The 72,089-nt window shown below is 33.5% G+C and overlaps 1 protein-coding gene across 1 annotated transcript; it reads left to right on the top strand.

The window, feature by feature from the left end:
• Positions 1-16,192: 16,192 nt before the first annotated feature.
• On the top strand, positions 16,193-59,747 carry LOC115891937 (band 4.1-like protein 4). The gene is given in 4 exon segments (XM_030912548.1): positions 16,193-16,578; positions 39,761-40,721; positions 58,077-58,138; positions 58,141-59,747. Coding segments are annotated over 3 exon segments (2,217 nt in total). The 5' UTR covers positions 16,193-16,578; positions 39,761-39,801; the 3' UTR covers positions 59,376-59,747.
• Positions 59,748-72,089: the final 12,342 nt, after the last annotated feature.

Genomic DNA, 72,089 nt, shown 5'->3' on the forward strand with positions numbered 1-72,089 from the left:
AATGTATAATCTAAAGATATTTGCACCACATCTTTAGCTTTAGCTTCTAGTTCCGCAACCAGGGCATTAATACCTACAGGTGGGGACCCGTTAAACTAACAAAAACTCTTCAATTTTGAACGATATAAATGTGGCAAGTTTTGACTGTATTAAGCTACAAACCTTGATATGAGAACAGTTTCTATATTATTATTATTTCTCTTTTATTAAAGTTCAGGACAGCATAGTTAGATTCTCTGGAATAGTGATCAGAGTTTTTCTGCTGTGCTCTTTTACTTGTGAATTCCAGGCAGAGTATGGCACTCCTTTCATTTCATGTTAGGTACATGCGAGTTATCATAATAAAAAATATTTTTAACACAACGTAGGATCCAATGCTGGCCGGCCGTAGCTCCAGCGTTAGTGTGTCGATCTGCGGAGCGGAAGGTACTAGGTTCGATCCCCAGGCAGTACGGTCGCTTTATTTATTTAACTTGTACCAGCCTCTCAAATATGCCGTTCGGATTCGGCAATAAACTGTAGGTCCCGTGTACTTGTGAAACACTGATGACACATCACAAGTACATGCGAGAAGTAGTCGACGCTCTATATAGAGTATGGCACTGTAAGAAGAAGGATCCTTTATTTTATTTAAGTTGTTTGTTATACAGTTGGCCAAAATATTACCTCTTCAACTTTGTTGACGACCCTCTGTTGTTACCCTACAGTTAGTTATAAATAATTATTCATTATTACTGGCTTTGTGCAAAAAAGGCCGTTAACCTAGTACCTCGTACCTCCTTATAACCGCCACTAACTTTTTAATACCAAGAAGGCATAGCATCAAGCACTTAAAGAGAAATCGTTTAAAAAAACGATCTTGTTAATATTCATCTTGCACAAACTACAAATTACGATTGCGTGGTACCGAAACGAGAGTAGCGAATCAGTGTTTAAATAATTTTTTCAGGTGTTTATCGAAGAGTTGGAGAACTATTTTCTAGTAGTTTCCTGTCGCGGTAAATGGATACCGCATTTAACGCTTAAGTATTTCTCAGATCTTTTTTACCATTTCGTCCATTCTGTTTAACAGCGATAAAAAATGAGACCACATTAAGTTTGGTAAGTTTTGATGGAGTAATGGCACACTGGTTTGGAATAGGCAATTAATGGCCATTTCTCAAATTCCCTTCTTTGAATTTTTTTTGTTTTGTTTCTCTAAATTTAATCTACTATCTATGTTGCCATAATATGAAGATGATTTTTAGGACAAAGAACATGTGGTTTTTCAACAAAATCATTTTTCTAGTTAACTTAAATAAAATAATTGTTTCTTCAAGATATAGGTAGGTATTCTTGTTTAGTTTTAAAAAAACTAGTCTTGCGTTAGGTATATGCAATGTCTTAAGCATTCTCTGGATTTGAACCAAGTTATATTATTCTTAATGAAAACAAACATACAAATACTGATAAGAATAACTATTATTGTGCGCGTTTAGCGGACACAGCAGCTGAGTGACCTCTGAGAATTTTGCTCAGCGGCTGACTGTTATTCTGTGTAAAAATAGATCGTTCAGAGAAGTTGCTTTTTCAGCTACTCAGCCACTGACCATTCCTAAACTTGCACATTGTTTTTACAAAACTATATTTGTACTACTACAACTACTGCTGCGTACTTCAATAACTAATAGTACTACTAGGGAGTAAAATGTAATATAAAATCAAAATACGAAATTGTAAGACCGAAAATGCAGAATACTCTAAATAAGTACCGTTAATACTTACGGCTTTCACGGCTGTACCCATTTCAACTCACCGCCAAAGTATTTTTATTTTGCATTAAATTTATTATATTTATTCCCGGTATACGTAGGGTACCCATAAAGGCTTTTGGGAATTCCGGACAGGTGAACTCGGAAATCCGGACAAAATCCGAACAAACGAACTATAAAATCCGGACAAAATCCGGACGTCGCAAAAAAGAAACTATAAATTTATTTATGAACTTTTATAGGGCGCAATTAATAACCCCGGAATCAACAAAATATAAACCAAAAAGAAAACATTCACTTTTCAGGAGTGCACCAAATGCGAAAAATTTGAGCGCCAAAGTATAGAAATGGGTACTTTCGAATATGCGTCGGTTAAGTAGAGCTGTAGCATCGTAGAGACTAAAATATTCAACAAAGTAACTGAGAAATTAATTCAACTGTAACTGGAGGTAAAATATTTTACTAAGTTAAATTTCTTGTGCGCTCAGGTTTTCCGGAAATCGGTTTTTTGTATCAATTTCAATGGATACAAAATGGGATACCGCAATATGACAATTCTATGTTATGCCGACGACGCGACGCGACGCTGTGCTATTCGCAGAAAATGAAGACGACCTCCAAAGACTAGTATATAGCTTTAATCAGTAGCAAAATCTTATAACATATGATAATCTCTGCATCCAAAACAAAGAGCCTGATAACATCAAAAATACCTATCAGATGCAAGATTGTCGTGGATAACACAATAACGCAGCAAGAAATGAAATTTAAATATCTCGGTATAGAGTTATCCGGTTATAGCGATATTGAAACGGAGGCAACACAACAAACAACAAAAGCAATGAGAGTGGCTGGATGTCTGAACGACACCATATATGGAAAAATAAATACATAGGTGTCGAGGTCAAGTCAAGAAAAATACAAGGCTGTCGTCATACATAATGACCTACACAGTAGAAACCAGACCGGATACAGCAAAAACCAAAAGATTCTTGGAAACAGGCGATATGAAAATCCTCCGCAAAATCACAGGTAAAACGCTGCTAGATAGAGAACGCAGCGACAACATAAGGCAAACATGCAAGGTGGATAGCATTAATGAATGGGTATTGAGCAGAAGACGCGAATGGAGTGAACATATAAGCCGAATGGACGAGGGAAGAATAGAGAGTCAGCTCGAGACAAATCACCACTGGGAAGAAGAAGTACGGAAAGGCCAAGAAAAAGATGGTGTGATAACCTTACCATCGATTGAAACTGTAGGCATGATGTGAATAATGAACAGGCAATCTGCCTAATATAGAGTAGGAAGAAGAAGAAGAAGAAGGTTTTCCGGACGCATTTCCAAATCCGGGTCGGACTGCCCGGGACACTTTAAAAATCCGGACATGTTGGGGTAAATCCGGACGTATGGAAACCCTAGGTATAGTAGTATATCCAAGTATATCTACATACTTCGTTAATTTAAAGTACTCTAACAAATTTTAACAATTTGTTGTTAAGTTCGATATTAAAAAACATCTAAAAGATCAGAAGATCAACAGTTAGTAAAATAATACACAGAGCCAATAAATTCTTTTAACAACACAACAACACAACGCTGAGAATTACAATTTAGGTCATACCCAAATTTTACTTACCTACCCATCGTTTTTTTTACCCACCGCCCATCACTGCCTAGATTTCTATTATATCAAGTGGTTCCTTGAAAAGATTTGTTTTACATATTGTACCACTGTATTAGGCTAAACAACTAAGAACAACAAACGAGAACATAACGAGTTTGCCGTAGGAAACAAAAATTATATGCTCTTAAGCAAAATGGGCAAAACAAACTTTTGATGGACAATGGAAATGAACATAAACTAGTCTATATACGCTTGTAATGGTGCAGAATAAATATGAGTGAGGGCATTTAGCAGGAAACTACGTTTTAGCAAAAAATAAAATAGAATATTGGAATTTTTGAAATAGGAAACTGTTTTAATTTTTGATCATTCATATTGAAATATATCTTTTTGGAGTGACACGGCGATTTTTCATCTGATGTATCCACTGACCGAAATGTATAAAACTTTAAAATTAACTACAGTATCAATCAATAATGTATCAATTTAACACTGACTACCACTTTTTTACAAAATTTTATACCAAAAGCGATTAATACCCCAAGTTTCTGTTCGTTCGTCTGTATGTGTCTTAGTGTTGGCGGTTGGAATCGCCATGAATGTTTTTAGGCCTTTGGATTAATATATGTTTTGGTGTCTGAAGAAGCGACAATAAAGTCGTGAAGGTGTCTAAAGAAGCGACAGTAAAGTTTTCTTTCGAGCCTTCCCAAACACCCACGATTTTTTTTTCTGCGTATTAACTACTGGGAACTAACAATAATCATAATATATTCTGATTTTCGAAAAAATAATCATTGTTTACTTTGAGTAGAGAACATAAGAGATAGAAGATAACTTGTACCAATTAGTATTTCAAAAGATTCTTCTCTTATAATATAAAATGAGGTGAAAAAATCAAACTATATTCATTACTAGCCTGTACTCGCGACTTCGTTGGCGTCGAATTAATCATTTGTAATGGTGATGATAAAGCAAAGCAAGAATTTCCATTAACATACAAACTGGATAAAATTGTCCCACATTTATGTCAGCATGAGAAAAAACCATATGGCGATATTATTATATAACTTGGTAAAATTTGAGGGGTAGTTTCATCTCATTGGAATTTGATTTCGAAAAATCCTTTTGCCAAAAATAAGCTTTTTACGTCAAGCAATTTAAGCAGAATCGTGGTTAATCAATTACCCAACTGTTTGGAACACCCTGCATGATTTTTTAAAAAATTTCAAAATATGTAAAAAACAAAATAAATTATGCGTGTCCAAGCGTTTTTCCGAAAGACTAACCGTTTTTTAAATAACAAATAGTTTAATATTTGAGGGGCGTTTTCACCCTCTTGGAATTTGAGATTCGAGAAACCCCTCCTTATCGAACCTCTACAACCCCACAGTCAATCCGTTTGCCAAAAATCAGCTTTAAACGTCAATCAGTTTAAACAGAATCGTGATTACTCAATGGTCATATTTTATGAAACACCTTGTATAGATTTTTAAAAAATCTTAAAATATGTAAAACAACAAAATAGAATATACGTGTTTAAGAGTTTTTCCGAAAAACTCACCGGTTTTTAAATAAAAATTATTCTAATATTTGAGGGGTTAGATAGGTAAAAAATGGCATAACACAATAATATGATAGGCAATTAAATTGTACATCTGATTCGCGTAAAATATACAGGTTGTCCAATTTAAATTAAACAAGTTACTGCCGTTTACAGGTAGTAATTATTTAATATAAATTTTTAGACATTCTGCATAAGGTAGTATTATTTTTATTACTGAAACACAAAATTTAGTTAATTGAAAAACTTCAGTGCAATATTTGGTTTTAAAAACTTAAATACGCCTAGAGCAATGAAGCATTAAAATTGTTACTGCATTTTCACAAAGTCGTGAATATTTTAAAAACGATAAGATTAAGGTGTGGTAAACCTTAATCAAATTTACCTTTATTTTAATTGTAGAAACTAAAAACGTATTAATATGCAGGGTGTTCCATAAAAAATACAGCTTTGATATTTTTCTTTATTTGGGATACTCTCTACCTTTTGAAAATAATTTTTGAAATTGAAAATAATTTTCACTCCCTTAGAATTCGAATTTCGAAAAATCCCTTCTTATCCAACCTCTACACCCTAAAGTCAATCCGTTTTCCAAAAATCAGCTTTTTACGTCAAGCGCTTTAAGCAGGATTGTGGTTAATCAATGACCAGATTTTTCGAAACACCCTGTATACATTTTTAAAAAATCTTAAAATATATAAAAAACAAAATAAGATATACGTGTTTAAACGTTTTTTCGGAAACTTGGCCGTTTTTTAAATAAAAAAATATTGTAATATTTGAGGGGTGATTTAACCCCCTTGGAACTGAAATTTCGAAAAATCCCTTCTTATCGAATTTCTACACCCTAGAATCAACCTCTATGCCAAAATTGAGCTTCTTACGTTGAGTGGTTTGAGCAGGATCGTGATTAATCAGTGAGTCACTAAAGGATTTTATATATTAGTATAGATTTAGAATAACAAATATCTAAATAAGTTATAGTTGATTTGCACATTCAAAAAATCAGCTTGGTTCTCTAGAATCTATCATCGTCGGCGCCATACATCTTGCATGCAGATGTTCATATTTTTATTTTTTAATGGAATACTGTTTGAAGCATCTAATTATCATGATTAAGTACCAAGCGACGATCTCAAAAAGAACAAGATGGCTAACATAGGAAGTCTTCAGTACCGGATGGCAGTCATTTAAATATGCTGCCGCTTGAAAACGTGAAAAACATCTTCGGTTCGGTCTGGTTATATCACACATTATTATGAATGACGGGAATGGTTTTGTAAGTATTAACAGTGTAATTTATAGACCGTAGATTATGATACGTTACGTTTGTAATCTTACAAAAAGTATGCATTTAAATGCCAGAATTCGAATGGTTTTCATATATTTTATGCAGTTTAATATTAATCTATTTATTTAGCAGAGCTAAATATTCCTCCTCATTAGTAAATAAATTGACATGGATATAAATGATTCATGAATAATAATAAGTTTGATTTTCAATTAAAGAAATATTAAAAAAAAAACCGGTGAACGCCTCTCAATTTGCTTAAATTACCACTACAAGTTTTTCGATTACTTGTTAGTACAAGATCTTGTTAATACAAGAAATATTATTCTTAAACAAGTGAAAGATACTATCTAAAGACGTATATCTAGGGCACGATTTTATTAGTGTATAATTCTAAGAAATGAACACTGACATGGATAAAACAGAAAGAGAACAGAAATCGTATTATATTATAAATATATTAATATATTATATTAAATCCTTCATATTTTCTCAATTACTCGACCGATTTTCAAAAACGAAGCCGGAAAGTATAGAGAATAGAAAGCCCTTTTCATTGCGGTACCACTTGACCCTCCTTTCCATTTGAAAAAAATTGGGGGATGGCAATTATTTTTGGGGCAAAAGTTGTCCCCCTCACAAACAAAAGTGTGTGTTTTTGCATTTTCTGAAAAAAAATACCCTGGCCGTTATGCCTTGCGGAACGTTTTCGATGGGCCACCCTGTACAAAAATTACAAGTACTATTAGATCATGTAGAATATAGAATGTTTGGGAAGGGGGGTTAATCACAATGACCTTACAGATCTATTGTGTGCCTCCCTTTCTTGAGTTATAATTGAGTTTCTTTGCCTAATTTGTTCAGCTTTTCTAGGAATTCTTTGACCAACTTCGAATTGATGGTTACTGATTGGATCGCTTTTAGTGTGGCTTGATTATCGGATAAGATGGCGATTTCCTGTTTGCGATAGTTCCTGTCTAAGATAAACTGTACGCATCTTTCGATAGTGTTTCTGTCTGAAGGATGCTGGGGTAGGTGCCCATTGGTTTGGAGTATTTAGTTTTCGGCCCAAATACTCCTATCTCTGTTCCTGCTTTGGTTTTGGAAGCATCAGTAGGTATACCACGTTATAGTGTGGTATTTTACCTGTTCAGCAAACGTTTCTTTCTTCCAATCTTTTTACTATTGAACCATATAATGGACATTTAATTTATGCCAAATTATGTTAATGTAGAACTAAATTGTTTTTAAAATGCGTACAACTATACTGTTACGTTACGCCATTTTAATGAGATACACTATAACAGTATTCTGCCTGAAACTGTATTAGGTGCAATCAGCATGTAAATGCGTCGCATCATCGGCGTTACGTGCAATTGCATTTTTTTAATTTCTATTAAGCGCCTCCAATCGAAAATAATTACTACTAATTTCACCTTTCGTCATTGATCTAATGGGTATATTATACATGTACGCAAGTGGATACAGATGTTTTTGTAATTAAATCTGGCTTGGTTATCAATCCATTTCTCTTAAATGATTAGTTTTTGCAAATTTTAAGAAATAACACAGATATTCCGTGTTAGTTACCAAACCTTTAAGATATATCGAATATTTTATTTGACTTTGTTAAAAGGTAATCTGTACAAATTTGAAGCCTCAGTAGGATTTAAATATTTTGTTACTCTTACATCATTTTCTTTTTTATAGATTTCCAAATAAATAGCCGATTCTTTTTTATAGAGAATTGACTGATTACTGTCTCAGTACCGCTTAATTTTTGAAGAAGTACTTGAGTCGTGAAATAGATCTGTGAAATGAACAAAGAAAAAGGTTTACCTTTGGAAAAATGAACCTCAGGCAAAACAAACGACCAACCCAATAAAAGTAGCGCAAGGAGCGATTCAATATATTCATAGCAGCGCTCTCCATTATAGTGGACAGCAAACTGCAGGAGAGAGAAAAAGACTCGGGGCAAAAACACGTACAAAATTCATCACAGAACTACAATATGCTGATGACTCTGCTCTAGTTGCAAATACGTTACAGCAATTGCAAGAAATGTTGAATACATATACATGCGGGCATACGAGGCTTTGGGACTTAGCTGAACATCGATAAAACTAAAATCATCTGCACTTCCCCAGAAGATCACAACAATGCTATAAAAATCGGAGAGGAATTATTAGAATATGTAGCGAAATTCATTTACCTCGGCAATTTGATTTCGGAAAAAGCCAATATCGACTCTGAAATTCAGCACAGGATTAGCAACGCATCAAGAGCATTCTGTAAATTAAAAGACAGGGTTTTCTACAATCATGACTTGAAAACAAAAACGAAACTTGCAGTGTACCGAGCAATAATAATTCCCACCATGTTATATGGAAGCAAAACCTGAGTGCCGCGCCGTACCGCCGACACATGAACGCACTAAACAAGTTGCAACAGAGACATCTTAGACAACTCTTAAGAATCAGATGGTTCTATCATGTCTCAAACGTATCGTTGATTGAAAAAGCTAACTGCGAGAGTATTGAAGTCATGATCATGAGAGTATTGAGTCCCGCTTAAGATGGACTGGTCATGTATGCAGAATGTAAGAAAACCGCATACCAAAATCTCTGCTTTACGGTGAGCTTGTAAACGGTAAGAGGAGGCCGGCCGGACAACTCAAAAGGTACAAGGATATTTTCCACGAAAACTTAAAGGAGATTAACAAGCAGAATGAGTAGGAAGCTCACAATAGAACGGAATGGAGAAGAATTGTAAACTCAGTTAACAGCGACAACTAAAAAGTAAAGAGGCAACAAAGGTAATGAGATTTTTGAATGTCCGGAGTGCGGTAGGCAGATAACATTACGTATGGGGCTTTTCAGTCACAGAAAAGTTCATGAAAGAAAGCGCCTTGCGTGACCATCTTCTGATGCGTGTCAAATACTCGTCAGCGAGTAATGGCAGTATGTATGCGCAAGGAGCATGGAAAGAATAATATGTACAAAATACCACACATATTTAATTAAATGTTAGTTTTTAGCTAAAGTTCATATGAGGATTCCTAAAAGGTGGAATCTAATAAACAATCATAAAAGTGTGTCTGTTTTCCAATATTTTTTTATTGCCAAGAGCCAAGAACATTTCAAGTATAAGGACTGCTTCCTATATTCTCATAATAATAATTTTCCTTATCTTTCTATATTACTTTTATAAATTTAATGTGGAATCAATAGAATAATAGGTATCAATTTTCAGTTTTAAAATTAAAAAAAAATTCACAAAATAATTTAGAAATACCAATGTACCATTAATGTTACGTACGTCAAAATACTTGCTTTAAGTCTTGTTTACACGACAACGCAACGGCAGACGTAATATAAGTTTCTGCGTTACGTGTCGAGAGATATGTATAAGTATTGTGTCATGCTTTAACCGTCTAATGTATGGTTTCTTAAAGCGTGGTCCACGGACCCCTTAGGGGTTCATAGCATGTGTATCAGGGGTCCGCTGCCCGCATTACGCCAGTTAACATATTTATTAAGAAAAATAGAATTAGATTAGGGCGGCGAATTCAGTAGGTACTTAATCACTAAACACTACGCGATGCGTGTAAGGATCCAGAAGAACAAAGTTGAAGCTGTTCCCTTATCAAACGATGTTATTCATTCTAGAATTGTTGAAATGTCATCAAATGTTTTACAAGTTGTTGAAGAATTAATTGCTTCACTGTTTGTATTCAGCATTCAATTGGATGAAAGCACCGATGTGTCACAATGTAGCCAACTCTTGGTATTTGTCCGTTACGTACAAGACACACGTAGTATTAAAGAAGAGTTTCTTTTCTGCAATTCACTTTTCGAGACTACAAAGGCTTTAGATGTTTTTGAAATGACAAAAAGGTTTTTCAACAAAAAAATATAGACTGGAAGACTAAACTTGGTGGTATCTGCACCGATGGAGCTCCCGCAATGCTTGGTAATACGTCTGGTTTCGCGGCTTTGGTCAACAAAGAGATCTCTCATATCATAATAACTCATTATGTCTGCCTTGGCTTCACGGACTTTACCTACATTTCTGAAGGACTATGTCTACATGTGTAAAAATAATTAACTTCATAGGAGTTACTTTTTCTGAAAGATAAAGGAAATTCACTGTCTAAATATCTTGAGAGAGAAGATTTTGTACGGGGGCTAGCGTATTTGGCAGATATATTTACTCAATTGAATGAGATTAACTTGTTACTTCAGGGATCAGCGGTGACCATCGTGGATGCATCTGAACGGTTGAAAGGTTTCATATGTAAACTGCCACTTTGGTAAAGGAGGGTGGAATCTGTTAACTTTGCAAATTTTCCAATGTTTGAAGAGTTAATAGCACAATGTGACGGCAACACGATATCAAAAATGCTTCAAAAAGAGGTGTCTAAGCATTTGGATACATTGCAAACTTCTTTTGAAGACTGCTTTAACTTAGAATCGCTTGAAAATGAAACATGGGTGCGGGGTCCATTAATAATCGACACGGATAATATGAGCGATGAAGGTCTCATTAAAGATGACTTAATTGATATGAGATCAAAATAAGTTTTAAAAGCTGAATTTCATGCAAAAGATCTTGGCGAGTTTTGGTGTTCTTTAAGTCAATCTTACCCTCTTCTTGTCAAGCGAGCTATGTCCGTTCTGATACCATTTGCTACTACGTACCTTTGTCCCCGAGGCAGGGTTCTCGGTTCTGGTCTCAATAAAAACAAAAAGTCGCAACCGATTGAACGTCGCAGACGATATGTGCCTTGTCAAAGATAACCCCACAATTTAACGTTCTCATTGAGGCTGAACAGCAGCATCCTTCTCACTAATTTACTAGTGTACGTGTAATAAATATACTAGTAAACGTTTTCTTTTTATGTAAATAAGGTTTTTTTTTATTTTCCTCTATTATTTCTGATAGTAGGGTCCGTGGAATTGTACAAATTGCGAAAGAGGTCCGTGACTGCAAAAAGTTTAAGAAACCCTGGTCTAATGTCAGATAAACAAAAAAAAATCAAGAATGGGACTTCGAGATAACGCCATTCGCAGCCTAGGTAGACTCGCTGATGGAGTGATCTCAAACGAATAAACACTAACTGAATGTAGCTGAAAAATATATAGGTTGTTGATGATGAATACTACTGCTTAACTGTGTAAATCTATGTTTAATGTGTACATCTATGGGCCACTATTCCGAACATTTTATTCATTGCCTATTAAAAACCACTGCGGCCTATTCTATGCTAGATCACCGGCATATCTTCTGTCTCCTGCAGACTTGCAGACCAGCATATTGTTGTTTAGAAAATATGCTTTGCTGTTTATTATTTCTTCCCTTGAAAGTATCAATTAAACAGAGTCATTTAGTACAGTACGTAGACTTACAAGAAACTTTTTAAGTTTATGGTACAGGATCATTTTAATGGAGAATAGACAGTATGAAAATATCTCAGGTATATCTATATACAGGCGATTCTTGTTTAGAGCAAGCGGTTTTTACAAAAATCTTTTTGTAAAAAGGAAGACCAATCATTATAATATTGCCAGATACGCTAGAGCCTTCAGTCATCTAACTGTCTAAAACTCAAAAATGTAAACCATCACAGATGCAGAATTCCCCTTCCTTATTTTTATTCCATTCGTTTTCCTCTGATATTATCAATTGTCACCTCCAATGTATTGTTAAAATGGCATCTACTGGGTATGCGGTTTATTCACCCATCTATTTCTCCGAACACTACGTACTTAAAGGCAAAACTTGGGTAATATATAATTTCAATCACCGAAAGAACTATTGTTTTAAATGAAAGTTATATTGAATAAATTTATATATATTTTGTTTATAAAAATTTATAAAGGAACACAAGCTAAATTTATGATATTACACAAAAACATAATAGTGGGTGAAAAAAAATCGTAAATTTGTAGCCTATAAAGACACATAAAACAATAATAACAGTGATTAGTATTAAAAGACTACTAAAAATTTAATGGGAGTGTTTGTAAATATGATTTTTATTGCTAATAACGCTATAGGTATGGTCTTTATCCATAACATAACCAAGATTACACATCATTACGGAATTTTATAGACAAATGGTTTAGATCTCCTTGAAATAAAAGTTTACTTTTTGTCGCGCAATACAAATTGTCATTCATTCAAATATAACCATTTCCTTTGTACTCGACCTATAATACCATAATTATCATCTCGATACGGATTTAATGATTATCATATTTCCCTCAGGAGATGTTACCAAATAACACTAGTTTCCTATGTTCCTTAAAGTAAACCAGTAGGATTGAGTAGGTGCGCTATTAATCCTGAAAGAGAAAAAATGTTTTGACACTGGTCAGCAGCGATATAGCCTAGCGGTTTAAATTCTGCGGGTCGCGTATAGAGAGTGACTAAGAACGACTGCAGTGTTGACAGATTGATTTTTTGTAATGAGTTTAAATATAAAACAAATATTGGAATTTATAATATAAATTAACGAATAAAATTCATAAACTTTGCATTTATTGTTGTTTCATTGATATATAAAATGAGATAATATTAAATCGATCAAAGTTTTCTAAATTTTTGTCGACTGGAAAGTCAGGTACCGGTAGCGGATAGATAGCAAACTAACTTTTAATCCATAAAGATATTTAAAGGTTTTTCATTTTTTCCTTTTCTTATAAGCTTCTTCTTCTAGTGCAAATCCATTAATGGATGTTTGCGATAACATTTTCTATCGCTTCTCTGTTCCTGGCGGTGTTTATTAACGACTATACATCGTGTACACAATGTAGACTATACATTGTGTAGAATTTTTCTTCCTATTCAGTTCAAACAATTCGCGCTGTTTGTTAACACGTCTCAGAACTTCTTCATTTGTTAACCTAACCGTCCAAGGTATCTTCATGTCTTTAGTTTATTAATGGCAGCTACTTTCAATGTCCAACCTTTCCTACCATAAAGGAGCACCGACCACACGCAAGTTAAAAGCTTAAAGCTACCTAAAATTCGAAGTTTGTGACACGTCTAGAAGTACCTTAGAATTTTGATGATCTGTCAATGACAATGATGAGTCAGTGACAAAAATAAAAAAATTTGGCAAGCGATAATTCATAAACTATGAGGTATAATTATTGCTAGATATTTTGGCAATCTAGCCAGCTATAATATGTCCGCATGTTTAGTAAAAATGAATATTCTTGCTTTATCCACAACGAAGTTACAGGGTGGTCAAAAGTGCCACTATTACCTTCGAGAAAAGGATGATATGGCTGTGCTCGACTTGGCTCGAGATGGACTCAGATGGATAGAAATCTGGAAAGCTCAGGGCGAAGAGGAACCCCAGGACTATCAATAATTTTCTATCTTGCCAATCTTAGAGCCTTATCTTAAAATTAACTTAGCCAGAACAATCGCCAATGTTTGAAGTGGACTGGCACCTTAAGAAGAAGACTAAAATTAGTGGTAGGGCAACAATCGGTAGTATAAATCTGCCATTATATAGTATTCATCTTGTTCCATAAAGGAAGTGTTATCTAAAAAGCCATCAGCAAGAATAATTTTGTAAAGAAGGTGGCAATGTCACTTAGAGGTATCTTTGGAAAATGGGTTACGGTAGGCTGGACTTCACTATCTTCTTCTTGCGGTGCCGTGCCTGTCTTCAGGCGTTGGCGATCTCCATGACTATTTCGTGGAAGAGTTCTCTATCTTCTGCTGCATGAAACAGCCTCTCCACCCCCAGACCGGTCCAGTTCCGTATATTTCTGAGCCATGAGAGTTTCTTTCGACCTACCCATCTTCTACCTTCGACTTTTCCTTGAATAATCAAACGAGGAATATAATATTTGGTGCCACGCATTATGTGTCCGAAGTAGCTCACCTTTCTGGTCTTGATGGTGGTTAACAGTTCCCGATCTTTGTTCAGCTGTCCAAGAACATCCTCGTTGCTTATATGTTCGGTCCAAGAAATTTTAAGACTTCACTATACTGCGATTCTCTTATATACTTCACTATACTGCGATTCTCTTATATACTTCACTATACTGCGATATACTTCACTATACTGCGATTCAAAAAGATGAAAGTTGCGACAGAATATTTGTATTTGGTAAAGACATGCGGAGAGGAGACGGCCTAATACCCCATAGACCAAACAAGGATAGACGATTTTTTTTCTTTGCATTTTATCCACAACGTTGACAAACGACGCAGGTATCCGTTCTATCAAAATGGAGATAATGATGGAATGAATTTGTCACTGTAATATGTTAATTTCTTAGTTCATTGGAATTTATTCGTCAATTGAAGATTTCGGTAGAAGACATTCAAAAAATAACCATTTACCTTTGAATTCAAATGATAGAAACAACTGTCACTGTCATGTATCTTTTCGTTGGATAGCATAGACTAATGTCATATGCTAGAGATTGGATAGATACATACCGAATCTTCTCCTTGTTGTATCTACATCCCCTGGTGTGTCACTTGATTTCATTTATGTTAGGTTAGGTTAGCTTAGGTTGTTGGGGTATGGGATCCTGTTTAATCCCTCACTCGGAGACCTTGGATACCTCTGTATTATTGTACCAAACCTTCCTTTCATGTTTTCTTTGTGTTAAAGCACTTCCAGCTCTTTGCAAAGTTCCCGATGTTGCTGCTTCCTCTAGTTCCTCCAAAAAACCTTGCACTAAAGTTTTAAAGCGTCGGTATTCCAGTGCCAGACAGTGGTACAGCAGGTGCCCTATGGTTTCTTCTTCCTCTCCACATTCTCTGCAGTAGTCGCCTTTGGAAATCTTCATCAAACTCTTCATTACCTCGTGAGATGGGCGATTTCCAGTGACGACACCTACAATTATGAGTACTAGGTTCTTTGTGAAGATGTCAATTGAGTGGGCAATGTCCTGTTGGTGTTCCAGTTTCAATTGTAAGATTGGTTTATAGAACATTGCTTCCTTGTTGAGCTACTACAAAAACGCAATCGAAAGATGCGTACAATTTATCTTAGATAGGAACTATCGGAAACAGGAAATAGCCATCTTATCCGATAATCAAGCAGCACTAAACAAACTGAAAGCGGAACTCAATAAAAACTACGATTCATGAAAGGTTAAAGCTGGAAGACTCCATCCGTAACCTGGAATGGGTGTTCTCCAACGATCTAAGACACTCGAAAAAGTTCCTCAGAACTTATGACCGAGAAAAATCAAAGACTTTCCTTGATTTAAGTAAAACCAATCTTCGGATTGTCACGGGGTTTCTAACAGGACACTGTCTCCTCAACGAACATATCAGTAGACTGAAGCTAAGAAACAACGGCGAATGCAGATTCTGTGGTGAAAATGGGGAAACACCGGAACACCTTATCACTGAGTGCGCCGAGACGACGACCGTTCGTGCCATGAACTTTGGTACGGCTGATGACGAGGATGGAGAACTGGCCTCTGTGGAGCCGTCTGAGATACTGGCTTTTGTTAAAGCCCTGAGACTGTATGATGAGTTATAACTCGTTATAACTAAAGAAAAGGGAACACACAATAGATCTGTAAGGTCGCGGTGATTAACTCCCCTCTTAAACATTCTACAATCTACTACAAAAAACGATTAAAAATCTTTAATTAGATGGAACAAGAAAATCACTATATGTAGCAATGCAAATAGTCCAGGACACAGAATCCTGGCAGAACAAAATAAGAGCAAAGGAATACCCGAATACCACCAAATCCACTAGATTCTAAAGAGTTTGGTGGTATTGCTTTGCCTTCCTTTTCTGCCTTATGGCCTTCTAGAATCTAGAGACAATAAAATTATATAGTCATATTTGAAGTAGAACCTCAACGATAAAAATCCAAGAGAACCATACAACGTTTGACAACGTTGTAAAAGTACCAAGCCACGACACGGTCGTATCAGAGCACTAGCGCGTCATGATACACGGGCGTCGAAACAATGCCGTACTAGCGCTGACATCTGGTTGGTCGGCCGACGACTGACGGTCGTACCCATCGAGAGCTCGTAGAGCGCGCGATTCCCAGTCAGTACCTACTCCATGTGCAGTGAACCACTAGTGAACTTCAGGTTGAATGCCCTTGCTAGCTAAGAACTAGACACAGAGAGCTAATAAAGGCGATTATGAACGGGCACACGTAGAGTGGGTACTACCCGAACCCAAATCGGTACCCCGATGTTTATTGTTGTGTTCGGTGAGGTGCATGTGTTGTTTTTTTCGGGGCTGCTCCGATTTTGTTCATTCCATGGTTCCACTGAAATATGCAGATAGGTACTTTAAGAGGAACTAAATTCGAACATCGATATACCTAACAATAAGTAAGTACTGATTTATAGTTTTTTAGTATTGTTTCTATTTCAATATTTTATAAGATCTGCTAATAAACCCATCACATTTGGACAGAAGCTTAATATTTCTACTATACTATGAGACTATAAAATAAATAATAATAAACAAAAGACCTGAAATGAAAATCGTTTAAGAACAGTTATATCTCAATAATACTGTTAGACATACTGTATCTAACCATTAGTTCATCAAATTTACTAAGAAATTCTATCAAATAACAGTAGGTAAATTTTATTTGTTTTACAACTATGTGTTGTTATTTGATTGAAAATGAACAGCTGATTTTTAAAGATTCTTTTCATTCCGGATTTTTATAATTTTTGACTATATTTTAAAATTAAAATAATACATGTAATTTATTAAAAAAGTAATATGTACTTATACAGTTTTTTAGAATCTAATTTAGTTACAAATTTAAATGTTTCAAATTAATTAAAATAATATTTTTTCACTTTCTGGTACATGTTTCAAATTAAAGATATTTCCACGACTATTTACTTTTTAAAAAATTTTTGCTTTATAGCACTTCCGGTTCAAGCGGAACTGGTTGTTAATTTGGTTATTTTAAATATGACTCCTTATATCTTTTTTTGAATTTAAATTCTATATGAAATTCTACAAACACATTTGAAGGGTCCAAGGGAAAACTTGATAAGTGCCAATTTCTTAATTTTAGGATTTTTCAATATTATAGTTGGTCTAACTGGTCCCTAAAAAATGTATAAACTCTGCAAGACAATAAGTTGTTCAATCCTATGATATAGGGTGAATATGCCAGTGGTTGGACAAATCGTATTTATTGGGAAAAAAGTTAAATATATGGCTTCTTCCGCTTTTTTCTATAACATTTTCTTTGCCGAAATTGTCACCCTGAAACCGTTAAAAATTCTAGAATGCGGCATGTTCGTGCTTCCTAATTTTTGCCTGGTTAAAAATGGAGGTGAGATAGTTTGTAAGGCACTTAAATTAAAAATGTTGTATCTAATTTATGAAGTACTTATAACGTAATGTGTATGTAGAATAGTCTAAACTATTATTTCAAATAACAAAAAAGGATACTTTTAAATATTTTAATGTTAAATTTATGTGTCCGATAAACTCGTATATAATTTTGTTCTAAGTCCAATAACTCTTTTGTTTTACTCATTTTTCTTGATAATTTATATGTAATATCTACTGTTTTTTTGTTTGAAATATAATGAAACATGAGTTTCTGGTATGGTTTAGTGGTCGGACAGCAAAAATTCAACACAAACGCAGATCAAAGGAAATAAAAGTTGTCCGACCACCGATCAACGCTAAATTTAATATATTTGAGAGGTCGGACAGTAGCCCCTTTAGGATGTCATATTGCAGAGTTCAGACTGATTTTTTATGAGATTTTGGTTATTTTGTGAAGCATGAGCTTTGGCATGAGGCCTAAAGTAAAAGGGAAGTTTCATCATTACAATAAAGATGCATTAGAAAAAAAACAGTACAAACTGTCCGAGAAGAGGGAAAATAGCGTAAAACATGCAGTCAGTACAGGGTTCGAAGTCAATCACAGGACCGTATTAAATACAAATAAGCGACGTTTGCAAACGAATGAAACCAGAACTTGTTTTAACCAGAGAAATTGGAAAAAATGTTACCTGGATTGAAAACTTAGCCGTTTGCGGATTTCCAATAAAAAAACAGTTGTTATTTAATACAGTTGAAAAAATTGTATCTATAGAAGAAGAAAAATTGAAAACGCTGTTTACTAATGGAAGTATGGTTTTATGAAGTGCGTTGGTATCGTTTAAAGATGATTGTTTCATATAGATAACATACAACAAAAAACGGTATATACTGTTCAAGATTAAAAATTTGCTTAAAATATGCAAAGTACCGCAAAAAGTTAAATACAAAAGTTATAGGATTTTTATATATCTATTACCGCTTGTTGCTAAACAGAGTTCCAGGTGGTTGAGGAAAAAAAGGTACTATTAGTGTAGGTTATGCCTTGTTTAATCTGGTTGTTTTTATTTTTTCAGAAATTATTATCTCTAATTTGTCTGGTGTTTGTCTCTCTGTCTAATTGAATTTTTCTAAAATTTTGCATTCTGTGCCCAGATATTAGTGCCACTAATACTACTAACTTATGAGATAACAACTGTAAAGATAGGCTTTTGGGTGGGTAAAGACTTTCTAGATATTTTAGAACCGGATGAGGTTCCCAAGTGTTGGGTTAAGGTTAGGTTAGAATATTTGGGAGCAGGAGGTTTTTTTAATACCCCTCAAATTTCTTTTGAGAACGGTATTTGTTCATTATTAAAATTTAATAATATAATGATAATGCGGACCTGTGGAGATTTATGGATGAGAAAGATTGTCCCTTTCAGTACTTAAAAAATGTATTGCCTTATATTACTTAAAAGTAGTTTGGTACTGATCCATTGTTTTTTGTGAAACTGAAGATAACATAGTTTCTAATGCAATTTCTGGCGTTCCTCTTCTTTTGAAAGCTTCCAGGATAATTTTGAGGCTACTAGGGTAGGGTTGATAGGGTTCTTCCATAAATGATGGGGTTTTCTAAAGGGGGACAGAAGCATAGTGTTATTAGGTGTAAAAATTAATGTTTTTTTAGCTATCATTCTAATAAATAGTTAGTTAGAGTACCATGGTCCAATTGAATATTAACTTTGCATGTGAATTTTTGGTACAGAAATTGATTTTAAGTGAACCCTGTAACTGTTAAATGACACAATGAGTTTAAATTACTAGTTTCCCATGCTGATTCTAGGTATAGTACAGGATTGTATAATGCTACCGCGCTGGCGATACAGCTATACATATAATATAAACGATTTCTGTGAACTATTATCGGATATACGAGTACCTGCTACCTGCTCATAATAAATTAGAAGATTCCTACCTTTTATTATATCTGTTATCTTCTTACCTGCTAATCTTTTTAAAGGATACGCATGATTTCTTTTTATTGCTTTTCCATTACTTAATTAAAAATCAATATTTAAAATGATGGCATCAGTTTATTAGGCTATAATCAATATAATATTCTAATTATACCCGTAAGTAGCATTTTTGGACACATTTTAGGTAACGTTTCTAATAATTGTGTCTGTTTCTTGATACAAAATGGAAACGGTTTGCCACAAATAGAAAATATTTTCGAAACCTATATATTTTAATGGCTTTATTACATGTGTTTTCAAAGTGGTGGCGCCAGCCGTTTTCTGAAATGTTTCGATACAGAATCAAAACTTTTAGTTTCGAAACATTTTCTGCAATTTGTGTCCAAGATGTTTCCGTTTTCAGCAGCCACTGTGTCTAAATGTGAAAAAACAAAATACCAAATACGTTTGTTGGTAACATTTTTCTTCGGTCTCCTGTTGGGTATGGGTAGTGGCTGTTATTACATTTATTCCCAATACAAATCATCTCTGTAATGCGTATAATAAATAATTATAAAATCGCATAAGAAAAATATCTGTATTTGTACACACCATATGACCTTCCTTCTGCTTTTTTAATTATAGTAGATACTATTAAAACTAGAAGAATGCTTAAATGCAAAAACCGCAGAACAAAATCCAAACAATAAAGTAAGGTTATATGTTCTCATATTTGAGAGAATATCAAATAAATTATGGAAACTTTTCAGGCAAAAAACGTGTACGAAATCTATAAATGTGAGCCGCATCTGTTTCTTAAAAGTTTCGAAAAATTTGTGACACTAAGTGTGTAAATTGTGACTTTGTTGGTAGCTGTACCGGTATGAGCACCGGAGAGTGATAAGAATTACGAAAATGCAGCTGAAATGACTAAACAATGCTTATGTGTCATTCATAAGCTCAGGACCTTTATCCTTGAAACTAGGGTTCCCAACTTGAGCATCGGCGATTCCGGGACAATTATTTTTAAGCTTTTAAATAATTGAAGCAAGACATTAAATATTAGAAAATAAAATATATTATGTGTGTAGTACACATTTTTTTAGTTTCCAGGTCCCGGCCAAGGCAAAACTTTCGCCGGGACAAACTTTCTGATTCCTGGTTAATCCCGGCCAAACCGGGACGGTTGGGAACCCTACTTGAAACACAGGGAGTAGAACAACCAAGAGAAACTGGGCGGTGGTTCTACTGAGGAACGGGAAATCGTATTCATGAAAGTGTTTCTATTCCGTGGCAGTAGAATATCTTACTCCCCGTGCTTCTGCTAGGATTTTTTGAGGGAACAGGCAGGGAGAACGATATAAACTGACTTTTGATATTTTTAACCTCACTTTACAGTATAATTTGTCCAAATCTTACGTAATATTTCTATATTTTTTGTGATATTTTCATTAAGTTGTTTTGTGATTGTTATTTAAAAATACTATTTATTTTCTTTTTAAGCCTTTTTATTGTCATTTCCCAGCCAACTAGATGCCGTTCCTACTATATTAAATAGATATTTTAGTTGTGTCGTACCATATTTTAAATGCAATCCTCGCGGCAGCCCTACAGTGAATCGTTATCCTTCCCACTTTTGTTTTTTTTTATTTTCCATTATCCATATTCCATATTATTATTAGAGACAACCATATAAATATTTAACTAATTAGTTAAGTAGTTTTTTATACTATATGAAGACCTCCTGGCCAGGGGCGGATACAGAAATTTATTTTAGGGGGGGCCCAAAATTAAAAGTAATGTAGAATGTGCTTTTTAGGGCGCCATTTTTAACCCAAAAGCTTAATATTTAACCCAATTTACAGATTTTAGAGGGGGGCACGGGCCTCATGGGCCCCCCTCTGTATCCACCACGGCTCCTGGCTGTTTATCCTGATTATTAGGAATATAATCACATAGGTATGATATGATTCCCGTATTCTTATTCATCAAAGAAACTGACAACAATGCATATCGCGAAGCTCTCTCATATATTTTCAAGAATTAAAATTTAAACGACAGAGATTTATTTTGAAATAACCTAACCTAGCCATTTAGGATAGGATTTTAACTGGAAATAAGTCGTTAATTAGTTGTAAATCCAATTTAAATAGATAACAGATTAAAATAAAAAAAATCGATTAAAATAAAAAAATCGTTATTTTTTTACTTTTTAAAAATTTTGATTTTTTTGCACTCTGCCTAGAATGGTCGAGAAATTCACCAGGGAAGAGCCAGGTAAAAAAACATAGTAGAATATTTGCCAAAATTTACAGCAGACCTGATAAGCAAAAACAGAAAGATTGTCAAAGTTGTAGTAGTGGGTTTACCAACAGGGAATTGCAAGCTTAATAAGCATCTAAAGCTGATGGGATTGACGAACGAAGCTATGTGCAGATTTAGACAATCTCGAGAAGAAACTCCAGAAAACATTTCATGTCAGTGCGATATCCTGGCGAATGTGCGGTTCTTTGTACTGGGCAATGATAGATAGGTTATTGACAAAGAGCTATATGGAGGGTTCAGTCTCTAAGTTGTTAACCTTTTTGAAAAGACAGGTCTGGAAAATGTAACCAAAAAGGACACAACAGATCTGAAAAGGTCGCAGTAGAAGAGGCCGCCTAAAAAAATCTAAAAAAGCATAATCTTAATTTTTAAATTACTGTACAATAAATAAACAAGTATTTAAATGTAAAAATGTGGGTTAATTTTACTAACAAAAAATGTTATATACCATATAATAAGGCCACTACATTTTTATAAAATATTTTTGTGGCAATAAAATAATGCATAGCCCTCGTGCATAGCTAAAGACAAATTAATCACTTGTTTTATAACTCTGAACAGATTACTACTATAAATTTGACAACCTATTTTTATTAAGTCACCAATATTCTATTAGGTACTACCATTGAAATAGAACTTACGACGACCTGAATATCTCGATTTCCTTAAAAAAGAAATTTTTATTTTAAATAATTTAAAATTGATTAATACATGAGTAAATATTATGACAGTCACGTTTCAATAATTGGGGTAATTCGTAAATTTGGCGTGAATAATACGGTTACATAAATATGACACCAATTCTAACAAAAAAAATACAATAAGAGAATAAGAAAACAATAAATTTATAGTAATCGAAATATGTATTTTAAATATAAATCGAAGCTTTTAATGGTCCGACTGAAAGAATATTATTAAATGGAAATAAAAAAAATAATTTTTAGCCGACCATACCAATAGGTATGGTAGGCTATTAGGATCGGCAAAAAAAAGTATTTTCACTCAAAATGAGTTATTTGGGTCATAAATGACCTAAATACAAAATATTTTCATGGTGTCTGTCTGTCTGTCTGTCTGCCGTCTGTAACACGATAACTCAAAAACCGCTGAGCCGATTTTAACCAAATTTGGCACAAAAATACTGTGGCACCCGAGAATCTGGCTATTAGTTTTTGGTGGGGGTGGTGATATATCAAGTTATTAGATAATTTAGGGATCAGTTCATACAGCCAGCTTTAGATACATAAATATTAGAACAAAGGTTCGTTTAAACGACATTAGTGAATTAGCTACACAAAGAGATTTTACGAAATTCATCCTCTTAGAGAGTAAAATTATGTCGGAACAATTTGTTGTATGTTAGTCTAGTCCACATACTTACTATGTGGTCTAGAAGAATGAAATCCTGCAAAAAGAATTAGAAGAGATTTTTGAAATTCATCAACCAAATGGGTAAAGTTAGTAAAAATTTATATAAAACTTGGTGACCTCTGGATTATACACATAAAAATTGGCACAAAGGATCATTTACAAGACATGAGTTAATTATTTGGATAAAGCGATTTTATGAAATTTGTAATCTTAGGGAGTAGAATAGGGAATGAAAGTTTGCTGTACGAAAATGCATTACTATAACATCTAGCAGTATAAAATTTTATACAAGGGTTTATTTAGTGACACATCAATAATATAAACTTCTATCTTTCTTCTTCAATTATCCTTTAAGGAATACAAAATAACTATAAATGAAGTATTAGTGCTCTTAATAAACCAAAAAAAGAGATGAAAAATAAAAAAAATATATCAAGGGAGTATATTAAGTAAAGCGACAGTTGAAAATTTCAAATATTCATTTGAAAACTTCATATTTCAAAATATTTATTTTAGTAATATAGTTTATATGGGACCATAGGTAGGGGTTCTATCTATAGAGGGTAAATAATCATTTCACTATTTATTATTTTGGAGAGATTTTATTTTTTCAGATTTTGCAAAATTTCTTTGAAATTGATTTTGGTTCGATTTCGGAAATAATCTATATATAAATAAGAAATAAAAAACCGCCCTGGAAGATCGCCATCCACCCTCTATCCAACCATACATAATTAGTTTCAGTCAATGGAAGTAGTTGAAAAAAAGTGTTAAAAAAAGCAAGATTTCAAAAACATTTTGTGGCCAAAATTGAACTTCTTTGAAATACTTTGATTTCGATAACTTCTAGAATTATTAAGATTTTTTATTTCAGACGGCTCTAATCAAAAGTTTTATTTTTGGTATACAAAGTGTGTAAAAACGGTTTTTAAATTTTCGAATTTTCTTAAGTACAGGGTGGGTCAAATTCGACGCTTTTAAATGGAAACACCCTTTTCTATAGGAGATAGACAAAAACTAATATCGGTGTCTGGAGCTCAATTTTCATCAAAAACATGATGGTGAAAACCGCACATCAATATCTGTTACCGTTTCGGAGTTACGGGGTGTTTTTCAAAAATGTGTATTTTTAACAAATTGCTGTAACTTTTTTACTATGGAAAATTTTGTTTTTCTATGGAAACATTTCCAAAGCAGCTTTTTACGTAGAATTTCATGGTTTTTTTTTTATTTTTTTTTTAAAGCCTACTTATTTTTTAAAACGGGCGATTTTTTTTATATACTCTATATCTCGAAGAGGAATCGATTAAAAATATCAAGTGTCTTTGAAAGGTAATTTTAAATTCTTTTCAATAAATTAAAAATATACAGGGTGTTCCATATAAGAAATCAAATTTTCTGTTGATAATTCTTAAATTATTAATTTTAAAAAAATTATACTTAAACCATTAAATTTTACGTAAAAAGGTGCTTTGGAAATGTTTTCATAAAAATACAAAATTTTCCATAGCAAAAAAGTTACAGCGATTTGTTAAAAATGCATATTTTTGAAAAACACCCCGTAACTCCGCAACGGTCACAGATATCGATATGCGGTTTTCACCATCATGTTTTCGACAAAAATTGAGCTCTAGACACCGATATTAGTTTTTGTCTATGTCCTATAGAAAAAGGTGTTTCCATTTAAAAGCGTCGAATTTGACCCACCCTGTACATAATAATATTTAAAGAGAATAAAAATGCTCTTGAAATTGGAATATTGACGGCTTTTTATAAATTTTAAGTAAAAAATATGTAATAAGTCAAAAATAACAATATCGATTTTTTGTCGAGCGAGCCTTAAATAAGTGCAATAATTATTCTTAGCGGTAGTAGGTATATTTGACCCCAGAAACAGGATTATGAGTTTTTTCGCGAATTTTTTTTTGGAAATTTGGAATTTTTTGAAAAACCTTTTGGTTTTTTTTAGTTTTTAGTTAAAAACCATAATTTCTTGATAATATGGCAACATAGATAGGTAGTAGATTAAATTTACAAGACAGAAAACCCCGAAAAGCTGCAGTGGTTCTCAAAATTTAAGCAAAAAATTTTTTTTTTGGAAATTTTTAAAGTAAAATAACTCAGTTATTTTGGCGTTATTTGAAAAACGGTAAAGAGAAAATATAGTTTTTTATCTACCAGCCCTGAAAATATTTGCACTTATTCAAGACTTGTCCTATATAATACCCATAAAATCGACAATTGATAACTTTCATATGAAATACGGGTAGCTCTAAAACTCTTAAAAACATAGTTTAAATAGGGCATTTATAAGGCTCACTAGCTCTATATACAAAAGAAAATCATTTAAATCAATGCATGAACTATTCGAGGTGTAACGCGAACGTAGTCGCGGGAAAAATCTAGTTTGTAATAATATCAAAATCAGTCAAAGTCGCAGTTTTCGAGATATTAACATATTTTAGTATGGGCGGCTATACGTGCCTCCCGGCGCCAATTTTTTAATTTAATATTAAAAAAAATGTATGTATTTTTTTGGCTAAACATTATAGTCTGTTAACGCCTTCGATAGCTGGTTTCTGGTGTTACTAGCGGTGGCTAGGTTGAATAAATTTGACACATATATTTTCAATTATTCTATTAAAAAAACAGTGTGTGCACTATGTGCGCATATTTGAAGTGAAACTAACAGCTATTTTGGAGGTTTGGAGCTTAATTGGAGGATTTAAAGGACATGTTTGTAAAAGTGACATATAATGCTGTTTTAATATAAGTAACGTTCATTTCTTTTTCAATTTTTTTCTGTAATCTGTATATTTTCTGTTTCCACAATAGCCTGCAAATTTTGTGGGATACCACCCAAAATACACACTTTTATCTAAATGCCTAGTAATGTTAACGCATTCCTTCGAAACTGCAAGTTTTCTTTGGAAAGTAGTAGATATATGTTTAAAATCACACTTTAGTTTATTAATAGTGTATACATATACATATATAATAATTGTTCTACTGTTACTGTTAGGAAGTTTAACTCTCTGCATAAATATATTTTTTCCAATCTGGCATAATTATATTTTTAATGGCTTTTCCTATAGAAAAACAGATAACTCTTCAGTAATAATGTTACACTGAAGGCCACATTAACTAAAGAGACAGAAAGAGAGGACAATGTTACATTAGTTTTTTACGTGTTACGTAATAGCAGAATAATACTTTATTGTTAAGTACCACATTTTGTGTTTTAGTATTTAATTTTATTGAATTAATCAAGCATGATTTGCAACGCAGAATATCTATGATATAGTTTGAATATGAGATCGGGTATTAGAAGGGATAATAAGACGCACGAAATCTTACAAAGATTAGTTTTGTCGTGTGCGGCATTCGATAAACTAGAGCATATACTGACTATCTTCCAATATGTTTAAAAAGAAAAGTGTTTAACCAGTCTTTAACCAGTGTCTTGCCTGTCCTCACGTGTGAAGCTGAAACACTTAGTTACATACACTTAAATAGAGGTCATAGAAGATCAACAAAGGAAAATGGAAAAGTCCATGTTGGGAGTTACACTTAGGGATAAAATACCCAATAATATATATAATATGTATAATAATAATCGAATAGGAGTAAGGGGATGCGGTGATATCTGTTTTACATCTTAAATGTAATTGGGCAAGACATGTCGCTAGGATCACAGATGGACGGTGGACATACTCGCAATAGCAGGTCTTCGTAGAGAAGGATTAAGGCTTCCGAAATATATTTGGTCAGAGACGTGGTTGGATTTTGTTGAATTTGTATGGACCACCGACCAAATTTCCGTCAAGGGATTAAATAGCCGAATTTTCCGACCGATATTCCGATTCCACGTGCCCAAGAAGTCCCCGAACAGTTCCAAGAGCAAGCAGACCGATCCAGACCGTAGCACAGAACAGTCCAGAATTCCATCCGTTCCTGTTGCCCGTGTGTAGAGTTACCCGTTGGACATCATAAACCCTCGTTGAGGGTTTTTATGTCACCTGTTGAAGTCCTACACCTGCCTGGTATCTGTACGTTTGCTGACGGGCTCCAGTGACAGTACACCGAGCTGCTGTAGCCTGCTGTAGCTACCCCATTGCTATACACCGAAGCTCAGCCGGAGGGACTTCCGAGTAGTTTTCAAGTTCTTGTCAAGACATTACACTGTAGAGTAAGATCGTTTAGATATTAGTTAGATTTAGTTTGATAATTGTATTCCGCCCTTAGAGCATACTTAGTTTAAGTTAAGGGGGATGACGTCATAGATTTAGTTTTTATTGATTTAAATTCTGACTTAATATATTCCAATCGTTTACATTTCATTCATTTCTTTTCTTTATAACTTTTTAATATTTTAATAAATTGCTTAAATATTTTTAGTAGTATTATTTACAGTCTAGTCTCATAGTTATGTTAGAGTCACTTAAGTACAAATAGTTATAGAATATTTGAAGTTCATGATAGTTGCACTCAACAGTTCGAGGTTAGTGTTGAAGTCTACTTAATAGTTACATCTTTATTGCCGAGTTCATAGAGTATAATCTCGTGGCGCCCTTTTATTAATATCTTTGAACCCCGACCACCCGGCTGTTAAAATTAAAAAGCTAGTGGCCTCTATGCAACTCATTACCGATTAAGTAAACTTGTGTTTTATTGAACTTCAAATTAGAAAGGGCGTGGCAGTAGACGGAATAAGCTAAATGATGATGATGATGATGATAGTTTGAATATGTCTACGTTTTTGAAAGTCTCAAAATCGAAATATTTTTAATATAGGCATCGTAGAGAACCGTTTCTGTACCTTTTAATTTAATTCCTATGTGTCCAGCAAGACTTTCTATAGTTTAATCGTTTTGCTCATAGACCAGACATATTGTGTTTTAGGTATATTGCTATGAACGCCTACTATCGGTTACAATATTAATGCATGATATATATTTAAATTTACATTTAAAATGCATGCCGTTAATTTGTCTCGTTAAATGACATACGAGTACAAATAACATTTCAAATGAGTATAATTGATTTTCCTAGAAGTTGTAAAGGAGTCTATTCTATTCTACTAAAAATATATAGTACCATTACGAGTTATTATTCATTTTGCGTTAAAAGTAGACTATTAAAAACATTTTTAAATGTCGTTTCTCCATATTCTCCAACTTCCACTCCTCTAACTCCCAATGGACGACATACCAAGAATGTACAACTTTGAGAAATAGCTCAATATATTGAGTAATAAAAAGAATTGAAAGAGAGAAACCTTTGCTCATCTAGTAAAAGACCGTACTATATTTTTTTAAATATTTGTGAATCTTATTTTTTTATTCTTTGACATTGTAAACATTTATAAATGTTTATTTTAAACATTTAAAATGCATGCCGTTAATTTGTCTCGTTAAATGACATACGAGTACAAATAACATTTCAAATGAGTATAATTGATTTTCCTAGAAGTTGTAAAGGAGTCTATTTTATTCTACTAAAAATATATAGTACCATTACGAGTTATTATTCATTTTGCGTTAAAAGTAGACTATTAAAAACATTTTTAAATGTCGTTTCTCCATATTCTCCAACTTCCACTCCTCTAACTCCCAATGGACGACATACCAAGAATGTACAACTTTGAGAAATAGCTCAATATATTGAGTAATAAAAAGAATTGAAAAAGAGAAACCTTTGCTCATCTAGTAAAAGACCGTACTATATTTTTTTAAATATTTGTGAATCTTATTTTTTTATTCTTTGACATTGTAAACATTTATAAATGTTTATTTTAAACAATAAGACTGGCAATGTAATTGGTATACTTTGTCTACAAATTGTAAAATTTTTTGACAATAAAGGTTTTTATTTATTTATTTAGTATGAACTTTGATTTTGGAAGTATCAGTATAACACGTCGGAACTATCGGAAACAAGAAATAGCCATCTTATCCGATAGTCAAGTAGCCTTAAAAGCGATCAACTTAATAACCGTCCGATCGAAGTTGGTCAACGAATACCTAGAGATGCGGAATAAATTATGCAAAGAAAATAAAGGCCTCCTACTCTGTGTGCTAGCCCATCAAGGGATAAAAGGATTTGAAAAAGCCAACTATCTAGCTGGAAAAGTAGTGAATACTCCAGTAACTGGATAAGTAAAATTTGGTGTGGAAGTGGACACAAACTTAAAGCGGAACTCTAGAACGTGGAAGAATCCATCCTGCAATCTAGAATGGAAATCCTCCATCGATCTAAGACACTCGAAGACATTTCTCAGGACTTACCACCGAGAAAAATCAAAGATTTAACTAAGAACAATTTTTGGCATATCACGGTGTTAACAGGATATTGTCTTCTCAAAGAACACCTGAGATTGAAGCTAGGAACATATTCTGTGGGCAAAATGAAGAACACACCTCATCACTGAATGCGCCGAGGCGACAACCATTCGTGCCATAAACTTTGGTACGACTGATATCAGAGATAGATAACAAACCCTGTAAAGCCGTCTAAGATACTGGCTTTTGTCAAAGCCCTGAGAGTGTATGATGAGTTATAACTCAAGAAAGGGTGGCACAATAGATCTATAAGTAGCGATGGGAACTATCGAATGAATTAGACTATCGAATGGTTAATGAATGAATGATTTCAACTATCGAATGGTTTTATTCGAATAAAATCATTCATTCATTTGTATACTAAAGCATATGTGACAACCTCGCCGTGCAACTAAATGGTTATCGTTGAGCCACGACTATCGAATGTTTTTGATAAATGAAATTTAGTATTCGTTTGATTTTTGTGTGCGTCAGTGCATTATTAGTTCTTCCAAATTTTTATAACTTCGCCTTATAAATACTGTGCTATTTTTGCGTTTATTAAAATATTTAAAATACTAAAATAGTAGTTTTTTTAATTGACGATTGTGTGCGTGTGCAGGTGGTCAAAATTTTTCCGAAAGTTTGTGTGATTTTCCGTAGCCCGATCTTTCAATTATTTAATTTTATATGGTATATGGTCTATTTTTTAATGGGAAATTTTGAGAAGTAGCAATTTTTAAGAGAGATGAGATGAACTTACAATTAATTTTAAAAATACATATTTGTATTTTAGATGTTTTAATAATATGAATTAGTTGAACTTAATAATTATATTAATTAATGTGGTTAAGTAAATGGTTATCGAACTCAGACTATGGGGTGAGAAAATTAAATTAAAAGTTTTACACGTGCCAATTTAAAAAAAAGTTAACGATGTTTGTATTTTGTTTATGCTAATTCTCTTACATGTAGTTTTTTGCGAAGAAATATTTCATTTATTTTTTAGTAAGTAAATACCAGTAAAAGTAAATATTATTATTATTAAATAGTAATATAAAGTACCGAATATAAATAATTTTGATTTCTAATTTTTATTTATATTTTCCTTGCATTACACTGCACGCTTAGAAAATTAATAAATGTTTATATTTCATGATTTTAAAATTTGTTGTTAATATAACAAATTAGTTCTGTAATTATTATTATTTAATAAACCAACGTTGCCACAAAAAATTGAGAGACTATATTATTTTTAAATAGGATCTAATATAAATAATTTTGACATCAAATTTGTTGTTTATATTTTGCTACTACTTAAAAAAAATGTTTATATTAAATGATTTCAAATTTTGTTGTTAATAGGTATAACAAATTATTACTGTTATTATTATTTATTAAACCAGTCTTTGCTTAAACACATTAAAAATAATTTTCCTACATCCAAAATAACAAGTATTATTGCAGTGTAACAACAGAATATTAATAAAAAAATATAAAATATATAGACATACTATCCCTAACTAACTAAAGCCAAACAATAATATTCTTTGCTAAATATCAACTAATACTCAAAATATGGCAACAGCGCCCTTCATAATGTATTTTCTGTGTAAATACGTAAATACTAGCACCTCAATAAAAAAATAATGTGTCCTTATCTATATCTGACTCCGCAAAAAATCAAAGATGCCGGTTTCTTCCTTTTCATAATTGCCACCAACCGCTGTCGGGTTTCTCGGAAAGAAACCTACGTCGCCGGGCGACAACTAAAATTCAGTTAATATTTTATTATAATCGATCCTGACGAATAAATAAATTTCATAAATGAATGAATTTTATAAATGAATGGTTTTTGCTGCCGAATTACTAGAATACAATATTTCAAGGCAGATGACGGATCTATTCGATAATTTTTATTCGAATAGTTTTCAACCAATGTTTTCTTACTAACTATCGAATTATTCGAATGAATTGCAACTATCGAATGTTTCGATAGTATTCATTCGATAGTTCCCACTACTATCTATAAGGTCATGGTGATTAACTTCTTCCCCTCTCATACAATCTGCATGTACATGTACATACATCTACATCGGTTAAAATATAATGTTCGATGTACTATTAAATCTAGATTTAAAATCCATGCCGTTGATTTGTCGCGTTAAGTGACATATACGAATACATATTGCGTTTCTAATGAGTATAGCTGATTTTCTTTCCTAGAACGTTTAAAGGAGTTCATTCGATTCCACTAAAAATATACAGGGTGGTCCGAACTGTATTCCGGAAACTTTGGCAGCATATTCTGCAGATAAAAATAGGTCAAAAAAATCTTATAAATATATGTCCTAAAATGCTTAGTTTCGGAGTGTAGAAGTATCATTTTTATTTCGATTTATTTAAAACCAGATAATTTCTGAAATAACGTCAATATTTGGATGCAAATTGGTGTCTGGGAGTTTTTTGACATGAGTAATTTAGGGATTTTAATGTCAATATGACTCCTATTTATAGGGGGCGTCACCTACATGTGTTTGAACTGTTTTGAAGAGTAATAACTTCGCGTCCGTACCTGTATAAAACTACTGAGTGAGAAAATATACATTTCCGTGATTTTTTACGTAAAAAATGTCTCTTGGTAAAAATCCCTAGTAGCAACCGTTCTCAAAATATTTAGAATGGAAATAGTCAATACATGTCATTATTGACAAAAATAAACATGTCGGGTAGATAGTTATTTGACTGAAATGATAAATTTGACAACTTTTTAGCTTTTTAAATTAATTATAAATTTTTGTTCGAAAAAATGATGATAAAACAGTTTCTATTGAACTTTTGGCACAACATTTGAAATTTATGATTTCAGACTAATAACTATTTAGTCAACATGTTTAATTTATGACAATGATGACAGGTATTGATAATTTCGATTCCAAATATCTTGAGAACCATTACTCATAGCGATTTTTACCAAGAGAGATTTTTCCTTTTTACGTAAAAAACGTCGTAAATGTATATTTTTTTACTCATGAGTCATATTGACATCAAATTCAAATTTTTTATGTCAAAAATCTTCCAGACTCCCACCAATTTTCTTCCAAGTATCGGTATTAATTCAGAAATTATTTGAAAAAAATCGAAATATAAATGAAACTTCTACTACCTGTATCTCCGAAACTAAGCATTTTAGGACATATATTTATACGAACCTTTTTTACTTATTTTTATTTGCGGAATATGCTGCCGAAGTTTCAGGAATATTGTTCGGACCACCTTGTATAATACTATAACAGTAGTGATTAGCCATTTTACGTTAAAAATAGATTGTTTCTATCATTTTTAGATATCGACTGTTAATGCTCCAGTAGACTGAATAGTATGAGACTTGTTTAAAACAATGGCTCTATACTACTGTTTTTAGAACACCTGATTTATCTGAAATTGCTTGATTAAAAGCAGATTTATTAATCATAACTTATATATTCGATAAATTTAATTTCGTAGATCTTAATTCGATAATTTGGGAAAATTAACTGAACCAAGCTTGCGTAGAAGTATGCCATGGTTAAATTTATTTAAGGCCATGCTACAGTCAGTTATTAAAATGTCAAATTATTTGCGATTATTTATTGCCACTGCTGTTTCTGCAGCGAACCCTAAAGAGATTATTTTTAAGCTTTGTTCCATGCATTTTACCTATTTTTTCCCAGAAAACTTGTTAGGTTAGTATTTTTTTATTGTTAATCTAAGGTTAGTATAGACTAAATGTTTCAACTGTGTTCCCAAATGATGCATCTAATATGTATGTATCATTAAAGTTGATATTTACGTGAATCATATAGTTTTTACTTTAATTTTTAGCCGACCATACCAACACATTCACTCAAAATGAGTTATTTGGGTCATAAATGATCTAAATACAAAATATTTTCATGGTCTCTGTCTGTGTCTCTGTCTGTCCGTCTGTAACACGATAACTCAAAAGCCGCTAAACCGATTTTAACTAAATTTGGCACAAAAATACTGTGGCACCCGAGAATCTGGCCATTAGTTTTTGGTGGGGGTGGGGGGATTGGTAAGGGGGTATGGGAGGGTGTTAAAAATTTAAAAAAATCGTAACTCCAAAACTACAGTAGCTAGCGAAACGCGGTTTTCAATTTAAGATTAGGAATAATATTTGCAACAAAATTTGTAATAACATCAAAATCAGTCAAAGTCGGAGTCTTTGAGATATTCCGTGTTTCCGTAGTCCGTTTTTGGTGTGGAGAACTCCAAACTCCCATCGGACGCGACCCCAGGTGGCAGATAAGGGAAATAACCACGGACCAAAATTGGGAAAAATTCCTTTACTTTGAAACTAAAAGAACTGCCTACCAACTTTTTATTAACATATTTTAGTATGGGCGGCTATACGTGCCTCCCGGCGCCAATTTTTTCAGTGTGTTTTAATCTTAATGGAAAATCCCATTTTTTCTAGAATAAACACAATTATTGGCTGGTTTAAATTATACACAGCTAATTAATACACAAATAATAATATAATAATTAATTAAATTAATTAAAATAAATAATACCTAATTCATATACAAAATTTGGCTTTAATGTTCAAATAAGAAAATTACACAAATTAAACAGGGTTTTTAGCTACACCCACCGGCACGAAAAACGGACACCTTAAAATTTTGATCTATTTTAAAGTTTAATATATTTTGTTTCAATTGGCCGATTTTGATGATTTTACAAGGAATTTGTAACTAAATTATTTGACTTTTTAGTATCTCTTTCGAAATTGTAGTATCTCTTACTAAATTGATAATGAAAGTTTCCATCTGTCAATTATACGAGGGAAAACAAAATGTTGTTATTTTGGTGAAAGTTTGGAACACCCTGTGGAATATGTTAAGATAGCAGGGAATTTAAAAATCATTTTATCATCGAGCTACATCCTTTCTCGATAGCTTGGTTTTTGGTTCATCTCAATAGCTTTATTTTTGTCGGAGATATTCGCTTTTGAAGAAGACACTAACATTTTTTTGTAATTTTTACATTAAAACCTTGCCTTTGCTTTTAGTCCCAGTCAACAGATCTATAAAATAATGTTTATGATTTGTATAATGTCACTGTTATTGAAAAATCATATTTTTATTGTCTGTTGGCTGTAGCAGTGATGATTTTAAGTCCAGAAGTTGTATCCGCTATAACTGCTATAGCTGCTAATTGAAGATGATAGATATCAAAATTATGTGGCTAACAGATTTAGGTGTGCACGAAGCACGAAGTAAAGCGCAGTTGCTTCCTCGAGACAAGTTCACATGCTAGACGTCCAGGAATATTCGTATGAGAACTTCGAATCGAGACGATCGACTTATTGTGCGTTTATTGCTAAGAAGCCGCCGTTTTCCAGCTTTTCAAATTTATAATGAATTGCATCTTGATATTCCCATATGTTTAAGAAGAAAGATCTTTAACCAGTGTGTCTTGTCTGTCCTCACGTATGGTGCCGAAACACTTACTTTGACAAAAAAAGACGCAAAAACGCAGAATGCAACGGAAAATGGAAAGGTCCATGTTGGGAGTTACACTCAGAGATAAAATACCCAATCATGCAATACGAAATCGAACAGGAGTAAGAGATGCGGTGATATCTGTCTTACATCGTAAATGGAATTGGGCAAGACATGTGGCTAGCATGACAGATGGACGGTGGACAAAGAGACTTGTGGAGTGGAGACCGAGACACGAAGCCTATAGAAGTAGAGGACGACCTCCTAGTCGATGGACAGATGATATTAAGAATGTGGCTGGAAACTGGATTCAAGTAGCACAAAATAGAAAGAAATGGCTAGAGTTAAGGGAGGCTTTTGTTCAGCAGTGGACGGTATAAGCTGAATGATGATGAATGAATTGCACCTAAGGGAACGTTCATCTAAAGTGAACAGACTGTAAGAAAAAGATTAAACGAAGCAAATCTTATGTCAAGAAGGCCTGCTACGGGATCACAACTGCAAGGTCTGTTGGCCAAGACCAAAAGCAAAGGGATGGTTTTAATATAAAAATTACGAAAAAATAAAAAAAGTGTCCTCTTCAAAAGCGATTATCTCCATCAAACAGGGCCGTATCTGGGGGAGTGTTTTGGGGGTTCAACCCCCCCCCCCCCGAAATTATGGCCGAAAATTTTTAAAAAGTAATGATCATTGAGTAAGTAAGAACGAAACAAAAAAGAAGAAAAAGATGGATGAATATCTATGACTAAAGAATACAAGGACATGTAACGCCCATATACGGGCTGCAGCAGAATTTGTGACCTTAGACGCCAACTTTTTAGACATAACGAATGAATCATCAGCTGGTCATCAGCGACAATTTTAGCGATTTTTAATAGTTGTGTGTAGTGAACTTTGTATAAACTTTATTACAATGGTAATTTGTTCAGCTGTCAAGTGTAAAAGGCGCAATGATAAGAAAGAGCCAGAAGTTACGTTTTATAGGGAAATAAATAGTCCCCTACACCTTTTTAGCGTTTTTTTTTATTGAATTCGATAATTATTTTTCTGATATTATATGTACTTCATATGTACTATACGTCGATACTAGTTATGTACCTTTTGTTAACATTTTAATACGTTTTTTTCGTAATTAATTAGTATGATACCACCCGATACACCATAGGCGTAGTGAAAACATATAATATCAAAAATATAAATATCCCTTCAAGCGGCAATGTTAAGTAAAATATGTGCCACGACACTGTTTGGAAGAATGGTCACAGTTTGGTTTCGGGTGCTATTTGTCCTTGTATTCTTTAATCATTGATGAATATACATTATACATCCTAATCTCACTTTTCCACTTTGAAAGCAAATGTCATTTTCAATTTTCGACTTTCAACATTCAAGTGTTTAAAACAGCAAAAGTTTGATAAGGACAAGATTTTGAATGTTGTGTGTTTTGCTGGTCATTAACGTGATTAACGTTTGTTATTGTTCTGCTATTAGTCAAAGATTTTTTGGACTATGACACTTTAGCGGCAGAACTAGACTTGTGGCGGCAAAAATGGAAGCAGCTACCTGCAGTCGACCGACCTAAAAACGCCATCGAAACGATAATCAGAGTGTAACCAGTGTATATTTCCAAATATATACATTTTATTAATGATCCTAGCAACTCTACCAGCGTCAACAGCTACACCAGAAAGGTCTTTTTCAACCCTAATGCCGCAACCGCACATGCGGTATTCGGCGATCTCCGATCGGGGCTTCGCCGATTTCCTATGTGTGTGGATGAAGAAGTCGGAGTTCGGCGACTCGATCGGCGACGAAAACGAGCGCTCATCTCTATGTTGTTGCTATCAGAGCCCGCATGTGTGGATGGAAAGGCGAAATCCGATCACGAGCGTTCGGTAGTTGACGAGCGCTCGGAGTTTGCTAAATGCCGCATGTGCGGTTGCGGCATAAGACGATTGAAGGACTTCCTACGTAACTCTACAGGTCAGGAGCGATTGACAGGACTTCCTCTATTAAGCGTACATAGAGAAATAAATATCGATATCGAAGAGGTAGTCAATCGTTTTTGAAGGGAAAAGACCAGTTTATCCTTTAAGATTAATAATTTTTACCTGTTACTTTTTTAAAATTTTATTTTCAATTAAGAGTTGAGTGTAGCCCAAAGCGATTTTTTTATTATGCTTTTTTCCTAGCAGATTTTGTACCGCCCTCCAAGCCAACCCCCCACCCCGAAATGTTGGTCTAGATATGGCCCTGCCATCAAATAAAGCTATTGAAATGAACCAAAATATACACTACCGAGAAAGAATGTACCTAGATGATAAAATTATTTTTAAATCCCTTGCTGTCTTTACATATTCCACAGGGTGTTTCAAACTTTCAGCAAAATATTAAGATTTTGTTTTCCTTGCGGAATTGGATATAAAATAGTGGTACTTGCCTTAATAGATAATAATATTGTTTGCTTTGATTTCAATATTTTGAACTTATTTTATTAGAATTATATATTTTTATACGTCTACCCTACATCATAGTTTTATATTTTTTAAATAAAATTAGAACGACACTGATAAACCGGAATTTAAGTCGGCCATATTTGAGGCCCATCGCGGTGTACCTAAGATTTTTGATATGCTCCTTCCTTAGTCTTCTTATTCAAAGGTATTAGGCATTAGCTTTGTTAGAAGGTTCGTTCCAACCGGACTGAGAACAGATCCTGGGACGGTAATTTCTAGTCGCCCACTTATTGTTTGAAAAGTTCGTTTGTCAAGATTAACAAATGAATTGATTGATAGAAAATTACCGTTCTAGGACGGTTCTTTCGTCCGATTGAAACAAAAATAGAGTTTTTGATATTACCAAATGCGCAGGTGAAAAAATCCACCTATTTCTCTCTGGTCATGCGTATTACAATTCTATGACGGTTCGGAATCTGTAATTCAAATTCGGTTCGTCAATGCGGCGATTCGGCAGAATGCCGGTTTTTGGGCGTCAAAAGGCCGTCAAAACAAATAAAACGAACAGATTGGAAGAATTTCCAAACGAACCATAGAATCGCATCGACGAACCGAATCAGCGAATAGTGACTATGGGGCCTAATTCCTTGTATTTTAAATAGTTAATGTTGATATACCCATACTATTTCACAACTATATTACACCATGAATAATCTACATATATAAAATGCTAATGTTTATCTGTGTCGCCTCTACTGAAGTAACGACTTGCTCTAGAAAGTTGTTTTTTTTACTAATTGGCTAATTGGCTCTTCTAAAAACTGTCGTCGCCGGATTTTGTTTTTCATTTAATTAAACAAAAAATAAAAAGTATTTTTTTTTCTAATGTCGTGGCGGATGCGCCAGGCTTCAACTAGTATGTCATAAACAGCCAGCATTTCTGGTGAATTTTGGCTTTAATTGATGTTACATAATATGTTTATGTAGGAAAACATTAATAAAACTACGAGCGTACTTCATTTATACGTTCATACGTTATAAGTTCATTTTATACCTTGGCTGCTATAATATGGAATACAATCAAAACGAAATATCGAAACAACACAAGCTTTTACGATTTTAACAAGGTTTTAAGGTTACCTTTTGAAATGACCAGTTGTTTTTTTACGTGTAAAGGAGTTTCTGCGCTTCGGCCTTCTTGTATGTCGCTTGTATACAGCTTGTGGGCATATTTTTATTACGTATGTACAGGGTGTCCCATTTTGGTTGAAATCCTACGGTATCTCATCAACCTGTCCCACTTTTTTGTCAAACGGAAGATGCTGTCAACAAAATTTTCATAGCCCTCTTCGTTTCTGAGCTATATGGTGTTTTCGAAAATTTTGCAATTTGGGACAGCCCTAAGCCGTCACTTTACATAACTCTAAGATATGAGTAAATATATTTCGATAGTTTCAGAGATATTAAAAAATAAATAAAAAATATATATTTCTCAGCCCTTCTTAAAAAGACTATTAAAAATTATATTATTTACTGTAGATGGTCTGTTCTTACTTTGCTATAAATATGGTAATCGTAAATCATACAGGATGTTCAATATTCTACGCCAAACTTTCTAAAATATAAAATATATATTTTTTTAATAGAACAAACATCGTGTATATTATTTTTTCAATAGATGGAGAATTACGAAATGAACATTTTTTGTATTTAAAGTAGTAGTTTTGCAGATACACACAGTATTATTTCATAGGGCGCTTTCAAAGGTAAAATACGAGAGGAAAATCATTGGGTGGCTTTGATAAAAATTTACTGTGGAAAATGCCATATGAAATATAAAACCGCGAATATCTGCGAAACCGTTAAACATTTTGAAATACTATAAATACAAAAAACGTTCATTTTTTAATTCTCCATCTATTAAAAAAATAATATACAGGGTGTTACATTGAAAAAAAACGAAGAAAAATTATTTTATCTTTTAGAAAGTTTGGCGTAGAATCTTGAACATCCTGTATGATTTACAATTTCCATATTTATAGAAAAGTAAGTACCAGACCATCTAAAGTAAATACCTAATATATAGTTTTGATTTCAAGGCAGTTCTTGTATTATTAATAATTTTTTTAAGAAAGGCTGAAAAATATATAATTTTTATTTATTTTAACTAACCCAAGCAAACCAAACCAACTAGTTTTTTCCAATCCCTACAATCGATTTATCATGCTCATTTAACATTTTCTCTGTATTGCATTCATATTACCATGATTAATTATCAGTTTTTTTTTTCTTTCAGGTTCAACCTCTACTAATTTCCCTCCAAGAAATTACGTCGAGATGGATTGCTTCTGTTCAAAACCGACTCCCGTTCACTGCAAAATCGTCTTCCTCGACGAAACCGAACTCGTCCACGAGCTCCAGAACAACAGCCCTGGCCAAGCCCTCCTGGACATCGTGTTCCGCCATTTAAACCTACTCGAAACCGCCTACTTTGGATTACGATTTCTGGACCTCAACGGACAAACCCACTGGCTCGATCCATCCAAAAGATTAAACAAACAAATTAAAGGTGCCGATCCGTACACGTTGTATTTCGGAGTTAAGTTTTATGCTGCAGATCCATGTAAACTCTTGGAAGAAATCACCAGGTACCAGTTTTTCCTGCAAATCAAACAGGACGTTTTGCAAGGACGCTTGTTGGTGCCTTTCGAATTGGCGGCCGAGCTGGGATCTTACATTTTGCAATCGGAGTTAGGAGATTATGATCCTCGACGACACGGTTACGGATACGTATCCGAATTTCGCTTTTTACCTAATCAAAGTGTGGAATTAGAGATGAGGATAGCAGAACTACACCAGACACTCATAGGACAGATGCCCGCACAAGCGGAACTGACCTACTTGGACAAAGTGAAGTGGCTTGAAATGTACGGTGTGGATTTACATCCCGTGTTGGGCGAGGATCACGTGGAGTACTTCTTGGGTTTGACGCCAAGCGGAATTGTGGTGCTAAGGAACAAGAACACCGTCGGAAATTACTACTGGCCTCGTATAACGAAGATTTACTTTAAAGGGCGCTATTTTATGCTACGTGTGACGGACAAAAATAACGACGAGTGTACGTACGGGTTCGAGACACCGTCGAAATCGGCCTGCAAGCATTTGTGGAAGTGCTGCGTGGAGCATCACGCCTTCTTCAGACTGGTGCAGGTACCGCCTACCTCGCCGGACATATTCGCCCTAGGATCTAGATTCAGGTAAGCGAATTTAAAGCTTCCTCGTAATCATCTCCCGAACCGATTTAAAAAGGGTAGACTATATTTTATTAAGGAAATTGTTTGCGGTGATGTTTTGATTAGAGGGTTCTTGACTTTAAAGGAATTATGGTCTATCTAGATATTGGAGCCCAAATTCTTTTCGATGCTGTTTTTTTTTCTATATAAAATTCACCTATAAGACTATAGGGTGATTCAGGCTTCCGAAAAGGCTCTATATTAAGTTTTTGGTTTGTGAATTTGTTTTCAATTATTTTACATAATATGGGGGCAATGGCAACGCACATTTTGAAAATATTTTTGTCAACATGCAGGGTGATTCAAACATATTTTCAAACCGAAGTTGTATATTTTTAAACGGAATACTATTATACAGGGTCGCTGTTATGTATGGAAACGGTTGATTATTAGGTAAAATATAGGAGGTACCGCAAAAAGTTAAATACAAAAATTCAAGTATACAGGGTCGGTCATAAAGTCGTGGCACATAAAAGTTTCATTTTTTAAATAGATTCCCCTGTATATTATTGCATATTTCAATTCTTCCTTCAATCTAAGCAAAAATCGAGATAACACAATGTACCTCCAACCAACCGTTTCCGAGTTATTGACTTTTGAAAATATCACTTAAACAATTTGAATCAAATGAAACTGAACATATCGAAATTAATTAAATCAAATTGTTTAAGTGATATTTTCAAAAGGCAATAACTCGGAAACGGTTGGTTGTGAGGCAAGAACGGTAAACTAATACGATTGCTGATCCTCATAAGACGTACAGCTGGTTCCAATAAAATTGAATAGGATTTAAAACATATTTTTATTATTTCGGGCAGTATATTCTATGATACCAGTCCCCCATATCTCTACTCATGTCATGCTGACGTTCTGAAAAATTTATTTGCCACTTTGTCAAAAGCAAAGTTGTTTTATACAATGTCACAATAACCTTAACATGTCAAAATACTTGACACATAAATATACACTGCCCAAATATTCGAAAAAATGTCTAAAGAGTCGTATTCATTTTTTTTGGAACCAGATGTACGTTCGCCTCTTCCCGCGCTTCAGCAGACAGTTGTGACGTCATTGCAGTCCTTGTCATGATAGTCTGTATTATTGGTTGCCTATGGTAAACGTATAAAAATAACAGCTGAGAAATTTTGAGTTAATTATTTTGTCGATTTTAAATATGAAAAAGGTGTTTTTAAAGTTTTTAGAGTTATAGAATGTATAAATACGTTCATTTTGTGTTGTGGATTGTGACTAAGTGCCTACGATATTGTTTATTAATTAGTTTAAAGCAAAATATGGAAGTACTCTAAAAAGAATGCCTGTAGAAGGTGTGCTGCTGGGAACTTCTGTTCTTACAAATGCATTATCCGAGTATATAATACGATTTATACAGTTAAATAAACAAACTATAATAAATAATGAATGTTTTGCATACGGCAACCAATAATACACACACTATCATGACAAGGACTACAATGACGTCACAAAGCGAGGAGTTTTCGCATGCACCTGGCCTATTAGGTTAACTGTTCTTGGGTTTGAGGTATATTCTATTTCATTATTATTCTATTTTCATTTTAAAAAAATGAAACTTTTATGTGCCACGACTTGATCGACCCTGTATTCTTAAATTTATTACTCGCTAATAGATTTTTAAAAATCCTATAACTTTTGTATTAAACTGTTAGCGGTACCTCCTATATTTTACCTAATAATCGACCGTTTCCATACATAAAAGCGACCCTGTATATATTTTAACTCAGTGGATTTGCCACTAAATTTCCGTTCCAAAAATAAAATAATTTCATATACTTACTATACCGAGTGGTTTTTGAAATATAACCGTTTTACTGCTTTTTAGGGGGCAAGTAACCTCTTAAAATTCTAAATTCAGAGAATTTTTTTTTAACAGAAAGTACTATATAATATTGTCTTTCTAGGCGGCAGGCCAAACTGGGCCGATCAAAATAAGAGAGAGTTGGTACGTGACAAGCCAAGTCCGCGGACTAAATCCGCAGACCATATAAGTAGGTCTAATCTGCAGGCCATTATCTGGCACATCTTCTGGTGCATCGGGGGCTATTCTATTTCAAGTTGTTGTATTATTTGTCAAAATTATTAATTATTATTAAAAAATTAATTAATTATTATTTTTTCTCACACTTGCCTACTAATAAGCTAAGTAGTCGTCATAAGATATAATTCTTATTTTTAAGTAAGTATCAGTTTGTCTAATGACAATGTAAACGATATTAGAGGCAAAAATGCTATTTTGTTCGAAATTCTCCTTCTAAAAGTATTTCCTATTCAGATTTTTGTGTTATTTCAAGATTTCAAAAGATTTACAGTGTTTGATATTACCCTTGTTTATATATTCTTAAAGTTGTTCAACCGACTAGACAAAATGTGCTGCCAACTGGAGGACAAATCGTGAACCTTTCGGGGCGGAGTCAAAAATATCGATTATTTTCGTTATTTTCCTCAGAGTAATGTAATAATATAGCCCGGGTTTCTGCGAGCTTTAATAATGATCAGCTGATTAAGACATTTAAACGAAACTTTTATTTTATTGTAAATTGTGGATTATTTTTGCCTGTTATTTTAAGAATTCTAAACCGTATTAACAAAGAAATTATTATTTCGATATGTTGGTACATTATTTATAATTTATGATAATGCTAATTGCTGTTAATTAATATATAAAAAAAAGTTACATACCTATTTTAATTTGATTTAATGCAGGTTTATAAAAGAATCATTTCATTCTTAGATTATTTTATTCTAAATTGACTGCTTTACGAATTTTATGATATTTTTTTTGAAAACATGAAACTTTTTACATTTTTGATGCCAACTAATTGGCATGGTATTATTGGTATGGGAATTAGCCAAGAAAGAAAAGAATTGGCTATAACTTGTAATTGTTCGAGAGAAAACATATTATACTGTTGCGGGCCGGTGTGGACTCGACCTAACCTCACAATATGGCCCGCCCTCGGATGACCTTAACATCGCATAGACACCGCAATGATTCATTCGTTCGAGAAGAATCGAGTCCCACTGGAATGGACTAGTACATACGAGAACATTCGAAAACCTTCTCTACGCACCTAACGATCTATGGACTATTCTAGATTTCTTTTGCTGTAGGTATAAAAGCCGGCGGCAGTGGCCTAGAGAGGGCAGTTATAAATATACCAGTGCAGTTGACGCGCAAAAATTCAAAATAAATTCTTAGTTATAAATCGTTTGTAAATAGTTCTATAAGTCTTTTATCGTTATTGTTTTTGTAAATTAGTGTTAAATAAATAGTGTTTAAATAAATTGTGACTTTCTATCCACACGGAACCGACGAAAAACGTAACAATTGGTGTCAGTGTGGCGTGTGTGATAGACTAGAAAAATAAAAAGACTAACGATGGCTCCAAAAAAATTGAAAGACCTGAAAGTGTCGGAATTAAAAAGCATACTGGAAGAGAGGGAATGCGAGACAGATGGAAAGAAAAGCATTTTGCAAGCCAGACTGAGAGACGTTTTGATTGAGGAAGGTGAGGATCCTGACACATTTTGCTTTGAGTTGGAAGGTGACCTTGACTCGTGCCTACAAAAATTAGAAGACAATTTGAATGACAAAATTACAGAAAATTCCCGGGAATTGCAAGACAATTTAAACGGCAATTTGAATAATTTAGAAGATAAAATGATGAAAAATTCCCAGGATTTAATTAATATTTTAGAAGATAAGATCGCAGAAAATTCTAAAGACATACAGGCCAGCTTTAATAATAAAATACTTAATTTAGAAGAAAGATAACAGAAAATTCCAGGAATTAGAAGAAAAGATTATAGAGAATTCTACGGAGCTACAAGACAAAATAACACAAATTGAGGACGATGTAAATAAAAAATCGAAATTTTAAAACAAGAAATAGAAAAGGCCAATTCACCAAAATGTCAAGAAACATCGGAGGCACCGAAACTAGTCGAAAATAAGTATATCTCAAAGTCAGTTATTAAGCCTCCACAGTTTGACGGAAAAACCGCTTGGGCCAATTATTTTTGCCAGTTTGAGGCCGCTGCGAGAGCGAACGGATGGACAATCGCTGAAAAGGCTACCGCTTTGACTGTCGCACTGCGAGGAGATGCGACTGATATTGTCACCATCGGAACAGGGAGATTATCAGCAATTGGTACGACATTTAGAAATGAGGTACGGCCAAGCTCATTTGGAACATGTCTATCATTCCCAGCTAAAAAATCGCATTCAAAAGTCAAATGAGTCTCTGCAGGAGTTTGAAGCCGACGTAGCCCGCCTCGTTCGCCTTGCGTACCCTGCTATGCCCGAAAATGTTATGGAGCGCTTAAAAGTACAGGCTTTTATTGATGGTTTACGTGACAACGAGACAAGGCAAACACTTCTTTTAGCTCATCCAACGCATTTGGGAGATGCCCTAGCACGTGCCCTGGAATTTGAGGCCGCGAAAGAATGCTCTAGGTCTCTAGGATTTGTACGGGCTGTTGAGGAGTGTTCCGACGATTCCAAAGTGGAAAGGATTGTGCGGAAAGTACTGGATCAGTATATGAGCAAGAAGGGGGGACCGATTCGCTGTTGGAATTGCGGACAGATGGGAAATCGTTGCAAAGAAGAGAAAGAAGTGAAAGTCTTAAGGACGACCGTGGTTGGTGATACTTGGCAAACCGAAGATCTTGCAAATGACCAAATCAGCGATCCAGAGTTGGGCTTGGTGATTAACTGGAAAAACGCGGACCAGAGACCAACGTGGGGGGAAGTTTGCAGATATTCGCCGAACGTGAAGTCGTACTGGGCCCAGTGGAATTCCTTGGTAATAGATAACGGACTACTTCGCCGTGTGATCGAGAGACCGGAGGGCAAGAAGAGAGAAGACAGATCGTCATTCCAAAGAAGAGGGTCCCAGAAGTCTTGGAGGAAGTTCACAATGGAACCAGCGTGGAGGACATCTTGGTGTTACCAAGACACTTGGCAAGCTGCGTGAACGGTTCTACTGGGTGAACTGCAAAGAAGATGTGAGGGCCTGGTGTAAGAAATGTGACATTTGCGCAGCCATTAATGGGCCACAAAAGCGTGGTAAAGCCCCTATGCGCCAGTACAATGTTGGTAGTCCCTTCGAACGAATAGCGATCGACGTGGCTGGTCCTTTCCCGGAGACGAACGATGGCAACAAATACATTGTGGTAGTAATGGATTACTTCAGCAAATGGGTCGAGGCCTACGCGTTGCCAAATCAAGAAGCGTCCACGATTGCTGATGCCCTTGTTAAAGAATGGATCTGCAGGTTTGGTGTTCCCATGGAGCTTCATTCAGATCAGGGAAGAAACTTTGAGTCCAATCTGTTCCAAGGCGTCTGTGAAGTCCTGAACATCCGCAAGACCAGGACGACTGCTCTACATCCACAATCCGATGGGATGGTTGAACGCATGAACAGAACTATCAACCGTTATCTGGCCAAAGTAGTCTCTGACCACCAAAGAGACTGGGACAAATTTCTTCACCTGTTCCTGTTGGCCTACCGTTCATCCGTCCAAGAATCTACAGGGCAAACTCCAGCCAGCATCGTTATGGGACGGGAAGTGCGCCTACCCTGTGATCTGAAATTTGGTTGCCGACCGGGAGAAGAAGTCGCCGGAGAAGATTATGTCCACACACTACGTCAAAGGATGGACGACATTCATCAGAGAGTCCGCCTAAATATTCAAAGTGCTAGTGACCGAATGAAGGAACACTACGACATTCAAGCTGAGCATGGAGGATACCAACCAGGGAAGTTGGTGTGGCTATATAACCCGCAGAGACGTCGTGGGTTATCTCCGAAGCTACAATCCTCGTGGGAAGGGCCATACGAAGTCATGGATAGAATTAATGACGTCGTATACCGTATCAGAAAATTGCCAAAAGGAAAACCGAGGGTAGTCCATTTCAACCGTTTGAGCCCCTACCAAGGCGAAATAGAAGATCGTGCTGGGACCGTGAGAACCTGCAGCTTTGATCCCCCTGATTCGGAGATGTCCTTTGACGATTTCATGGCCCGATACAACAGCAGTGAGAAGGCTCGCTATGGTGTAACCAAAGAAGATCAACGAGACCTCTTTTCCGTGCCTCCTGATTATTCGCTCGCTCATTGTGTGGCTCGAGATTTGCGGATGTCCAGAGGAATCGCTGCGACGTTCAATGAGAAGTTTGGGCGTGTCGGAGAACTACGCCGACAGGATCCAGAGGTTGGAAGCGTCTTGAGGCTAACCGACAATGCACATGGTCAAGCAAGGCACATCTTCTACCTGGTCACCAAGGAATGGTCCCCGAGTAAGCCGACTTATCTCAATCTATGGAAGACCCTGATTGAACTGAGAGAAGCCCTGCTAAACAACAACATTGCACGATTAGCCATTCCGAAGCTGGCGTGTGGACTCGATGGTTTGAGTTGGCGTACAATCCGGAACATGATTGAAGTCTTGTTCAGATTTACGGGAATCGAGATCCTCGTTTGCTGCTACAACCCAAAGCTGAGATCGGGAGAGAAAACTGTAGACTGCTATTTCTACCAGACTTCGCAATGTACCAGGGGCCAGCTTTGCAAATACCTTCATTCACCGTATAATCTCGGGACGAGCATGTACCTAAGAAGGGGCAGTGTTGCGGGCCGGTGTGGACTCGACCTAACCTCACGATATGGCCCGCCCTCGGATGACCTTAACATCGCATAGACACCGCAATGATTCATTCGTTCGAGAAGAATCGAGTCCCACTGGAATGGACTAGTACATACGAGAACATTCGAAAACCTTCTCTACGCACCTAACGATCTATGGACAATTCTAGAGTTCTTTACCTGCCGGTATAAAAGCCGGCGGCGGTGGCCTACAGGGGGCAGTTATAAATATACCAGTGCAGTTGACGCGCTAAAATTCAAAATAAATTCTTAGTTATAAATCGTTTGTAAATAGTTCTATAAGTCTTTTATCGTTATTGTTTTTGTTAATTAGTGTTAAATAAATAGTATTTAAATAAATTGTGACTTTCTATCCACACGGAACCGACGAAAAACGTAACAATACCTATATCGCTGAAAAGCTTAAAGAATGGCGCTTTTTATGAAGTAATGGCCAACTAGGATTTCCATTTAAAAAAAAACATAATGTTTGTGTCATATGTCAAAAATGACAGGCTTTAGAAAGAAAAAACAGAAAACACAAACTCATTAGGTATGTGAGTATCTACAACTTTTAGCTGAAAACTTTTTGTCTAAAATACCATATGATCGAATAAAAACGGCGTCAGCGTTGGCTATGAAATGACGATCGATGATATTTCCCAAATAATTTTACATATAGAATGACAACGATCTTCATTTCATAGCCATCGTTGACTCCGTTTTTATTCGATCATACGGTAGATTATAATGGAATTAGAGACAAGTTTTAAGTTTGTGTTTTTCGAAATATCTAGTAAGCCTTGAACTTCTCCGAAAAATCCGAAAGGCGCATATTTATGACTTTCCCCATTTAACCGACTCTCTATCTCCAGAAGTTTCCGAGATACCCATAGAGAACATCGTAGGAAACTCATCCTGTATAGTATTTAGAAACTAACTATTATTTTTATTGACTAGATTAATTTAATTTAAAATAAATTGATCAGATTTTTTTTTTGTATATTCTACTACCAGAAAACCAAAATTATATGATAACGCACTTTTCAACGAAGTTGAAGGAATATATAGCGTATCAGCGTATCTATCACAATACTTAATAGAATTACTACAATTAGAAGAAAAACAAAAAGAAAAAATACCCAAATACCTTCACCTACTACTCATCTACAAAATAAACGAATATAATCTCTTATAAAAACACTACCCAACTCTACTTCTTGTATTTTACACTGAAAAAATTATAAACTTACTAATTAATCAAACAAAAAGAAAAAATAACCAAATTCATCTTCACCTACTACTTAACTACAAAATAAATAAACTATAAAAACACTACTAAACTATTTCTGGTATTCTACACTAAAGATTAAAATCAAACTTAATAAAATTAATCTAATTTTACACTACAGCCACTACAACTATAAAGAAATAAGAACATTTCTTAAAACTAGAAGAAACAGAACTTCGATACGTGCAACCAGTATAATAGATCAAGCGGACAAAGAATATAAAATACTTTAAAAATGTGCATTCAGAAAGAAAAAATATCTCGAAAATTATCTAAACAAACATTTTTTTTCTTATCAGTGAAAAGCATCGGTCTCGTCGGCCTTGCGGAATTTGTCGGGTATTTACAATGGTCGAATTGTATAATTACCAGCTTTTAAAGCATATCTAATAGACAAAAAGTATCTGGTCGATTAGTAACCAATTGGCACAGTCCGAAAATTATCGATTTTTATTTTCTCTGTTTTTATTGGTAGCTTCAAAATTCAGAGTAACAAAAAATATTTTTCTGTAGGGAAACCGGTCCTGTCATCTAGTAGTCTTAGTCCATAAACGTCTTAGGTTGATCTACTTTAAATATATATATATATATATATATATATATATATATATATATATATATATATATATATATATATATATATATATATATATATATATATATATATATATATATATATATATATATATACAAGGATATTACTAAAGCTTTTTAGGTAGCCAGTAAAGCAAACAAATATCTCGTATTTACATATCTATTCTGTTGAAAGAAGACCTGAATACTAAATAAAGTCTCTTTTGTTTCTAAAATATTTTTAAAACCAAATTATGTGCGGCCCATAGCAATATCAGTTGAGGTTGACCTTTTGCTGTATTTTTTGTCATTCTTGAGTAACTTCAATGATCATATTCCGTAACAATGACACTGGATGACGCTTTAAATAAATATATAAAAAAACAATTTCTGTCATGATACATCCTAATACATCCTTTTACTTATATTGTTATTGTTTGGTTTTTATAAATTCGTTATTTTATCGTGAGTTTAAATTAGTGGACCCACGGAATCCGTAGCAATATTATAAGAATAATACATTTCAAATAAATTTTCGAATAGAGAACTTCCATAGTAGTTACTTCCACAACAAACACTTAAATTTGTAAAAATTTCCCGAAACTCATAAAATAAATTGGAATTGTTCGAATTATTAATCAAAAACTGTTAAAATTATTGTGTATTGAAGTTTGACGATGAATGTCTTTTATTCTTTTTATATTTTAACGGTTAAATAATGTTATAAATAATTTATTTTTGTATCCTAAAATATTTTCATTAAAAGAATTGTAAGCTTAATCACGTGACTAAAAGTTTATTTGGTTCGTTTGTGCTTGTGTTAATAAACAAGTTTTGACTATGATTTCTTTTAATTTAGTTTTCACTACACTATTCCCGCAGGAGCGGTATAGGAAGGGGTAGTGATGTATTTTTTGTCCTCGCTTGCTGCCCCGGAATTTTCCCTATTTTCCTGGAATTTAGCTATAGCAATTTGGCAAACCTAAGTGCACGTAATAATAATAAAATAAGACAAAAGAAATGACAATTCATATCCACGAGTGTACGGAAAATGAACAATTTAAAGAAGGCGTCCATTCTTCTCAAAGAGACCTGGTTTAAATTAAAAAAAGTAGAAAAAAGACTCAATTGTATTTGTCTGATGATGCTCGTATCAGCGAAACACGTGTAACAGTTTAACATTATCAGTATGTCAATTTTAAAACTTCCCACCCTTAATATCTTTCTTGCAGTTAAAAATATGAAAAATCGGAAAAACACGTCAATTTTATTAGTAATTTCAAATGAATATTTTTGGCCTTTTTCTTTCAACGGGTAGATGTCACCCTTGCAACCTTAGATGGGATTGGGGATCAAATGGCACATCGTTTTAAAGGGCATTTAATTCTCTTTTCTGTGGTATCCTACTTTGTTGCTTTTTGTCCAGATATTTCTGAATAATCGCGTTTCAAAGTTGTAGAAACAATTAAACATGCCTGCATTGAGATTTTGGTTTTCAGGCTAGTGTTTACACAAAAATTATTGTAGTAGATCTCCTTGTAGTACAAATGACTAGAAGATTAGGTACAAAGACGTAGCCATTACATTTTTCTAGGGGGTCGAAATTCGAAATACTAATAAACAGAAAACATCATAAACATTAACGTTTCCTTTCTCAAATTCGAATGAGTGGCAAGGAGTGGCTCTAATCAGTTTCACAGGAGGATTTGTTAACATTCCAGCAGGACGGTGCTATAGCTCATTATTTTTTTGCGGTCCGACAGTGGTTAAACGAGAGATTTCCGAGTATATGGATTGGCAGAAGGAGACCAATTGAATGGCTTTCAAGATTACTTTTGTATTTTTGGGGGGACATCTTAAATCCATTGTTTATAAAACACAACCTACTGATATTGATGATCTTAAATTACAGCAGAATGCCAGTCAATGCCGGGTGAAGTTTTCCGAAATGTTAGGGAGATGTTTGAAAACAGACTTTATTACTGTTTACAGGAAAATGGACAACATTTTGAACAACTTATTATAAGATAGGGCGTAAGTGGTGTAACCTAATCTTCTAATCATTTGTACTACAAGAAGATCCATTGCAATAACTTTTGTGTAAACACTAACCTGAAAACCAAAATCTCAATGCAGGCACGTTTAATTGTTTCTGCAACTTTGAAACGCGATTATTCGGAAACCTCTGGATAAAAAGCAATAAAGTAGGATACCACTGAAAAGAAAATTAAACGCCCTTTAAAACTATGTGCCACTTGACCCCCATTCCCATTTAAGATTGTAAAGGTGACATCTACCCCTCCTAGGGGTTTTAAAAAAAAGGGGTAAAAATATTCATTTAAAGCGTCCCCCTTACAAATAAAATTGAGGTGTCTTTCCAATTTTTCATATTTTTAACTGCAAGAAAGATATTAGGGCTGGGAAGTTTTAAAATTGACACACTGTATAAACGTTGAGACCGAGGAGAACAAATTGACCTGATAAATATGGGTACTTTCGAAAAATGTCTGTTTAGTAGTAATGTGACATCGTAACGATTCAACAAAGTTGTTTTTACGATTATATTTCCCGGATATTTTTCAAATTCTGTACACTTTAAAAACCCGAACATGTGTGGGAAAATCCGGATATATCCAAACTCTATTGATACAATATTTAGATAGATTAAATACGCGAAATGATAGAAGATTAATTCATACTATCCGAAATCCCAGCACATACTAAAATTAACAAGAATCGGCACAATCAGAACATATCAGTTAAAACTGTTTTGTATAAATTATTTCCATATGTATTTCCAATTTATTTAAAAAGCTAGACTATTAAAAACACACAAAGTTATTGAAATTTAATGAAATGCAACATCAGGCCAATGAACCAAAAATCATCATAGAAAATCATATATTTCGGATATCCAGTTAATATATAATCGTTGCTATTTTGCTACTAATGAAACCAGTTGGCTTGAACCAGCTGCTCAGTTAACTGTAGTACAGTTACGGGTTCTTATTTTTTACTCGGGGTTTTTGCTCTTATTTTTAATGTTGTGATAAACTACGAGCGTGTATCATTCGGGCTATTGAAGTGAAGTACCAAAGAAAAGCTTCGTCGGCGTGTCTTAATAAATAGATAGAGATTTATTGTATAATTATGTAAAAGGGGAGAAATTCTTGTTATATTTTTAGTTTTTGAATATACTTTATTACTTACTATTTACTATACCGGGTGTCCCAAGCTGAGCGTACATTAGAAGTTTCCAGAGAACTACAATATCTAGATCATTGTTTCACAATGAGATCTATCGATTAAAAATATTTTCAATATGGCGGCACTTCCGGAAATACCGGAAGTTGACAGAAATTTTCTTATTTTAAATGGGTACCCCCATTTTTTATTCTATATTTAAATTCTCTATAAAATTTTATGAATTTTAATATCAAACAGTCTGTATCTAATATTAACCGTTTTTGAGAAAAAAAATATTTAAAATTTTTGGAGGAAAAAAACTGCTTGTCAAAAAAATTTGTGTAGCATAAAAGTCAAATTTAGTGATTACCACAGTCATTGTGACATAAAGAGAAGACATGTTTATTAAATTGTTTGAATATCATATTATATTGGCCGTAGCTGTCATGGAAGCGAGAGATTAAAAAATATAGTAAATCATTTTTTTTCAAATGGAAACCCATTTTTTTATTTCAGTAGTGAAAAGGTATTTTAATTTTTAATTCGTTACTTTTTGATTATACATTTTCCTAAATAGTTTTTAAGTGAATTAAGATTTAGTTTGAAAGCGTATATTTTTTGGTTTTTAACCAGTAGCCTATGACGTTAAACGTCAAGCGAACTATATCTGGCCATGTCATATTGCCATTAGCTATCACTAAAATACGAGATATGTGTTTATAAATATCTACACCTTACACTTTATAAAGTTTTAGCAGCAGTATTTTTAATAAACGAAATTTTTTTTTGTTTTTGACAGAAGGAAATAAAGTGTCTGATGGTTTGACACTTAATGTCAATGGAAGAAAAATGTATGTTTTAAAACTAAATCTTAAATAACTTAAAAACGATTTATTTTAGGTATAGGAACACGTATAATCGAAAAATAATAAATTGAAAAACCTTCATTAATGAAATAAAAGTGTGTTTCCATTTGAAAAAAATGATTTATGATCATTTTTTAATCTCTCAATTCCATGACAGCTACGTCCAATATTATATGACATTCAAACAATTTAATTTTTGAAATAGATAGCCACATGTCTTCTCTAACATATATATGTCACAGTCGCTGTGGTAACCATTAAATTTGACGTTTAGGCTATACAAATTTTTTTGACAGGCACTTCAGGTTTGTTTTTTTTCCCCTTCAAAAATTTTAAATATTTTTTCTTCCGATAACTGTCATCACCCTTTTTGTAGCATTTAATTAAATTAATTTTGTGTTTACTTAATATTCTAAAACAACAAAAAATATTACATTAATGAAAATTCTATGAATAAAAATCTATCAAAAAATGAAAACGAAGTTATATTACCATAGAAACGCGTTTTGATTTTTAGGACTTGGAAAAAATTCAACTATACTCTGTTTTTTTTCTCAGGTAAGATTTCGACAGACGATGACAGAAGAAAAGCAGATGACGTCCCATACCAATCTATTTATTTTATTAAAAAAAGTTTCTAATAATTTTTAAGTTATCTATGGATGGGTTTAAATATAAATCCGTCATGCGTCGTGTCTTGTAGTTTTTAACCAGTTTTATTGGTTTATTTAAAAAATGACAGATCGTATTTCAATTTTATTGGTTTCACGGAACGATGAACGACAAACGAACGCCGATGCGTATGAACTCGCCTTTAGATTTTTGTCATTTTTGACGCTTGTCAAAGTCTTGCCAAATTATAGGTTATAATTTTGTGTCATCTTTTGTTAAATACCCTGCGTTTTGGAAGACGATGCATTTTGATTCGTATTGTTACGTGTGTTTTGTGTCTTTTGAAGTCAAGTGGAGGAAAAATCGAGTGAAAATTAACTGTAGACCCAGAGCACAGTTTACGGTTAATACTCGCTGCCCAGGCAGAAAGTCTTATACACCAATGAAGTTGCCATCGATAAAGTTTGTATACCATTTCGTCGTAGATAAGTGCATCTCGTATATGGTAGAAGGATCAAACTAAACACATACTAAAAAAAGCTGGAGTAGCTGTAAAATATCGACATCACACGATAGGTAAATAATGGATTTTAGTACTGCAGAAAAATAATGTCAAAAAGGTAAAAAATTAAGATTAAAGTTAATTAATTAACCTTTAAGGTATAAAATTTGGTAGGTGTTATTATTAATAAAATAGTTTGTTTTTATTTACCTATGTTGTTTTATTTATTCCTGTGGAATATTACAAATTTGTATTTGTACATAAGTTATATTGATAAATATAATCATAAATGCGGGTAGTTTCATAAAGCTTGGAAAGTAAATAATAGTTTTTTTTATATTTTTGGTATGTAGTGTCTTGTTCTTGTTTGTTTTGTATTAACACATACCGTTTTTATTAAATAAAATAACTCAATTACATTTTTTCAGTTTTATACAGTTTTTTTCACAATATTTTGAAGTAATCACTTGTCATCTTGTCAATCAAATTTTAAATATATCCTGCTATGCGTTCCAGTTGTACCAACTTATTTCTTTGTAAAATAAAATAAACTACTTTGAAATTAAAATGACAGACACATCTATCACTGTCAAGGATCTTGTCACTCGTTGGACAGACTATATATTCTCATGTTTTTGTTAATTTTCTCTATAACGGTATGGAAATTTTAAAAAGTATAAACGGGATTAACCATTTTAGGACAAGTAAACATTTTTAGAGTGTAGAGAAGAATGTATTTTTGACAAAATCTCAATAATAAAAAAGTTTTTTTCCTCTTGTAAAGACAATCCGGGAACATACTGTATAAGACATGGTGTGTAGTCTTTGACATGGTACTGTAAACAAAAGAAATTAAAAAATATTTAAAAAAAAAATAATTAAAAAAGATTTTAAATTAAGTTTTTAATTTATAAAATTTTACTAAATGCAATTTTCTAAGAAAGAAATGGTATGATATTACTAATATTACATATTTTAGGTTATTTAATGCAGGTATATTTTTTTCCTTCTAGGACAGTTGTTCTTTGTTATAACAGGTTGCACGTTGTATTATATTATAATAGCGCAACAGGTGCATCAGAATTTCTTCGTTACAGGCTTCTCTTTGCTGTTCTATCTTACTACCGGAATAACCAGGCATTTAACAATTACTATTTTGATGAGTTCAATTAACGATGTGTTTAGTATACATTAAGCATACATAAAATTTTATCATTTATTTTAAACTTAAAATTTCTTTATTAAAATCCCTTTATAATTTCCAACGTTCACTTAGTACAGAATCCTATTTGATATCTGAACGTTGACAAATCGTAAAATTTCTACGATTTGTTTTGATGTTTACAGGAATTTTTTGTTTTATTTTTATCTGTAGAATCACCCACCGAAGTTAGATACACTATTTTTGACAGTTTTGACACCCTGTATATAATAATAAAAAAATAATATTAAACAGGACTGGTGTGTTGCGGTCGGAATCTGAAAATATATCCAGGAAATCTAACCGTAAAAACAACTTTGTTTAATATTTTAATAGTTACGATGTTATACAGGGTGTCCCAGAAATAAGTGCAAGTATTTTAACTGGTAGTATAGTTTAAAGTTTAACCCCAGAAACACGCCTATTAGGTTTTTTTCGTGAAAAAAAAAATTTGAAAATTCGAATGTTTTCAAAAATATTTTGGAAATTTTTTTAGTTTCTAGTTAAAAAACATAATTTCTTGATAGTATGTCAACATAAAAAAAGTTAGGAATTGTTAAGTTGTTTAAGTTCAGACCTAAAATATGTTACTACATAATGGATGTATTTCAGGAAAATACTTTAACCTCTACAGGCTGGCTCAGATGTTAGAGTTGCAAAATGTAAGTGGATAGGGATTATTTTTTTTAATGGAACACCCTGTATATTATTGCATTTTTTGCTTTCTTTTTGATCACTTTACATAATCCTAAGGTATTATTAAATATATTTTGATAGTTTCAAAGATATTAATAAATTAGTAAAAAATATATTTTTTCAGCCTTTTTTTTCAAAAAATTATTTAAAATACAAGAAATGTCCTGAAATCAAAACTATATTAAGTATTTACTGTAGTGGGTCTGTACTTACTTTGCTACAAATATCGTAATCTTTAACCATACAGGTTGTTCAAGATGATATGCCAAACTTTTTAAAGTATAAAATAGTTTTTCTTGTTTCTTGTCAGGAACACCCTGTATATTATTTCTTTATTGGATGGAGAACTTTTTTATATTTAAAGTGTTTTAAAATTTTCGGCGGTTTAGCAAATATTTGCGGTTTTATTACATATAAAACTTTCAACGGTAAAATATCAAACAAAAATCTTGGGTGGCTTTGATAAAAAATTAATCTTGAAACCCCCAATGTAATATAATACCACGAATATTCGAAAAACCGTTAAAAATCAGAAATACTTTAAATAGAAAGTGTTCATTTTTTAATTCTCCATCTAATAAAAAAATTATATACAGGGTGTTTCGTTTAAAAAAAAACGAAGAAAAACTATTTTATATTTAAAAGGTTTAGCATACAATTTTGAACACCCTGTATGGTTAAAGATTACAATACTTGTAAAAAAGTAAGTACAGACCCACTACAGTAAATACCTAATATAGTTTTGATTTCAGGACATTTCTTGTAGTTTTAATAATTTTTTTGGAAAAAGGCCGAAACAATTTTTTTTTTTTACTTATTTATCAATTTCTTTGAAACTATCAAAACATATTTAATAATATCTTACGAGTAAATATATTTACTCATATCTTAGGATTATGTAAAGTGATCGAAAAGGAAGCCAAAAATGCAATAATATAAAGGGTGTTCCAATTAAGAAAAATCATCCTTATCCACTCACACTTTTTTGAGCCAAGAGGTTAAAATATTTTCCTGAAATACATCCTAATACATACTTTACGTTTGTACTTAAACAAAATTCCTAACTGTTTATTCTAGGAGCTACAGATGCCCGCGCACTATTGCCGGACCCTGTATAACTTGCAATATTAAATTTTACCACTAAAATTAATAATGTCAAAACGAAAGTAGGTATGTAGTAACTAATGAAGTACTCAATGTTTTATCCTTTACAATTCTGATGTTATTTCTAACCTCTTAGTATTGCTCACCAATGCAAAAGAGTATAATTTACACTTTTTTAACAGCCTTTAATTTTCCCTTCTTGTAGAGTCCCAGATTTCAGTGCTCTCTAGTCCTGAATTTCCAAAAAGTTGTATGGAAACCCTACGTATGGAACTGTTTAGATAGAGTGGGCCACCCTGTATATATTAATTTAGTTTTGATTGTAACAGTATTTATAATAAAACTACTTAATTTTTTCAAACTGTCTACAAATGGTTCTTTATATTTTTCCTTATATAAAGTATTCATGGTCAGTTTATAAAAATTATTAACTTGAAGGTTATTTTTTTTTCTTTAAAACTGATTTATTAACTATACTTCGTGTAGGTATAGCATAATGCATGGTGTTTTAAATAATACATATATTTTTTTATTTTTTGGGAATTGAAAAGAAAACAATTATATTATAGTTCGGCATTTATTTTAAATAAATTCTCTGTTTTCAGGTACAGTGGAAGAACCGAAAAACAAGCAGTACGAGACGCCCAAATGAAACTTCGCCAACCCCCACCTTCTCCAGGAACCCCTCAAAGCGATACCAAAGAAGACTCACAGTCACCGGCGGCACCAACGACTGCCACCAACCTTCGGAACCGATCCAAGCACCTCCTCAGTACCAAACGCAAGAAATTAAACACATATCTCTACCCCTTCCCGCTGAAACATACCCCAGCTCATATAATTCAAACACCCTCAAAAGCAACGTTAGTAAAAAGAAGTTCGACTCTCCTAGGAGTACGCATAGTGCTCCGTGGTCGCAACCTCACTCTAAAGGTTTATATAACAGTTCGGTACCGCCTAGTCCTCGATCTGTCAGATCAGGCAGTCGATATAGATCGTCTTCGGTAGATAGTCAAAGTTCGAATGATTCTAGATCGGGTAAGAAAAGAAGACATCGCAGCAGAACGTCTGATAATGAAAGTGAGTTGTCTAAAGGTTCGAGTAGATCGAGACGAAAACATAGAAGGAGAAAATCTAGGAAAGATTCTGGTTCGGAAAATGAGACGAAATCAGAAAAGCGAAGTAATAGGTCTAAATCCGATAATTATTATGAATTAGTCGATTCGGGGTTGCAGTGGCAAGAAGCACAGTTAAAAAATAATAGCGCCGGTAACGCAAATGGCATCCAGCAAGCTACAGTAGTGAGTAACAGAAGTAGAAGTCACGAGAAGTCTTCAAGGCACGGTTCAGATTATGGCACGACTGGAAGACACCACAAACACCGAAAACACAGATCACGATCTCGGTCCCCTGGTGATTCAAAGACTTGGCTTTCAGATGAGTTGAAGAAACACTTGGAATTTGATTTGATAGATACCTCCGGAATGAGCGACTTGCAATTGAAGGAAATTCCTTATACTGTAGTAAAAACGAACTACTCCAAACACGTGAAATTAAAACCTACAGGAGGTCTAAGTAAAAACGACGACAACAGAAGTATCGGGGGTAGTACCACCTCGTCCTATTCCCGCCATTATTTAGGGAAAGGTCCGTTATATAATACGAACGCTTTGATGAACGAAGCTTTAACGAATTTCTCGTTTCCGGATGGGAACGATACTTATGGCTTACCGGAAAAGTCCAGGCAACATTTTTATAATGGAGCTCATTCAGCATATTCCAGTAACTTTGCGAGTTCAATTCCGGATAGTTTTACAAATTTTAGTAGGGTTCAACACGAACATTCCGATTCCGGGTTAGGTGTAGAACAGGACTGTGATCTCAAACGGCAATATAATAAATAAGTGCAGTAAATATCAGATTACTTGCGGTTTCGCTAAAGCGGTTTCAACCATTAAACAGCGTAAGGCTAAATTAACACAAAAATGATCCTGTACACAACGAGAATTTTAAACCTATTTTCTTATTAATTTATTTTTATATAAATATATTTTGTTACATTTCATTTCAGGCGTCAAAAATCCAAGATTTCATCCAATAAGTAATATGAAGCACTTGCAACATTATTGTTTAGTGCTTCTAATAGAATACGGTAATATTTTGACCGTTAATATTTTAAAGCCCAGGCAGAGTTTTTTACATTGATTATAATAATTATTATAACTACATTGTGTTAACGACCATTTATTATTACAATATATTTACAAATCTACAATAGATCTGTACAGGTACCACTAAGAATAGCTCTCGGCTGTATTTCGGAAAGTATTAGTCGAGAGCTTGCGGAAAAACATATTTATTACTAAAGAGACCATAAGAAATTGCTGGAAATCATTTTCAAGTTTGTAGGAGGACCGCTAGAGGGCGTAACTCCTATGGAAAATATATATAATAGCGAAATGGAATTTTTAAGAAATTTTGCCTAGATAAATAATAGCTTCATAATCTTCTGAAAATTTTGGATCTTTTTTGTTAGAACCATTTTCTCCTATCTGCTAAAATAAAGTGGTGGGGGAAGGTTAGATCTGTTTTTCTTTAAATGTTAATAACTAACGGACTGGATGATCGGAATCCAACAAATGAGAGCTCGTTTAAAGGAGCGTTTCTTACTCTATATTATACTACATAAACAATAAAAATAACCTTTTGAACGTAGACGCTAGGGGGCGCTGCCTTACAATTTAAGAACCATTACGCGTTTTTTCAAAAAAAATAAATGCGTATGTGTAATTTTAGCTGTTACTAAAGAGTAATAAAAACTTAACAAGTCAGCGAAAACCGCATCTTTATATCTTTTTTTCAAATCAAAGTTAATTTTTTTTTAATTTAGCAAAATTATAATAAATACGAAAATATAAGCCCTTAATTACCTTATTTTTCTAACATGGTATCACTAGCCCTCTTGATTATGGCCATTCTAATACAAAATAAGATAAAAAAGATTATTTTATTCAAAAAATCGACAATGAACAAGAATACCATAATACTAGGTGTATTAATATCTAATAATGAAGATATCAATGACGACGGACAAGAAACGACACCTCAGTGAATTCATGGTAGGCTTTGAAAAAAAGTGGCTTTTGGAGGAATAGTTTAAATGTCAAAATATTAATATATCAATATTTTGATAGTCTCAGCAGCGTTTTTTTTTATCTTTTGATTGCTTTTCTAAAAATGCCTTTCTTCAATATGCTTCAATAGAGAAAAAACGCTGCTAAAACTATCAAAATGTTGATCTAATAACACTTTGACGTTTATACTATTACGTCAAAAGCGACTTTTTTCCAAAGTCTACCGTGACTTCACTGAGGGGGCGTTTCTTATTAACTGTCATTGATATCTTAATTATTAGATATGTCAAAATAAGTAGATCTGGTATTATGGTATTCTGGTATATTGTCGATTTTAGAATAATCTAATCATTTCTATCTTATTTTTTGTCAGAATTTTAATAATCAAGAGGGCCAGTAATACCGTGTTAGAAAAATTAAGTAATTAAGGGCTTATATTTTCGTATTTATTATAAATTTACTAATAACTTTGGTTTGAAAAAAGATATCAAGATGCGGTTTTCTAAGCCTTTATTACTCTTTACTATCAGCTAAAATCACATATACTATCGCATTTAATTTTATTGAAAAAACGCGCAATGTTTGTTAAATTGTAAGACAGCGCCCCCTATCGACTTCATCCAAAAGCTTATTATTATTGTTCATACGGTATAATATAGAGTAAGAAACTCTCTTTTAAACGAGCTCCCGTTTGTTGGATTCCGTTCACCCAGTCCGGAGTTATTAATCTTTAAATAAAAATAGATCTAACCTTCACCCACCACTTTATTGTGGCAGATAGGGGAAAATGTGGTTTTAAAATATTCAAAATTAACTGGAGAATATGAAGCTATTACTTATAGTACCCGTTATCTAGACAAAATTGTGTAAAAACTCCTTTCTCTTATTTTTATAGTAGTTGCGCCCTCTAGCGACCGTTCTAGAAACTTGAAAGTAATTTCCAGCAAATTCTCATGGGCTCTTTAGTTATAAATATTTTTTCCGCAGACCCTACGGGTAATACTTTCCCAGATACAGCCTAGAGCTATTCTTAGTGGGACACCCTGTATATGACGATCGACAGTCGCGATGCCATTTTTTTCAAAAAATTAAAAAACTGAAAAGGATAAAGTGATATAGATACCCAGATTCAAAAGTTTTGCCATATAGTAATTGTTATGATTTAGTAACCAATATATCTTGATTCATATAGGAAAAAGTGTGTTTTAAAAAGGTGTGGACGGTAGGTGTAGAATTAAAATTTTACTTTGAGAATTACTAGGTAAATCTCAGAACTTCTTGACAGTGAGTTATTTCTTTCATATGGTAAATAACCACAGATTAGGTATCCTATAAGTATACAGATAAAAATCTTGTCCCTAATTCGTGGTACGAAAATTGTTTTTTATGACGATGTGCAAACGAGTCAAATTTCCTGTGCGCAAAAATAAATTCGCGTAAAATAACAATAAACAGCGTAATAGAGAGATATCGCTAAACCGAATAGCGTGCATGGACGTTAATAAGGCCAGGTGTTATTTCCTTTACGTGAGGTGGTATTAACTCTCTTCATTTATAGCATATTTATAGTTATCGGATCGGAAAGAATTCTGATCGCGTTGCGTCCGCTATTTAAACTTAACCTAACTTTGAATTTAAAACTTTGAAATTGTTTTGTTTACTAGGTATTTTAAAACTAAAGGGCTAAAGTGCTTATTTCCAGTGCTTTATTGTTCAACGTCTGCCAGTGGGTTTAGGGCAACAAGCAACAAATTCTCTTAGAAGGGCTAAGTCGTCATCTGCTGTAAACCTAAGACTCTTTATAGGTTCTTTAGTATTGGAAGAGGTGGAATCTATATTTTTGGCCATATTTATTTAATTAAAACTAATCCCAGCTACTTAAATATCAAATTACCTAATAATACTAAAGCAATAATTCAAAACAATTCAAACATAACCTAAAATAAAAGATCTCGCCGGCCGGCTCCGGTTGTCAAATACCCGCACATGCCCATTTAAGCAATTTTTAAACGTTATCAGAGGTTATTTAGAAAGAACGCTTGGTGTAATTGATCCACAAATTACGTCAGGCGGTAACGTTATTAGCGGGTGTTGCGTTAAAAATTGACTCGCGCATATCGTAACCATGATAAGGTACGCGTAAATACTAGATGACGCTATTCGGTTTTCCGATATCTCTCTAATAACTGTGCCGGTCAGGCGCTGTGCACAATTTTAGAGGCCATAAGTGGGCGTGCTATGTGCGCAAACTAGTCACCTAACTAGTGCCCGATTCCGAAAATTGGAACCACGAAAAACAATAAAGAAAAAACAAAGATTATAATCTGTGGTATAACACTGAAACTACACTAATTTTATTGGTTAAATATAATAGCCCCCACAGAGGCCCAGTTCTTTAACACACGCAGAATGTGCAGGCTAGTTTTCGCAGTTTAGTGTACTTCTGCTTGTCGCACAAATCAGTTTTATAGCATAGTTTTTTCTACAGTAAACTTTTGGAAAAAGAGTTGCAGAACATTTTTCTACAGTGAAAATGGATTCTCAAGATACAGTTCCATTTTGTATTCTGCTCGCTTGTGCAATATTTTTTTTATGGCTGTCATACTCCCTACGTTTTATTTTTCATAAAGATGACGCACTTTTATAGAATTCGATAAATTGATGGTGTAATTGGTATGATTTCGCTCATGTCAGGTTATCAGCCTCACAGCCTGCACCCTGCACAAGTGACTAGTCGGTCAGAAATTGCCACACACGTGTCGATATGCCTGTACAGATCAGGCTTGACCAGGCGGCCTGCGCGAAAAAACTGAGCGTCTATGAAGGCCTTTGATTTATAAATAGTTTCTTAAATACATATGTACTTATATTTTGAATTGAGACTGTATATCTTATACAGGAGTTTTGCCATTTGATGGACACGTAATAACTCTAGATCAGATCTTCACTGTTAAAAACACTGACGTAGTAAAGCTCAAAATATAATATTTGTGATGTTATTGTTTGCAATAAAGAGAACAGAGAGATGTTCATTTACGAATTACTTAAACATAAGATACGTCCTTACATAGTCATTTGAACTCTGATACTGCAAAGTTTTAAAATTAATATAAGAAATAGTATAAATTATACAGTTTGTCTTATGCAGAAAGATTTTTAGAAAAGACACAAACTTAAATTGTGGACAGGACCATTTATTAAACAGTAGTTAAGAAAAAGATTCCGTAATTTTAACATTATGATCGCCAAACAAAAACATAACTATTATTAATTTATAGCGAAACTAACTAGTAATCCGATATATTAAATACTTCCTGCTATGCAGGAAACTAATTATTGTAATTCTTCGTGGAGTTATTCCACATTTCTAAAGAACTCTGTTACCTCACAACCAGACCTGAGATTTTGCAGACTTTTATTAGAAATGAATGAAACTACATATATTTTTTATTAGTCGAATGATTTATTTTCACTATGCTTGTTAACAACATTAATTGACGCTTAAACAAATATAAAAATGAATTTTGTAAAAAATTTATATACCTCTAGCTGTTATAATTTTGTAGATAGACTTTTGAATTTTTTTATTTATTACTGACCTTGTTTTATATGTTAATGTACGTAAAAAATAAATTATATTTATTTAATAATTTGTTGTGTTAATTCCCTTTCATTTTATTTTAACCATATTGTATGATTTCCAAAAATATAAATATTATTAATATAAGTATCATGATCTTATATATAGTATTCATAACATTAAGATGGCTCTGAAAGATTAGATTCTCTGAAATAATTAAATTCTCTTTACATATATGTAAAACGATTTCTATCTAACCTACGCAGTTTTCTATTTCTATTGTTCCAACTTTGATACGTACGTAATATTCTAATAGATTAATTTGTAAGTAATATTATATAGGTATTTTAGGAGCATTGATATGATGTAACGATAGTTAATAATTATTAAAAATAAAATAATAAATACAAAAGAAAGCACCGATTCTTAGTGTTATATATACAGGGTGCTACAAATTCGAGGTACGAGCATTGGTAATTGGTATCTCGTTAACCGTAATAGATACGAACATGGTTAAATAGGGGAAAAGTTATTGTTTTGGGATGGTCACCAAGATGTCATCAAAAAAGTTTTAAAAATTTCAGGAATTTCTGAGTTTTTGAAAATTAATAATTGTATTTTTTCCTGATGTTACTTTTTTGAAAATCAAAAAACTAATTGCACAATCTCATAGCCACTTTATTAGAGCTATCTGATAGTATTTTAAGATTTTCAAATTAGCTGATAATTTGTGAGATACAGAGGCCAACTTAATTTTTTTAAATACGGACCTGCATTTTTTCAGATTTTGAATGAACTATATCTCCTGAGTACAATGATATGCCACACTTTTTTTTGTTTCGGACATTTGAACACAATATATTTTTTAGTACGATGAATATAATCAGATTAAACAATTTAAAAAACCAGAGTCGGACTTATATTAATTAATTATTTTAAATAATTAATTAATAATAATTAAATAATAATTAAATAGTTTTGTTATTGTTAAGATGGAGAACTTTTTTTTGTTATTATGCGACATTTCGCTCCAACATAATGGGCTGTTTCAGGCACTACTTTATTCTTAAAGTTTTCTTGCTAGCACCAGTCTGTATAAATGAGTGTAACTGAGTGACTGACTGATTACAAAACCTCATACCCAAGAAAGGAAAAAAATATATGGATATAATTCTAATAATGGTTAAAGAAAAAAGAAACCATTAAAAGTTATTGTTAAGGTACCCAAATAAAAAAAAAGTATAAAGTGTGGTATATCATTGTACTCGGGAGACCGAGTTCTTTCAAAATCTGAAATAAAAAATGCAGGTCCGTATTTAAAAATATTAAGTTGGCCTTTATATCTCACAAATTATTCATTTGAAAATCTAAAAATACTACCAGATAGTCCTAATAAAGAGTCTATGAGAATGTGCAATTAGTTTCAAAAAATTATCAAAAAAATCCGTTATTTCCAAATAACTCAGCAGTCCTTGAAATTTTTAAAACTTATATGATGCCATCTTGGTGAATTTCCCAAGGCGCAACTTTGCCCCAATTTAACCATCTTCGTATCTATTATTTCCGAGATACCAATGCTCGTGCCTCGAATTTTTAGCATCCTGTATAATATATTACTTTTTATGTATAAAATATTTATTGAAATTTTCTATTTTAATTTTTCTCTCACACTGTTTCTATACTTGTTTGGGATTTTTTGTGTTGTATTGTAATAACTTTTAATTTTTAACTCTGTATTTGGTTATTACTAATGGTAATAACCAAATACGTTTAAAATAATTTTTTTATTTAAACGTATTTGGTAATAACACTGGGGAAATAAATAAAGTACCTATATCTGTCGATCTGTATAGATGTTACTTAGTTCAATTTAAAAATAAATATTAAATTAAATATGTAATTAAAAAAAATTGAAACAAACATCTACAGTCTACAGTACTTAATTTTTGACTCTAATACCATAAATCAAAGAGCTTATTTGTAGTAGAGTATTATTTGTCTTCAAATATACCTACTTCATTTTTGTAAAAATCGTAAATGTGGTGAGCACATTCACATAAAAGTTTGCTGTGTAAAATTATTATTCCTTTGTTGTCTTAAGAAACATTCCGTCTGTACCACATGACTCAAGAAGAATATTTATTTCTGTCTTATTGTTACATACCTGTATACGGCATGAGTGAAATTTTAATACGGCTAACAGTAAGCACCGATCCTTTATCCTCTGTATGGAGATTTCTCTGAGACATGTTTTTTTTTAACTTTTTTATTCTGCTGAATAAAAAAGAGATTAATATTATATACTTTTTACATTATCCCATAGGCAACCAGATATACTACAGTTCCATCATTTCTTCATAAATGTACTTAATAAAGAATTCTTATATGTATATGCATTTCTTATTTACAACACTAAGTACTCTCTTATAGTCCAGGAAGCAGTGAATTTTTTTTTGTATTTATTTTCCCAGGGGGTGATTATAATAGTAGATACCTATATGTTCGGATGGTGCCATTAAATGGCAATTTGTGAGTCTGGTTAAAATTTTCGAATGGGTTCACGAAATAAAAATTTAAAAAATCCACTTATTTTCCCACTCATAAATATTTGGCATTTATTAAAGCGAATAATTTTATTGAAGAAATTGAAGAAAGTAAAACAAAACAACTTGACTTTTTTTATAGAATAGATACCTATTTAGTATATCCTATTTAGTATATTATATACAGGGTGACAATTTGAAAACGAACAGTATTTATTATTACCTCTACCGACGATAGTATGAAAAATTGGCGAAATACGTCAATTTACATATCAAGCAGGACAATTTTTAAGGCATTTGTTTTCGTGTTACTTTCAACCCTTTAACCCCCAGGGCACCTACCCCTAAAATTTTAAATGGCAGCCCCTATTTCTTTTACCATTTTTGTGTTCCTTATAAAATTCTCAAAAAAATAATGCAGTGTATGTAGAATTCTATAAGAAACACAAAAATGGTAAAAGAAATAGGAGTTGCTATTTAAAATTTTAGGGGTAGGTGCCCTGGGGGTCAAAGGGTTGAAAGTAACACGACAACAAATGCCTCAAAAATTGTACCCCTTGATATGTAAATTGGCGTGTTTCGCCAAATTTTCCCAATGCCCCCCCCCCTTGGGCCCGGCCCTGGGTACACGCTAGTAATACTATAATTTCATAGAAAATACACGTCTGGCTGTCATTTACAATCTCAAGCGGCACGGTGCGTATTTATCTAACGATGCTCGTATTTTAGATGCGGAAATTTTTGATACACTGTAATTTCGTGGTTATCAATACAGCAAAATCGAGAAACACACATTACTCTTTATTTCAAAAATCGTTCTAGATCCAAACACATTCATACGATGAATATATTGCTATAAGTCAGAAACTAACGGAGATACAAAATAAAGCCAAGAGATCGATTTTGTAGAAAATTAAATTTTCTCGCATCTCTGATAGTTATAAAGTTATTGGTGTATAATTTTTTTGATGAGGGACGGACGGACTGACGTTTTACTAAAACCCTGTTTTTTTGAGTTCCTAGGGTCTCAAACCGTCAAGAAAATTGCTCTTAGCCACAGATAAATTTTGCCCTAAACAAATACTTTTTTTTATTAATAATTTAGAAATGTAAAAATATGTAGAGATGGCAACTATCACCTGTAAATTGACATGCCGAATTTAGCGCGCCTGACGAGCTTTGGGCGAGTATGGCAAGGCTTTCGGGATGTTCCACATTAGCCAGACTATATTATTTGCACCTATAATTATGATATAAACTATCATCTGAGAAATTTTTAGGACTGCGAAAATCAGGGCAATGGTTTCAATATTTTTTTCCAATTTTTCACCTACCAGACATATTACCCATTCCCACAGATTGCCAGACACTTTTTTTCCTAACAGCACACCATCTTTCACTAATAGAACTATTTTTATCACTGAAAAAAGTGCAGTATATTTGCACTTTTTAACGCATTTTCCGCCCCAACCCATCGGAAAACCCCCCTCTATATATTATATGAAATTTGCTTAGAAATAACATACCGAATAATTCCATCCGTGTTTGCTGACTGGGAAAATAAGTACTGCAAATCTTCACTGCCTTCTGTACTATTATTATGTCTTGTTATTTTCTCAAAGCAATAAAAGGAAATATTTTTGCTATGGCATTGCCCGCACAATATCGTCCGTTTAAGTAAAATCACAATATTTTTTATTGAAATCAATATTTCGGATTTTAGTGGTTTTTAAACGAAAAATTAGGTGATTTCTGGAATTGAAAATAAGTAATTATTATTAGAGGATGACTTTGAAACTGAAAGCTATCTATAAGATCAAAATTACTGTAATCATAGAATCATTGTCCCTTTTGCATCCTAATGTAGTACCATAGTGATGCTGAGATATGTACCAAAACTGTAGTTGTTAAAACAACGCAAGGAACTCCACAAGGTGGAGTGACCCCTCCCCCCCCCTCCCGTGGAGCTTGGTAGTGGATGAACTACTGGAAGAATTAACTCTAGCGGGAATACACTGCATAGGGTATGCAGATGACATAGTCATCATTGCACGGGGGAAACATGAAGGCACCCTGTGTGATATTATCCAAAGAGGACTCCGCATCGCTGAGAGATGGTACAGGACTGTCGGGCTGAGCATTAACTCAGAAAAAACCGCGGTAGTGCCATTCACCAGAAAGCGAAGTTTGAAAAACTTGAAAAGAATCCATCTAGATGGAAATGAAATACTGCCATCACAGGGGGAAGTGAAATATCTGGGAATAACCCTGGATAGTAAACTTCTCTGGAACAGGCATATTAAGAACATTACCAGCAAAGCCACAAAGGCTCTCATGATATGCAGAAGACTGACGGAAATAGGTGGGCTGCGCCCTAACATTTTGCGCTGGATCTATACCATGATAGTAAGACCCATGATTACTTATGGAGCAGTTCCTTGGTATACAAAATTAGAGCAACATACAGCAAGGCAAAACCTGTGCAAAGTACAGAGACTGGCATGTATCTGCATCGCAGGTGCCATGAGAACCTGTCCAACAGCAGCAATGGAGGTCATTCTAGACCTAACACCACTACATATTGTCGTCGGTAGTTATGCCAATGCGACAATGATTAGAATGATCATTGACGAAAACAGTAATGGGAGAATTTTCAGGTCAGGGGCTTGGAACACTCTCAAAAGAAAATTCCACTTCTCCAACTCCCAGTGGATGACATACCAAGAATTTACAACTCTTTAGAAACACCTCACTGTAGTATTGAGTAATAAAAAGATTGGAAGAAAGAAACGCTTACTCAGCATATAAAAGACCATACCATTACGTGGTATACTGATGCTTCCAAAACCAAAGCAGGGACAGGGATAGGAGTATTTGGGCCGAAAACTAAATACTCCGGACCTATGGCACCTACCCCAGTATCCTTCAGGCAGAAATTTAGGCTATCGAAAGATGCGTACAATTTATCTTAGATAGGAACTATCGAAAACAGGAAATTGCTGTCCTATCCGATAGTCAAGCAGCACTTAACGCGATCAACTCAGTAACCATCAATTCAAAGTTGGTCAAAGAATGCCTAGAGAAGCTCAACAAATTAGACAAAGAAAATAAAGTCCTCCTACTCTGAATGCCTGCTCACCGAGGGATAGAAGGCAATGAAAAAGCAAATGATCTAGCTAGGAAAGGAGCGAACACTCCACTAACTGAACCAGAACCGTTCTGTTTTCCAAACGGGAACCAACTGAAAGCGGAACTGAAGAATCTGGAAGACTCCATCCGTAACTTGGAATGGGTGTCCTCCAACGGTCTAAGACCCTCGAAAAAGTTCCTTCCTCCCCTTCCATTTTCCTTGATTTAGGTAAGTGTCACGAGGTTTCTAACAGGACACTGTCTTCTCAACGAACACCTCAGTAGGCTGAAGCTGAGAAACAACGGCTAATGCAGATTCTGTGGGGAAAATCCTTTATGGGTATTTCTCCACTGCACTGCAAAAAAAAAGTTTGGGGCTTTTTGGTTTTACCTTATTAAGTAATTGTTATCAGGTAGTCATTGTTTATTTTGAAGTTTAAATATCAAGTTAAAAATGTCATTTTAACAGAACGTCAACGGTTTCTTGTTGACGTATCTGTTTTAAAAAAGTAAAGTGTTCTCGAATAGTTGAATTTAAATATTTTAAATAGTTTTTTTCTTTATTCTTTGTATTTTTTTGCTTCCGACGACGGAAAGAGATAACTTTCCGAAACGTTAAGCATTTTTTTCTTTGTTAGGCAAATTTGTATTACTGTTAACATAACTTCTGACAAGCAGCGTCCGTTTAGGTTTAACGCAGAAGTGTTTACAAAAAAATAATTATTTTATTTTGTAGATTTTCTTGCAGTGCAGTGGCGAAATACCCATAAAGGATTTTTTTGGAAACCTTATCTCTGAGTGCGCCGAGACGACGACCTTTCGTGCCATGAACTTTGGTAAGTCTGATGTCGAGGATGGAGAGCTGGCCTCTGTGGAGCCGTCTCAGAAACTGGCTTTTGTTAAATCCCTGAGACTGTATGATGAGTTATAACTCGTTATAACTCAAGAAAGGGGAACACACAATAGATCTATAAGGTCGTGGTGATTAACTCCTCTCCTAAACATTCTACATTATACATTCTACGTAGTACCATAGTTCAGGGGCGGATCCAGGATACGGGGAAGGGAGGGGGGGGCGGCTAGACACAACATTTTACTCAAAAACTTACCCAATAAGAGGATTCCTAAGTAGTTACAAAGAAAAGAATAAGAATGATATTACAGATAAAATAACGTTTATTACAGATAACATAACGATTATGTTATCTGTCATGATATAGTGTAAATCATATACCGTGCTTTTATTTTAACTATGAACGTAGGGCTTAATATAGTGGTTCTGCTTTGCTCATTTTTAAAGTGGAATAGTCAATGCAAAATTGGATTTGAATGAATAGTGTGCAACCAACTAAACTCCGTTGCAAAAAAAATATTTGTTTTAAAATAATTTAGTTTGTTTAAGTAAAAATAGTTTTTAGACAAGAGATTGCCAAAAATCCTTATTTTGGATGGAAAAAAGCATCTGAAATTTTATTTCATGTCTATTAATTTTTTGGTAAAAAAACTGTATTGCCTGTCAATATTTTATCAATGGATGCATTAGCGTAACTAGCAATTTATCCTGGGGTGGGCCTGGGGGGCCTGGTGTTGAGTCCAGGGGGCCTAGGGCTTTTGTTTTTTTTTTAAATGAAAAATTATTTTAAAAAACACATTTTTTGAATAAAACGTTTATATATTTATATTTAACGTTTCTCTATCAATAAATTTCATAGACTTATCAAACCGTGTTCCCGTAGATTACTTAAATACCTACAAATTAAAAAAAAATAAAAATTAACACATTTTTTAAACACAATAAAATAATATTAACTAAACAAAACTAAAAAACGTCATTTTTACTGCATCACAAGCAAATAAAAATTAATACGATGGCAAGTCATAATTCACTATAGAGTGCCAGCAGTACATTGGGGGGCGACACCCCCGTGCACCTAATAGTTACGCCAATGAATGGATGATAAAAGGTTGGTAATAGCACTGACAACAGCGAGTGACTTAAAAATTACAATGATTAACGCCTGTTCACAGTTAAAATAAAAGCAGTGTATACAATATATTGTATATTTATTTTATAAAAGAGTTAGCTTGCTGTTGTAACATCTCCTTTAGTAATAACAAGGAAATTATAACTTTGTAGCAAAGTTTGTGGTATAATAATATTCAATCCGTTCCACATTTTGTAAAAGATTCATTCACCATTTTATCAAGAATTTATTTTTTAACAATGTTTAT

This window comes from Sitophilus oryzae, unplaced genomic scaffold, assembly GCF_002938485.1.
Source record: "Sitophilus oryzae breed Bouriz unplaced genomic scaffold, Soryzae_2.0 scaffold_1203_pilon_pilon, whole genome shotgun sequence".
NCBI lineage: Eukaryota > Metazoa > Arthropoda > Insecta > Coleoptera > Curculionidae > Sitophilus > Sitophilus oryzae.